The 71,603-nt window shown below is 43.7% G+C and overlaps 4 protein-coding genes across 7 annotated transcripts in view; 2 read left to right on the top strand and 2 right to left on the bottom strand.

The window, feature by feature from the left end:
* The window catches only part of LOC308645124 (GTPase IMAP family member 6-like), a 4,737-nt gene extending 4,678 nt beyond the window's left edge, over window positions 1-59 (top strand). The window contains exon 3 of the mRNA XM_081287143.1: window positions 1-59. This exon is cut by the window's left edge and continues 1,210 nt beyond it. The gene's annotated coding sequence lies outside the window, so the exon portion shown is untranslated.
* An 8,666-nt stretch (window positions 60-8,725) lies between these two features.
* Window positions 8,726-23,257, bottom strand: GIMAP4 (GTPase, IMAP family member 4). Its single transcript, XM_081287142.1, has 3 exons — window positions 23,246-23,257; window positions 12,287-12,358; window positions 8,726-10,642 (listed from the first exon to the last, which is right to left on the bottom strand). The coding sequence occupies exons 2-3, from the start codon at window positions 12,342-12,344 to the stop codon at window positions 9,714-9,716; spliced, it is 987 nt and encodes a 328-aa protein (XP_081143268.1). The 5' UTR covers window positions 12,345-12,358; window positions 23,246-23,257; the 3' UTR covers window positions 8,726-9,713.
* A 21,104-nt stretch (window positions 23,258-44,361) lies between these two features.
* Window positions 44,362-56,990, bottom strand: LOC308645125 (GTPase IMAP family member 7-like). Of its 3 annotated transcripts, XM_081287144.1 has the most exons (4): window positions 56,914-56,970; window positions 51,626-51,750; window positions 45,406-46,320; window positions 44,362-44,592 (listed from the first exon to the last, which is right to left on the bottom strand). In XM_081287144.1, the coding sequence occupies exons 2-4, from the start codon at window positions 51,664-51,666 to the stop codon at window positions 44,565-44,567; spliced, it is 984 nt and encodes a 327-aa protein (XP_081143270.1). In that variant the 5' UTR covers window positions 51,667-51,750; window positions 56,914-56,970; the 3' UTR covers window positions 44,362-44,564. The 3 variants fall into 3 exon arrangements, with proteins under 3 accessions (XP_081143270.1, XP_081143271.1, XP_081143272.1); XM_081287145.1 differs by lacking the exon at window positions 51,626-51,750 and having other exon boundaries at window positions 56,914-56,990; XM_081287146.1 differs by lacking the exon at window positions 51,626-51,750 and having other exon boundaries at window positions 56,875-56,948.
* A 13,359-nt stretch (window positions 56,991-70,349) lies between these two features.
* LOC308645127 (GTPase IMAP family member 7-like) overlaps window positions 70,350-71,603 on the top strand; it is a 12,590-nt gene continuing 11,336 nt past the window's right edge. Inside the window, exon 1 of one of the 2 annotated variants that reach the window (XM_081287148.1) lies at window positions 70,350-70,413. The gene's annotated coding sequence lies outside the window, so the exon portion shown is untranslated. Of the gene's footprint in view, window positions 70,414-70,516; window positions 70,732-71,603 lie in introns of those variants that run through there. The other variant, XM_081287149.1, reaches the window with a different exon arrangement.

The raw sequence follows: 71,603 nt of genomic DNA on the forward strand, positions 1-71,603 counted from the left end.
CTGCTGTGTAGAGGGAGGAAGGGACAGTGGCTCTGACACATGGGGAGGGATGGGCCTGGGTCCAGGGAGGAGAGTGAGCAGGAGCAGAGAGGAAGAAAGTTTCTCTTGAACTCTAACAAGTGAAGTCAGGGTCAGAGTATTGAGAAGCTGGCCTTGGGCAAGTGTGTGGGCCCTAGCCCTGGCTGCAGGGAGTGGTGGCCCGCGAGGTGCCAGGTGGGCAGAGTGGGCCAGCCCGACTCCCCCAGGGTGGACTTAGACTGCGGGTTACAGGTTTCTTCCCTCTTCTCTCGGGTCCCATGCCCTTCATTGACTCTGCCCTGTGTACTGGAGGGTGAAGGCAGTTTTCAGCCCTGTGCCCAGCTTCTCCCTTGACAGTGGGGAGGGTCTGCAGGTGAACGGGCTCCCCAGCAAGGAATCTGTGGTGGGTTGACTGGAGGGAGGCAGGAGAGAAAGGGAACCTGCAAAGGAAGGTGATGGGTGCCCTAAACACCTTGGGAGCACCTTCTGGTTTATAGGAGAACTCCCAATGCACGGGTGTCTTCCTGGGTGAGCCCCCTTGAGGCTGTCCTGCACACAGGCTGTCGGGAGTGACAGGAGGCATGCTGAGAAGGGAGGGGGATGTTAGCCTGCCTCTGGCTTCTGATAGGAAGCCGTTCAACCACCTGAGCAAGCAGAGGTGTCTCAGAGGCACCTTGAATTCTTTGAGGCTCAAGGTATTCCTGGGGGGTTTCACCAACTCATGGGAAGCCCCAGGGAAAGACCTCCCAACACAGTCCCCTTCTCCATTCTTGACGCCATGGGGCAGAGGGCTCTGGTGCCTTCCTCTGGAAGGGCGGCAAGTGGAGGTGCTGATGACCCTGCTGAGGACCGTGGGAGGTCACAGACACAGCCTTATCTGCCTGGTGGCTCCTCTGCTGGTGGAGGTCCTCACAGACCCCAGGACCTGCACCTACCACTCAGGCCTGCCTCCCCAGGCTCTCCCAGAGGGGCAGCCTCCGAAGACAGTGTAAATATGTCCTTGGCTCTTTCAGAGCAGAACAGAGTCATTTTGGTGGACGGTTGAGAGAGTCTTTGTGCCAGAGCATTTATTGACTCGGCCATCCACTTCCTGCTGGACCGACTGCAGCATTTATCACCGATTCAGTTCTCACAGTTCCTAAGACTTATGTCAAAGTTTTTATTTCTGTTCACATCTTCTACTTTTCCTATTTGAATAAAACATCGATTTGATGAAAGTAGCTTTGATTTATTATGGTGAGCCAATTTCCTCCTCAGACTACATTGTTGTTTTTTTTGTGTGTGTGGGGTTAGGGTTACCAGGCTACCAGGGATTGATCTCAGGGGCACCTGACCACTGAGTCACATCCCCAGCACTATTTTTGTATTTTTTTTAGAGACAGGGTCTCACTGAGTTACTTAGTGCCTCACGGTAACCAGTGCGGAGAAGCAGTCCTGACCCTATGTGCCTCACGGGACCCCACGGGGTCGACTGTTAGGGCTGCGTCTGGAGGAAAGGCTGTCTCTCCTTGTGACAGGCACTCAGCTGAACCTCCAGCCAAAGAGGTTCCTGGCTTCGCAGCCTTTGGCCCGGTTCAGAGGTCAGCATGCCCATGGCACTGTCTCGTGCCCAGGTAGAGTTCCCTTTCCCGGGAAGCCCTTGTCATGTGTGCAGAGTCCAATCCCTTAATGGCTTCCCAACTCCAATTTAAAATGAGCTCTGGAAGCATTTTTATCGTAGTATTTTTTGGGGGGATTTCACAAAGAAACAAAGACTCAAAGCCATCTTGTTTCTGAGTCAACAGGCTCTCCACCCATGGCAGCTTCACAGTGAAAGCCAACACCATGTGCATTTGCATTAGGATAGAAAGTACATTCCTTTAATTTAGATGATGAACTGAAAACTCCAAACCTGGGAGCCAGGATAAACTGTCCCTCTTTGAAAGTGGATTCCTAGTTATTTTGTTATAGTAACAGAAGCTGCCTAACATGGTAACTAAATGGCAAGTCACTCAAAATATGACATTCATTAAAAATTTTTTAATTACCTCAAATATATAATTTTTTCTCTTTGTTTACTAAATAGTAAGGCAGACACTGCCCACATTTCAGAAAGAAAGATAAATGTTACTCATTGCTATCACTTCTTTGGCCTCAGAGAAGCCTGGGGAAGGTCTATGTATGTTCTAGAAAATCCACAGTCTGTCTCAGAAGAAAGGGGAGGTGGATGAGAAAGGGTTGACTAGGCCAAGGGTGTGGTCATAGCAACCTTTAAGAGATGTTATTTCTCTAAGGGGAGTGAAAGAGGAAAAGCAGGGATTCTGCTTGCGGGTCGAGTCAGCTCCGCCATAAGGGAAGTCTCCAGGCCTCCTGTGATAATGTCTGTAAACTATATAGAAAACGCAAAAGAACCACTCAAAAAATAACTCTGGAGTCCTTGGGGAGTGACCAAAGGCGTGCAGACACACTTAGGGACTGGGCACCTCAGGTGAGGGGACCACGCAGGTCAGCTTTTCCTGAGGGCACTGCCCAGTCCTGCTGAGCACAGGCAGCACTCAGACCAAAGTTCAGGGCCCTGGAGAGCAAGAAGATGGAGTTTGGGGGTGACCAGAGGAGGCGGGAAATGGTGCAGAAGCCCCCTTCCCCAAAATGTCCAGAGGTGGAGATGGGGAAAGGTGACTGAAGATTCTGTATTTGAAGTAGGTTCAAATCCTTGGCTGGCCCCGGACAAGCACAGGGCAACCTCAGAGGATCCAGAGGAAAACCAGGTGGAGAGAGAAAGAGCTGATCCCAGGCCTCAGCAGCGGCCCCTGGCAACGGGAATTTGAAGTTCCAGTTCCCCAAGTGAGAGGTCTCAGGAAACGTGGAGATCTCCACTGGACACCTAAGGGGTCCTACCACGCAAGGAAGAGGTCCGCACCAGGGAAGAGCACAATGAAAGCAAGCCCTTGCTAAAGACAAGGAAACCAGGTCCTCCCGGTCAAGGGGATCCAGGAGTTTAGGTGCCTGCTAGGACAATCTCAGAAGAAAGCAGTATCCAGAGTCCACAATATGTTACCAACAACATCTTCAACACTACTAAAAGTTCTTCTTTTATAACACAAAGATATAAAGCTGTAAAATTTCCCCTCCACGCATAACTCACAAATTTTTGTATATTCTGTTTTCATTATCATTCCATTTAAAGTATGTTCTATACTCCCTATGATATCTTTTTTTCACTCATGGATTATTTAGAAGTGTGTATGTTTAAGTTCTAAATGTTTATTTTCTGGAAACTACAGCATTCAACACAGTGGCCATGATCCACCTGGTTACTGAGCACCTACAGAGCTGGTGCACCTGAGAAGCTGCAGTACTATGCAGAAGTTATGTAGTTATAATTAATTTAAAATTTAAAACGCAACTTCACTGGGTTGGTGGAAACATATCTCACTCTAGCTGTTGTGTCACTAAAGAGAGAGCTATTCAGTGCTGCAGGTATGTTACCCCATGCATGGAGTCTGGTCTCACCTGCAAACAATGGAAGCAATTCACTGAACAACTCAGTGTCAATGGATTACTTCATTCTGAATGATCTTTAAAGCACTAAATAATGTCTTTGAATGTTTGTAAATATCTAAATATTTTATCTAGATAGCACAAGTTACATTATACCTAGCTACATGGAAACTGAAAATTAAATTTAAATACTAATTATAATTTTATTTATAATATAATACAATTAATATTAGTTTAAAAATAAGTGTGAAAACATTTTAAATTTAAAAATGAAAACATATTACAAATACAGAAAGTAGCTAGTATTTATGATGGAATAGAGAAAGACATACAGGCTGGAAGATCTGTTTCAAATTTCACCATGAATAACAATTGCAATATTCTGGTGTACAGAAAAAAACCCTATCTATAGTAATTTTTTTTGTTTGGTTTTGGGTTTTTTTTTGGGGGGGGGATACTGGGGATTGAACTTAGGGGCACTTGACTACTGAGCCACATCCACAGTCCTATTTTGTATTTTATTTAGAGACAGGGTCTCACTGAGTTGCGTAGGCCTTGCTAAATTGCTGAGGCTGGCTTTGAACTCATGATCCTCCTGTCTCAGCCACCCCCCCACACTAGTTGCTGGGATTAGAGGAATGTGCCACTGAGCCCAGCCCTATCTATAGTTTTAATAAATGGAAAGGTAGTCAAGCATACCATAGCAAGAGATTTGTGTGTGTGCGCATGGTACTGGAGATTGAACCCAAGCTGTGGTCTTTGGTCAGTAGAAAGGTTGAGGATATAGCGCTAATCTTTCAGGGAAAAGGAGAAACAGAGCTCTTACTCTCTCCTCTTACTCTCTTACTCTCCCTCTCCCTCTTACTCCCCCCCCCCCCTCTTTCTCTCTCTTTCTCTCTCTCTCTCCCCTTCTCTTCTGCGTCTGGCCACTACGGCCCTGCTACTACAATCTCGGACAGGTAAATGGTTGTTTTGGCTTGTTGAGTTTACGGAGCTTTTCCACCGTCCTTTACATTGGTGCCGAAACCTGGACGGGGATCCCGGTCGCTCACGCGGAATCCCGTTCCCAGACTCCGAGCCCAACCATTCCTGTCCTGGTCCACTCCTCTGATCGCCTGCCTGACATCCACCACCGCCCTGCAGATTGGTGAGTTCCCCATCCCATGAGCGCCTGAACCTAACTCACCAGAACAAGGGAATTGGCCTCTGAGTGTCCAGCAATCCCTCAGGGTGTTTTAGGGGAGAAATGCACCCTACCCAGACCCATCAGGTTTGCGGTGGACCCTGGGCGCTTTGCTAGGACACCCCTGGGAATCGACCGCCTGGGACGTAGGGAGTAATTCTCTCTTTCTAACTCCTCCATCTCCTTCACTCTTATCTCCCGTGGACTGGTTACCGTAATTGCTTGGAAGGGATATATTATCCATCTTGAAGGCCTCCATAACCTTACTCTTATTGTCCTCCCCTACTTATATCTTCATCATGGCTTTACTCCCCAATGAAGAGACATTACCCTTTTGTGTCTGGTGTGGAGACCCCAGCGGCCACCAGAACACACACTTTCCCCTCCCCTGTAAAATGGTAGATCCACTTGTATGGGACACTGAAACCCCGTCCTCTGCAAATTGCTCTCCCGTGGAAGTGCATCTTAAAGACCCTAACCACTTCCCAAACCAGGCTCAATATCCGCTGCCAACTGCCAGTCATAAGGGCCTAAAGCCAATCATTGAGAGCTTACTAAGAAAGGGGTTCCTCCGTCCCACACACCCTCCATTCAATACCCCAATTTTAGCAGTAAAAAAGCCTAATGGAACATACTGTTTAGTGCAGGATTTAAGGTTAATAAATTCTTCAACCAGGCCCATACATCCCCTGGTTCCAAACCCTTATGCTATCCTTTCCTCCATTCCTGCAAACTCCACCTGTTTTCCAGTTATTGATCTTAAAGATGTCTTCTTTTTGATTCCACTATCTATCTCTTCCCAAGACATGTTTGCCTTCACGTGGACTGATCCAGAAACTAGACATTCCCGACAGTTAACCTGGAGTGTCCTGCCCCAGGGGTTTTGAGACAGCCCACATATATTTGGAAAAGTCCTCCATGGAGATCTTGAGGATTTTTTCCCCTCTATGCCCCACCTCAACCCTCCTACAATATGTTGATGACCTCCTCCTCTGTAGTCCTTCATTAGAAACCTCAAAGTCTGACACAGCCACCCTTCTGAATTTTCTTGCTCACCCAGGATATAGGGTTTCTCCGCAAAAGGTGCAGCTCTCTCTCTCTGAAGTTGTTTACTTAGGGTTCCACATTTCCCCAGGGAAGAAAGCTATCACAACCAATAGAAAAGGCATTATTGAAAGCCTTCCAGTACCAAAAACTAAGGCGGAGATTCTCTGGTTCCTGGGTCTGGCAGGCTATTTTAGGGCATGGGTACCAAATGACTCATTACTTGCCAGACCATTATAGGATCTAGCATAGGGGAACAAGCATGAGCCCTTGTTACTTTCAGCTGCACCACAGTGCAGAACCTTCCAGAAGGCCCTCTTACAAGCACTGGCTCTACACCTGCCAGATGTTAATAGGCCTTTTACTCTCTATGTTCATGAACTCAAAGGGCACCTCTATAACCAACTCCAACACATCACCCAGCTACTACAAGCCTCCCTCCCAGCTTCCTAAAAACCTTGGAGTTGTCCACTGCAGATCACACCAGAATGACTCCTCCCCCGTCACACAGGGGAATTCAAAAGCAGATCAGGCAGCCAGGTCAGCCGCCCTTTCAGAACCCACTGGATCTCTCATGGCCACGTGCTCTCCATCATTACCCAATAACAGAGACCCAATAAACATGCCCTCTTTACTTACCTCCACTCCATTTTCCACACCAGTCCGCAGACTCTCAAAGCCTTTCTCCACTCTTTGTTTGCTCTGACTCCCCAGGATAAAGACGTGATGCAGCAAATCACAGCCTCATGCCAGATATGCAAAAGAGTGAATTCCTATACATCTTTCAAACCCGGAACCTTCCCTTCTCATCAGGCTAGGGGCCATATTCCCGGGGCAGATTGGCAAATCGACTTTACCAAATGCCCAGAGTAAAAATCTTCAAATACATACTAGTTTTAATAGACACATTCTCGGCTTGGGTAGAGGCCTTCCCCACTTCAAATAAGTGGGCTACCACAGTTGCGTTAGCCTAACTGAAGTAATCCCTCCGTTTGGGATGTCTGCTTCAATCCAATCTGACAACGGGCCTGAGTTTGTCTCTCAAGTAACCCAGAATGTGGCAAAGACATTGTCCACCCCATGGCACTTTCATTGTCCCTACCGCCCCCAAGCCTCAGGTAAGGTTGAGCGAGCCAACCGCACAATGAAAGACATCATAACAAAACTATCTTTAGAGACTCATTTAGATTGGGTTAAACTCCTCCCTCTTGCCCTACTACGCCTGAGGGCTTTACCAAAAAAGCCATCCCTTGCCTCCCCCTTTGAGATAATGTATGGTCGTCCCCTTCTCCTCCCCCCTCCCCCCCCCCCGGAATCTCACCAGAGCCTTGGCCCCTCCATGACCAATATGCTCTTCACCTCCTCTTCCTTATTTGCTCTGAGCTATGGAAGCGACAAGATTTGTTGATTCCGGATCCAGAGAACTCAGCTGCCTCCTTTCTGCTCAAACCAGGAGAATGGGTCTACTTTTCTTCCCCAGGGGAAAGATCCCCCCTAACCCCAAAGTGGGAAGGGCCATTACAGGTAGTCCTGTGTACACCCAATGCTGCAAAACTCCAACAGGAAGGAAAGAAACTCACCCCCTGGATTCATATTTCTAGGTTAAAACCAGCGGCAAGCCCTCCAGAGGACAATCCCACCACAGCTCCCAACCTTGCAGGACCCCCCACAATTGCCCAGATTTACCTGTGAGATATCCCCAGATAACCCTGGAAAGCTCCGTTTTTCAGTCATGCACCACCCTTCATCCCATTCTGCAGAAGAACATACATAAGAATGGGCCTCCTGATAGGATCTAGGAACACAGGGCAACACAGTACACCCACACCCTTTTTAGAAATCAGCAACTGGCGCAACAATCCTTTGGGACCTCTTCATAAACCCCATCAGCTGCTGGATTCTCCCGATTCTGGGACCTCTAGTTGGAGTCTCTTTATTCTGTGCCTTCCTTCCTTGCATTTTAAAATTCCTTCAAGAACAAATTAACAAAATCTCTAACTAAACTTTCAATCAGCTCCTCCTCAGGGATTACCAGCTACTTGCCATCGAGCCGGTGACATGCACATCCAGTCATCCCAAGAAACCTCCACCACGTGCTGAAAGATGAAGATACCAAATGACAGCTCCACCGAAGGGCCATCTCTACCCCACCATGCCAATGAAATAAGCCCTTGGTTTTCAGCTTTATGTTCTCATCTGCCTTCTCCTGGGCACAGGCTTTTCTACCAGCCCTACAGACTGGACGACATTAATGCTGTTTCTTCTCATAGCTGCAGGGCACATTCATGGACTTCTCCCGGAGGAAATCCATGCCTTCAGTGCATGGATATGGGGCCTCCTGGCTCTTCTTCCCCAACCAACTGATCTCCCTCCCTCCCTCTAATCGATGCCCCTACTCAGCAGGAAGTAGCCAGATCGAGTACGATGCCCCCAAACCAAAACAAAAAAGGGAGGAATGTTGGTAAAGATGGCGCCTGGAGCGCTTCTCTTTCGGGAGTTCAGGTCCATGATGCACTGAATGGTGCACGAACCATCACCTCCAATCCCTGTGAATGGCGAGAACTGAAGAAGTAACAGCCCACTTGCCCTGCTCCTCCTCATCCTGCGTTAAACCCATAAATATCAACACCCTGTTCGTGTTCGCTCTCTTACTCTCTCCTCTCTTACTCTCTTTTACTCTCCTTCTCCATCTTACTCTCCCTCTCTCTTACTTACTCTCCCTCAACCTCTTCTCTCCCCAACTTCTCTCCCCCCCCCCATTCAACTGGCTGCTATGGTCCTGCTAATAAAATCTCAGACAGGTAAAAAAAAAAAAAAAAAAGAAAAAGAAAAGGAGAAACAGAGGTGCCATGAGGGTAGGCCAAGTCTAGCTCCAAAATCATCTTGAACTATTACCAAAAAACTGAAAATCATCTCTGTTTTATTAGAAGTAGCAGTGGTATCTTCCAAGACAAAACAGAGTCCAATTCTGTATAAACAGGTGAGAACTGAGAAGTTTTATTAGAAGTACAGATAACCTGCCAAGCGTTAAGTACTCAAGGTGTGATGTGAAGGCCTGGGGTGGCAACAGTTAGTTGTTTCTCAAAAAAAGGACAAATCTGGTTACTCATCAAGTTGGTTAAGAAGGGATGGACAGAGATTCTACAGATACACCTGAGCATATCCAACATTGTGCACTTATTTGTTGAAATGCTGTCTTTCTCTCTTTCTGGCTTTTGGGGATCACTACTTAGTTGAGTTCTGAGAGAACTGTTTTCTAAACAAGTCCTTGTACCTCAAAGAGCAGATGATAAGGAAAAATTTGAGTCCTTTTATGAATCATAATTAAATAATTTGATGTTCACTGAGAAAGAATCATCTCCAGCTGTAAGATTGCCTAATGCAAACAAAGAATTAAGCTTTCTAACAAACTATGCAGGTAGGATATTGTTAGCACCCTAAAGGCAAAGATAAGTGTGTAGGAGCTATGGACAGAGAATATCTACCAATCTAAAACAATTTGAGGGAGAAAGTTTTACTAGAAACTAGTGGATACAGCTTGGGGTCATGTTCTTTTGTCTCCCGCATCCCTCTCTCCGTGTCTCTAAGGAAGAATTCTCTGGCAGCAAGCATCATTACTTTTTGCTTTTGAGCTTCACAACTTGAGGATTTGCCCCTCTCCTGCTAAGTCAAACATCTGCCTATTGCCAAGGGTGAACTTTCCTGCACTCCCTGGTCCTGAGAGCCTGGGAGACAGAAACTAGAGCACTCAGACTGCGGGGAGCAAGTCACATGGGGAGGGTTATCAGGTGATATGCAGAAAATACAAATGCATTTTTCTTTTTTTAACATTTTTTAAAATTTTTTAGTTGTAGTTGGACACAATACCTTTATTTAACTTATTTATTTTTATGTGGTGCTGAGGATTGAACCCAGTGCCTCGAATGTGCTAGTTGAGCACTCTATCGCTAAGTCACAACCCCAGCCCCAAATACATTTTTCTTTAAGTCTAGTCATCCATAAACAGACGGACGAACAAGGAAGCAACTTCCAAGATGTTCCAGATTAATTCAATTATCCAACTCTGGTTCTCGACCTCCACTCTGGCATTCTGCTGCCTCAAGGCATAGACAGACTCCGTTTTCTCTAGTGTCCTCTCCATTTGGCCCTTTCTCCTTTCCCGCTCCAACTCACTTTCCAGGTGTCTGATTTGCCTTTCGTACTCCTCTCTTATCTGTGCTTTCTCTCTCTCCAACTCTGCTCTGTACCGTTCTTGGACTGCTAGGACTTGATGCTGAATTTCCTCCTCAGCCCTCCGGTACATCTTATTGGTGAAGTATCTTCCCCCATTCTCCCTCACCACCTGCTGGACCAGGGTCATCAGCTCCACCCTCTGTGCCTCCTGCTCGGCTCCTGTCGCCTTGTTGTTGAATGCACAGTAGCGATGATGGAACGTGGCCACCAGCTCTTGAATGCCTTCCGGAGCTTGCTTTAAGTAATCCTGGAAATCGGTGCTGTCCAAGTCATCTTTCCTAGTGAACAAGAGAATCATGAAACTTCTAGCTCTGTCTCCAAACATTTGCAGGATCTTCCTTGTGGCCTTTTGCTCTTCCACAGTGTAACGGCCTAATGGGACCACCAGGACCAGAACATGAGGCCCTGGGGAGGTCAGGAGGACACAGCGAGCAATCTCCTTCTGTGTGTCAGCATCCTGTACCTCGGTGTCAAAAATGCCAGGAGTGTCAACAACGACGAGTTCACTTCCGTTCCACACACTGCACTTTTTCTCACAGGACTTAGTAACGGATTTTGATGAAATGCCAGATTTAAATGCTTTCTCTCCAAGGATGCTGTTCCCTGTGGCACTTTTTCCTACTCCAGTTTTACCAATTAATACAATTCTCAACTGGGAAATTCGGTGATCTTGGTGTCCGGGCCCTGGGACATCAAGGAAATAGACACAGAGTTAGAATCTACCTCCGACAGCTTCCCATGCTCTCTCTGTTGAGGCCAGCCTGTCCTCACAGGGTCTATAGATAGCCTTCTGCGCCGTTTCCATCCTGGACAACTGGCACATCCCTTGATCTCCCATTTTCACTCTCTTCTCAGGATTCCCTGAGCTCCTTACTGTGACCACATGTGGCTTCCCAGCCCACAGAGGAAGACATAAATGGTTTCAGAAGAGAACTATGAACTGCTGCTGAGAGCTATCCCAGCAAAGTAATTTAGGAAAGAACACAAAACTTGGCTTTGGAGCTTCTGCAGTGGGAGATTGATTTCCCAATTTATATTCCAACTGGAGCTTCCCAGTACGGAGCCAGTAGCAGGGTTGCACAACTCATCACTATTTTATGGCAAAGTTTCCTATGTTTGAGATCCAGAATCGGGAGAAGAAAGAAATATATTTCCAAAAGTTCTATGTCTGAGAACACAGGATAAAGGAAGGCAAAAGTTATCTAAGGAAAAATGTGGGTGGACATTCACATTGTTATTTCGTTAGCATCAGGGAGGAAGTCACCCTCCTTGGAATCTCCTGGGAGCACTGGCCTGCTGGTCATGGGCAAGGGGAGCAGGAAAATCACGGCAGGTGGAATGGAAGGGCACCAGCGCCCAGCTCCCACACCCCCCCAGTCTGCCAGTGTTGACAGTGTATGAATGGCAATCCATGGGCTGATTGCCCCACGCCATTCCCATCCCTGTGTGCACGCCTCTTTGGGATATGGATTTGCAGCTCCTCCCACTAAAAAGCAACTGATGAATCAAGATGGTCCAAGTGACATGCTTTGGACAATGCCACAATGGAATGCATAATTCAAGCAGAGACTCCAAAAGTGCTCCTGTACTATGGTTCACCTTCTCTGTGGTCCTCCTGCAACTGCTATGTGAAGACGCCTGGACCCGCCTACTTGAAGACACCTTGGCCTGCCCAAGAGCTTGTTAACCACACACAGGTCCATGAAGCTATCAAGGCCGAGACCCAGAAGCTGGCTCAGACCCGAGAACTGTCCGCCTCACCTTCAGAACCAACTAAATAGTTGGTGTTTTAGCTACTAAATTGTGGGCTAGGTTGATAAATCAGTTCAACTGACATAATCAATTTCTATGGGTAAAAGAGTAAGGGGTGGTTTGTGATGTGCTGAGTCAGCCTGTTGACTTTGTTGGTCGTAGGGGACCCCAGCAACAGGCAAATCAGGGACCTGGGGGAAGGATTGATTACTCCCACATTTCTCCTTCTCAATCCCCCTCCAGGCTGAGGAAAGGAGCAGAAGAGCAACAGAGAGGCCTCGCCCGCTGTTGTGCAGTGTCTGTGCTGTGGGAAGCAGGGAGTAAGAAGTGGCACTGAGCCCTGGATCTATGGGGGTCCCTTCCCGTTTCTCCCCGAAGTAGCTGTTATGGCCATCTCGGGAGGAAACGGAGAGGGTGGAGGGAAGGAAAAGATCTGGGTCAATGGAGAGAAATGAGGAGCAAGGCTGGGGACATTTCTCTCTTGTTGAAGTGGGGACTGGCCGTCAGAACCAGAGGGGTCCCCACCGCCCAGCCCTCTTCCCAGCGGCCAGGCCCGGGGCCCTGCGCACGTCTCACCATAGCTGGTCCCTGGTTTGCTGTGGTAGAAATCCACATCATGGTACTGGGCTGCCATTATGGTTTGGATTCCTGTAGATAAAAGAAGAAAATCGCACAGTGTGGGGAAGGCAGAGGGACTGCAGCGTCTGATCTGGCTGTCAGTGTTTTCTCCTGCTGTAAACCTGCTCCTCTGACGGCTCCTGACTCATTTCCAAAACCTCACCTCAACCCTCTGCTCTCAGATTCACTTCTAGGTCGTTCCATCACCCCCACCCCCAACACACACACAAACCTCAGCGCTTCCTGGGTGCGGGCTCCAGCCCGGCCCCTCTCTCCCTGGCGGGCTGCCCTGTGGGCCTCTCACCAGCCTCTGCAGGCTACAGACCCCCTGCTGCGTGTTCCAAACCTCTGCCCTGCACTTTGGCCTCATTTGGCTGTTCCATGGGCTTCTCAGACAGTAGCTGGCCAAAAGGGAGCCCGGGTCCTCCACCTCCCCCGGGATTCCTCTTCAGCCAGGGGTTCCCGCCAGACCCAGGGTCATGTCCTACTCTTCTTTCCTCACCTGCATCCGCCCGCCCCGAATCCTGTTGATTCTGGACCCCAGATCTCAGAACTATTCGTGTCTCTCCGTCTCCCTGCTCCTCCTCTGCCACTGGTTTGCACGTATCACTTTCCTGACTGATCACCTTGTCTTCCTTCCCTTTCCAATTCCACCAGTTTTAAAACTAAAATTTTACTTTTTTCTTTTCTTGCTTAAATCCCCGAGTTGCTGCCTACTGCCTTCAGAAAGCAGTTTAGATCCTCGGAATGACCCGGAAAGCCCTGCGTGATAACTTCCTTCTCTCCTAGCTTTAGCCACAGCGGCTCCTTCAACGTTCCCAGAACCCTCTGGATTCCTTCCAACATTTAGCCCTTTGCAGACTTTTTTTCTCCCAATTCAGACCAGTGCCCAGCTCATGCCCGCGGAGCCCTCAGGCCTCAGAAGTCTTCCACACCTCACCCAGCGCCATGGCTGACCACAGGCCAGCGCTGGTGAGCTCACTGGCTGTGGGCTCTAACTGTACTCCAGGGCCTTCTCATGTCAGAAGAGGAAGCTATTTGTAGGATGTTCTACTGCCCCCCCCCATAAGCTGTGTGATGGGAAGACCATATGTCACCCCCCTTTTCTCTGGGGACAAGCATAATACTGGACAAAGGGTGGTTCTCAATAAATGTTTGCTAAATAAATTGATCAATAATCCCTCAGCTTCTGGCCCCTCTCTGTTTGATCATTATATCCAACCCATGTCTACACTGTAAAAATGTCAGTTCCTTCCTTGATGGTCAGCTCTTGGTGGCATAGAAGCATGGTGGTCTTTTTTAAATGTTATCCTTCATTGCTACCTCTGAACATTTTGAAAAACTGTCACAGGTGCAGACTTGAGCCAGGACAGTTTCAAAATGGTCTTGTTAAGGACAAGGTCACCAGGCAGGGAGCCATAAATTATAGATTTGAAACAGAAAGTCAAGCACTTCTTTTTAAAAAAGGAAAAAGGGGGTAAGTGTGGGGAGCCATTCTGACACGTGATTGGGTGACTCCCGTTAAGGGCCTGAGGCACTCTGGCTGTGTCGGAGTTATCCCGACCCTTTCCTGATGAGAGAGCCCATCCGTGTGGGGGTGTGCGTAACCACTGACCCTGGAGACCCAATCACTGACCCTGACCTTGGAGTGCAGCCCCCCCTCAACCTTCATTGGATGGAATTCTCCCCTGAATCTCTTGTTTCCCCCAAATAAAAGGCTGATCCCCGGCGTGTTCGCTCTCTCTCTCTCCTGCTAGCCCAGAGTAATCCTCGCTGCCCTGCTGAGCGGCTGGAGGTAGGGAAACAGGGAGACCGAGCCGTCTTGGACCTAGCATTAAAATAAGGTACTGTCTGTGTGTTTTATTTTGATCTCTTCTAACTAACTGAATGCCAGAACCTCATTAATGAAACCACTGCGCAGGCCGCGTGGTAGAATTGGCGCCCAACGTGGGGCATTCTGAATTAGTTAGATTGAGTGGGAGCGCGCGCTAAAAAGATTAAGGAAAAGAAATAAAGAGAAAGGAAGATAAGGAAATAGAAATAAAGAAATAAAGAGAAAATAAAGGAAAGTAAGGAATAAAGAATAAACAAAAGAAAGAGGTGACATTTGGGTCACAAAAGTAATAAAGAGGATAAAGAAAATAACAAATAAGATAAGAGAAAGAAAAAAGTGACATTTGAGTCACAAAAGTACCAGGAAATATTGAAGGAAAGAGACGTTAATTTACTTAAAATGGGAAATTCTACTTCTTCGGATAAGGAAATGTATCTAACTATTTTAGACAGTATAATTAATCAGAAAGGAAAACAGATAAAGAAAACTCAGTTATTGCAATTCTTAAAGATTGTAGGTGAATATTGTCCTTGGTTTTGTGACCAAGAGTCTCCAAATTTACTTACTTGGGAGAAATTAGGAAGAAAGTTACAGAGAGTTTGTCTTTCTACTGAAATACCTGGAGGCATAGAGAATATACAGAAAACTTGGACGGCCCTAGAAATTTGTCTCTTTGAATACATGGACCAGAGTCCGTGGCCACCAGAAGAGCTTCTGAGAGGTATTCAAAGAGCCATTAGGTCTATTCAAATGGAAAATCAGCCTGAGGCTAAGTTAATTTCCTTTCCTTTGAGCCGTTTTAAAACAAAAGCGCTAGGAGCTAAAACAAAGGTTAGAAATGTGCAAGCTAGCCCGCAGACAGATTATACAGAACAGCATGATAAAGAAGAAGCATCTCTAATCTTGGAGAGCCCTCCAGAAGTGGTAACCAATCTTCCTGGAGAGGAAAATACAAAGGAAACTCCTAGCGGGGCTCAGGTTTCTTCTCAGCCACGTGAGTTAGAAACCCAAATTCCAAATGGCGATAGTACAGAGTCTGATAGCAGCTCGCAGTCTGAGGAAGAAGAATTAGACATAGAAACTCAGGACTTAGAGAGAAATTTTAATAGATTGCATTTAGCACCACCTGCCCAAGCTTTTAAAATTCAGCCGATACCTGCTAGAAGAACCAAATTTAACAGGTGTGCTGAATTAAAGATGACTTTTCTTACCCCAGTTCAGCAAGGTATTAAGAAGGCTCAAGAAATGGGGGAGGATACTACTGGTTTTCACCTCTTTCCAGTTTTTGAGCAAACTGATGAGCAAAATCAGAGAGTTAGAATTCATGCTGTAATTCCATTTAAAACTATCAAGGAATTAAAAAATGCATGTGAAACGTACGGCCCAAATTCGCCTTTTGTTCAGAGTCTGATAGAAAATATCTGCTCACAACCCCTTCCTCCTAGTGACTGGGTTTTTTTAGCCAGATCTTGTCTGAGCGGGGGAGATTACTTACTCTGGAAAACTTACTGGACTGATTTTTGTAATGAACAGGCAGAAAGAAACAGAAGACAGGGCATAGAAACGCCAGTAACGATGTTTTTAGGGACTGAAGATTTTGCTGATTTAGAAAGACAGTTAAATTATGATTTTGTAGTGTACAATCAAATAACTGATTGTGCAAAACGTGCCTGGAGGCAAATTGTCCCCAAGGACCAGTCCAATTTAGTTCTTACCAAAATCAGACAAGGTGCCAATGAGACTTATTCAGATTTCGTAGCCCGACTATATCAGGCTGCGAACAGGTCCATCGGAGACCCAGGAGCTAGCGAATTTATTGTTAGACAATTGGCTTTTGAGAATGCAAACAAAATTTGCCAAGATGTTCTCCGCCCCCATCGTAAGAAAGGAACAATTTCTGAGTATATTCGCTTGTGTTCTGACTTAGATTCCACTCAGTTGCAAACGGTAGCCTTAGCAACAGTATTAAAGGAAACTTTGGGGCCACAAAATTCAGTTCAGAAGTCCCGCAGCAAGTGTTACGTTTGCGGAAAACCCGGTCATTTCGCCTACGAATGTCGCCAACGCAAATTTAGGTTTAGGGCTCCATCTACTGGCGATAATAGATATTGCAGGACTCGGCGCCACGTGGTTGATTCGGGTGGCGCGGATGAGCCCGCCTTCTCGCCACAAGTATTTCCTCCTAGCGAGGGGACAAAAAACTTCCGTTCGGCCCCTCCCCGGGCCCAGAAACAATATGGGGAGACGTCGCACAGTGTGACGTCACTAGCGGCGCCGACCAGGACAGTCCGCGATTTTTACCGGAGCAGAGACATGGATCACAGACAGTTTTCTTAGGACCTTCAGAGACAGTTGAATTAGATCCTGAAACGGGACCAACACAAATCCCTACTGGGATTTTCGGGCCGCTTCCTGAAAATACTGTAGGTTTAATTTTGGGGCGTAATAATTTAAAGGGAGCTATTGAAGTAATACCTGGTGTGATAGATTCAAAATTTAAAGGGCAATTATATGTCACTGTAAGATCCAATTATGCCCTAAGACTCACCCCAAAGGATATTTTTGCTCAATTAATATTATTGCCTTGTGTCTCAGAAAGGCACCTGCCGGCAGATTCAGTTTCTAAACCGCCGGACAGAGTATATTGGTCCCAGTTAGTGCGACAAGAACGCCCTTTATTAAAACTTAGAATTAATAATAAAAATTTCCTAGGAATAATTGACACAGGGGCTGATAGTTCAATATTGTCCAGCCGATTTTGGCCCAGGCAGTGGCCTCTGCATACAGCCTCAGCTAATCTAGAAGGAATAGGAAAAATTTCACAGCCTGCTCAAAGTGCCAACTATCTCCGTTGGGAAGATTCTGATGGGAACAGTGGAATATTTAAGCCTTATGTGTTAGAGTCTTTACCAGCTAATCTATGGGGAAGAGATATACTAGCCAAAATGGGACTGCTACTAGTCACCCCAAATTCTATAAGGTCAGTTGAAGAAATTAATCAGAGGTATTTTCCTGGAGATGATAGGGATACCTTTCAGGAAGAATATCTGTTTACAAGCCAGTCTACACGACAAGGATTAGTAAATACTTCAGGACAAAATTTTTATTAGGGGCACTGAGTACTTCCCCGATCCTTAAAACAGCTGAAAAAATTACGTGGCTCACAGAAGAGCCTATTTGGATTTCTCAGTGGCCCATCTCAGGGGAAAAGCTTAAAATAATTCATAGATTAGTTGAGGAACAACTTCAAGCTGGTCATATTGAACCAACACTTAGCCCTTGGAATACACCTATTTTTGTTATTAAGAAAAAGTCAGGAAATTGGAGATTACTGCAGGATTTAAGAGCAATAAACCAGATAATTCAGCCTATGGGATCATTACAGCCAGGACTTCCCTCCCCCACAGCCATTCCTTTAGATTATAACTTGATGGTAATAGATTTAAAAGACTGTTTTTTCTCTATAAGGTTACATCCTGAAGATTGTGAAAAATTTGCTTTCACTGTCCCAGCAGTTAATTTTAAGGAATCTGTTAAAAGATACTGCTGGAAAGTCCTTCCTCAGGGAATGCGTAATAGCCCTACACTGTGTCAAAAATATGTTGATCAGGCAATAGATCCCATTAGAAATAGCTTCCCTGATGCATACATTATTCATTTTATGGATGATATATTATTGGCCCATGCTAATTCAGAAGTACTTTCAGAAATTTTTACTCAGTTAGAGACCTCACTTACAACTATGGGTTTAAGTATAGCTCCTCAAAAAATTCAAAAGGTATCTCCTTTTCAATATCTAGGTCAGATAATTCAAGGGAGTACAATCCGTCCTCAAAACCTTCAGATAAGAGTTAAGGAGTTACATACCCTTAATGATTTTCAAAAACTATTAGGAAATATTAACTGGCTAAGACCATCCTTAAAGTTAACTACTTCTGAGTTAAGTCCTTTATTTCAGATATTACAAGGAAATCCTTCTCCAACCTCTCCACGTCAACTAACTTTGGAGGCCAAAGCAGCCTTAAGGAAAGTGGAAATTGCAATTAAAAATGCACAGCTTACTAGAATAGATCCTAAAGAAATAATATATTTATTAATATTTCCAACTGAACATACCCCAACAGGAGCCATATGGCAAAAATTAGGAGTTATTGAATGGATTTACTTATCTCATTCCCCTCAAAAGACATTAATTCCCTTTCATGATTCTACAGCTCAATTAGTGATTAAGGGTAGAACTAGGATTTTACAATTAATTGGATCTGAGCCTGATATCATAATTATTCCATTTTCTGTTCAACAGACTAATTGGCTTTTTCAAACTTCTAGTTCATGGCAGATAGCTTTTGCAGATTTCCCTGGCCAGATAGATAGCCATTATCCTCGTGATAAGATTGTACAATTTGCATCATTAACATTACTTATTTTTCCAAAGATTGTACTTTCCCATCCAATAGAGGGAGCTTTATCGGTGTTCACAGATGGTTCCAGCTCTGGTAAGGCAGGTTTCTTCAGCCGTGTTCATACAGAGGTAATACAAACTTCTTATACTTCAGCTCAAAGGGCAGAACTTCAAGCCCTGATTTTGGCCTTAGATTATTTTTCAAATGAGCCTATTAATATCTATTCTGACAGCTTATATGCAGTCAGAGTTACCAAAAATATTGAAACCTCAGTTATTGGGTTTACTTCATCACAGGAGTTATTTGAATTATTTCATAATTTACAAAAGACAGTGCTAATGAGGAAGTACCCATATTTTATTGGACATATCCGAGCACATTCTAGCCTCCCTGGACCCTTGGTTGCAGGTAATGATAATATTGATAAATTAGTAGCTTTTTGTCAACAGATGTCTTCATATGACTGTGCCCTAGCTTCCCATTCCTTACATCATCAAAATGCTTCTAGCTTACGTAAAAAATTTAGTATTACCAGAGAACAAGCTCGTCAGATTGTAAGCCAATGCCCTAAGTGTGTTATTTACACTCCATCTCTGCCATCAGGGGTAAATCCCCGTGGTTTAAAACCAAATCAAATATGGCAAATGGATGTAACTCATATTCCTCAATTTGGTAAGCAATGTTATGTGCATGTCATAGTGGACACTTATTCTAGATTTATTTTTGCCACAGCACGTACTAAGGAAAATACTCAACATGTAATTTCTCATTGCTTAGCAGCTTTTTCTGTTTTAGGGTGTCCTATGCAGATTAAAACAGATAATGCTCCAGCTTATGTAAGCTCTGCTTTTCAACAATTTTGCCAAGAGTTTCAAATTAATCATAAAACAGGAATTCCTTATAACCCCCAAGGTCAAGCCATTGTAGAACGAGCTCATTTATCTATTAAACTTCAATTACAAAAATTAAAAAGGGGGAATAAGATAATGACTCCCCAAAATAGCCTTAATCATGCCTTATTTGTTTTAAATTTTTTAAACTGTGACACAGAAGGTCACACAGCTGCTGAGAGACAAATGTCTCCCTCGGTGACAGGCCCTTTAGGCAGAGTTCTGTGGAAAGATTTACAGACTGGTCAGTGGAAGGGCCCAGATCCGGTAATATCGTGGGGCCGAGGGCATGCTTGTATTTTTCCAGAAGGTGCTTTTCGTCCTATCTGGGTGCCTGAACGTGCTATCAGACATGGAGGAGATAGAACCCAGACTCAAGCGACAGAGGATAGACACGGAGGAGCCACAACCCAGAAGGAGGAGATATCGGAAAAAGATGAAGAAAGACCAGATTGAACCAGCCGAGAAGCTGATTTCGTGGAAAGATGTGAAGAAATTGACAACCCAGGCTTCCCAAATACTTCGACGCCTAGGAAAGAACAGGACACCAGTCTTGATGGTAGCGACAATAATTGCCCTACTGGGCTGTCAGGTAAAAGGGAATCAAGTAGACACTTATTGGACATATTTCCCAGATCCACCCCTGGTACACCCAGCTGTGTGGACTGGAGAATCTATTCCAGTATTTACTAATGACTCATTCATGATGGGAGGATTTACAGATGCTCATATTACTCCCAATCATGTGACTAGATTTAATTATTCTGGCTACAGTGCCCAATTACCTTTATGTTGGTCACATGATAAACATGCTGGCTGTCTAAAAGTATCATTTGAAGAAAAGACAGCGATTGGTAAACCTAGACTGACAAATAATTCTATTTATGGAGACTTAAAACCTAATACTAGATCAGTAATTAAGATGGGACTTTCCCATAACAAGCCAGTCATTTCTGCAAAACCTCCACCGGTACCCCACTGTCCAAATAGTTCTACAATTGAAATTGGCACCTTTCCAAAATGGATGGATTGTGTAAATACCTTTCCTGTACAACATAAGGTGTCTAAAGCTAGTGGGTATATTTTAGACTGGTCTCCAAAAATTAATAAGAGACAATTACGAAGAAATTCTGCTATGACACCTGCAGGATTTGTAAGTAATATTTTGACTTATAGTGAAGGAGGCATTCAAAGAGATATTTGGCGTTTAATTGCTGCCTCAAAATATTTACATTTTACAGACAAACCTTTACCAAAATTTGTCGGCAAGAACTGTAAAGAGGGATCTTGCTATGGCTTAAGAGCCTGTGTCCAATCTCCTTATGTTTTAATTATTGGAAATGTAAAAGTTAGATGGATAGGTGATAGATATTTTGTTACTTGTAATAAGTGCAACCTAACCAATTGTATTTCTAGGTATAATGGAGGAAAAGGAGTGCTGATACTTCATCAGCCCTCTTTTGTTTTATTACCTGCTAATATTTCAGAGCCATGGTATGCTGATGCTGGTTTACAAGTCCTGCAGCAAATTCATGCCCAGCTAACAAGACCTAAACGTGCTATTGGAGTCATAATTGTTGGTGTCTTAGCACTGGTCTCATTTATTGCCTCAACCGTCTCTGCATCTCTGACATTGTCTCAGAATATTCAGCATGCAAAATTTCTTAATAATTTAGCTCAAAATACTTCCAAGGCTCTGCGTAATCAAGTAAATGTTGATGAAAGGATTGAGACTAAGTTAAACGCCTTAGAGGCGACTGTTATTAACATTGGTAATGAACTTTCAGCCTTAAAATTTAAGGAAAGGCTTAAATGCCATGCTAATTATAAGTATGTATGTGTTACAGCTGCCAAGTACAATGCTTCTCTCTGGGATTGGGAGAAGGTTAAAAACCATTTATTAGGTATTTGGCAAAATAGTAATAATAGCTTGGATATTCTGAAACTTCATCACCATATCCAAGACATTCAAAATAATAGAGCTGATTTTTCAGATCCTTCTTCTTTGGCTAATCAAATATTGAAGGAGTTAAATGGATTCAACCCTGGAAATATTCTTAAACACTCCGCTTGGTACATTATTGGATTATTCTCTTTGCTGTTAATTCTCTTTTGTATTGTAACTATAGGATGGCGAGTCCTCCAATCAAGAATCCGGGGACTCCAGAGAGTGAACCGCCGCCTCATTGTTAAGAATAAAAAGGGGGAATATGTGGGGAGCCATTCTGACACGTGATTGGGTGACTCCCGTTAAGGGCCTGAGGCACTCTGGCTGTGTCGGAGTTATCCCGACCCTTTCCTGATGAGAGAGCCCATCCGTGTGGGGGTGTGCGTAACCACTGACCCTGGAGACCCAATCACTGACCCTGACCTTGGAGTGCAGCCCCCCCTCAACCTTCATTGGATGGAATTCTCCCCTGAATCTCTTGTTTCCCCCAAATAAAAGGCTGATCCCCGGCGTGTTCGCTCTCTCTCTCTCCTGCTAGCCCAGAGTAATCCTCGCTGCCCTGCTGAGCGGCTGGAGGTAGGGAAACAGGGAGACCGAGCCGTCTTGGACCTAGCATTAAAATAAGGTACTGTCTGTGTGTTTTATTTTGATCTCTTCTAACTAACTGAATGCCAGAACCTCATTAATGAAACCACTGCGCAGGCCGCGTGGTAGAGGTAAGTATACCTTTATTCTTTAGGAATAGAGAGGAAAAAGTTTCCTGTAAACCTGGAAGAGAAATCATAGAACTTTTAAAAATAAGCTGAAACCACAGAGTTGATTTTGGTGATTGGTATTAGGAGTGGATATAGGAGGCCAGCATTAGGAAAACAGAGGGTTTCTGGCTGTTTGTGTTTTGTTTTGGGTACCGGGTTGAACTCAGGGCCTAGAGGCACTTAACCACTAAGCCACATCCTCAGCCTTTTAAAAAATTTTTTTGTATTTTATTTCAAGACAGCATCTCACTGAGTTGCCCAGGCTGGCTTTGAACTCCTGATCTTCCTGTCTCAAGCCTCCCAATTGGCTTCTCCACATTTGGGATTATAGGTGTGTGCCACCACATCTGGCCTGGGTGTTTCTTAAGGTCCTGCTTTCCACACATGGGCTCTCTAATGCTGCTCTACTGACCCTAATCTAAATGCAAAACTAGGGGAAAGTGCTTTTGTGAGTGCTGATCTTGTGTAGCTAAGTTCTCCTACTCTGCCTAAAGAATAAACACCCATCAGTCCCAGCTTCTCCTGAACTGCAAGTCACACAGGAAAGCATACCCCTTCTCCCCGCTCCTAGGGAGAGCTAATTTCTGGCTGAGCCCAGGAAGGGACTGTCTCTGAGGCAGCAGGTCCCTAGCAGGCAGCTCTGAGCAGACAGTTAGTGGGGTCACAAGGCCTCTGATTACACAGCCTCTGATCCTGACCTAGGGGTCAGTTCTGGGGAGCTGCACACCAAGCTCTGCCCTTTACAGGTATCAGTGTTCTTCCCACCAGCCCCTCAGGGCTAATTGGGTCCACTCACCCGACTCTAACCCTGGAACAGCCAAGTTTATTCATAAATTCTACAACCAGGGCAGGAATAATTTATTTGTAAGACAAGTATCCTCTAAACAGTAACCCCTGAAAAAGACATCAATTTGTAAGGCTCAGCCTTCAAAACAGATTACAACCTCAAATCAGCAAAGACAGGAAACAAGAAATATATTCTGAAAACAAGTTTGCCAAGAGGTTTAGGACAAAGAGCCAATAGAGAGGTCCCCTCCCCACCAAATTTAACATTTTCCTCCCCCCAAACAGAACCGCATTCCCTTACCTGGAAAATCTGGGTCTTGTACCCTTTTCTGATTTTGCAGGCAATGCTAAGCCAGGATATTGAGGAGGAGGAGGAGGAGCAGAAAGGAAGTGAGGGGAGGAGCTATCTAAATTTGCTTGTGCAAGGGACCTGCACACCTTATTCCTCAATTGCACCAACAGAATTTTCTGTAATGATGGGATTGTCCTGTGTTGTCCAGTCCAGAAACCATGAGCCACATCTAGGTACTGAGTACTTAAAATGTGAAAAGTTGTGATTGCAGGGCTGAACTTGAAATTTTGTTCCGCTTTCATTCATTAATTTCAATAGTCACATATGCCTAGTGGCTATATGCTGAACCTCACAAAGACTCTGCATGGGTCATGTTGTACAATTCTGGAAAAATCTAGATCAAAACCAGAGAGTTGCTAGTTATTCTGAAGGACCCCTGGGTTCCTGGATCTGCTGCTCAGAGCAGCAGGCCTCTGAGCCAGCATTTGCTCCTAGTACCTCAGTCCTAAGCACTGATGTGAGAGAAGGAACAAAATCCTGTTTTCAGCCAGGCATGGTGGGGCACGATGTAATCCTAGCTACTCAGGAGGCCGAGGCAGGAGGGTTGCAAGTTCAAGGCCAGCTTCTGAAACTTAGCAAAGCCCTAAGCAACTTAGTAAGACCCTGTCTCAAAATATAAAAGAGCTGGGGATGTGGCTAAGTGGTTAAGCACCCCTTGGTTCAATCTGAGTACCAAAAAATTGTATATATATCTATATCTTTTTCCATCCTTTTATTTTTCTTTTATGTTGTCTTTATATTTAGAGTGGGTTTCTTGTAGGCAGCACATAGTTGAGTCTTCTTTTAACTTGGGCAATTAGATCTTTTTTTTTTTTTTTTCATACCAGGGATTGAACCCAGGGGTGCTGAGTCACTGAGCACATCCCCAGCCCTTTTTATATTTTATTTAGAGACAGGGTCTTGCTAAGTTGCTCAGGGCCTCTCTAAGTTGCTGAGGCTGGCTTTGAACTTATGATGCTCTTGCCTCAGCCTCCCGAGCCACTGGGATAACAGGCGTGTGCCACCACACCTGGCATAATTATCACATACTTTATGTGATTCGTGATAAATCTGTCATTTTACTATTTATTTTCTATTTGTCCAATGTAGACTTTGTTCCCTTTTTCCTATTTTTCTTCCTTATTTTGGATCGAATTTGTATGATCTCATTTTTATTTCTTTTTGCTGGCTTGTTAGCTACAAGTCTTTGTTTTGTTCTCTTCTCGGCGGGGGCTTTGGGGTTTAACTCCCCAAGTCCACCTTTGAGCACTCTCAAACCTCTTCATGTACAAAAAGTAGCAGCAAAGGAGAGCCAATTTCTTCAGTGACTTTGATTGTCTAGTTTCTCTGGAGAAGTGCTGAACTGGGGACCTCTGTGGGTAATTTTGGCAGTCTTATTCATCAGCTGGCGCAGAATAATCGAGAAACCACACGTGTTGGGACACAGGCACTGCTTGCCATAGCCATCCACAGTCCCTCAGCTGTGGGTCTCCCAGACCCTCCTCTCCCCTCTTGTCACCAGGCCTCAGGGTGTGGCCCTTCAGGGATTCAGACAATGAAAACAGAATCTTCTATTTCCCTGGAATCTGGCAGGTATTTTAAAAACGCCCTGTTGAGGAACACCGCCCCCCCCCCCCACAAAGGAGTTGCAGTTTGTTTTTCAACAATTTCTTTACAATTTGATGTCTTTCTTTGGAACCCATACTTTCCTTCTTCACACATATATGAATATCTGCACCACTTTATGAGAAATCATATGCCAAACAGACCAGAGACGGTTTTCACAGCTCTTCCCCAGAAGGTCAGTAGTTTCAACTGATATCAGTCCCTTTCTCAGAACCTTCTCACGGTGCAAGGCTGAGGCTGCTGTGCAGGAAAACACCACCCTGTGCCCCACCACAGCCACTTCATGTCTCATCTCCTTCACACACAGTTGTGGCCACCTCACAGGACAGAAAGTTGGGGTGCAGGGGCCACACCACGTATGCAGCATGGTGCTCAGAACAGACTGGAGAGAAATACTGCGAGAGGGAAATTTAATCCCAGGGAGGTCTCGGAATTCTGAACTGGGCTCAGCATCCGTCTGGGGAGACCCTTTGGGCTGATCTTAGCCACAGGGAAACAGCTGTGTCTCCCACAGGAGAGGAGACCGTCTGGGTAGACCCTTTGGGCTGATCTTAGCCACAGGGAAACAGCTGTGTCTCCCACAGGAGAGGAGACCTAGTCATGGACACCTGCTGCTCTGTCTTGCACTGAGTGGAAGGACTATACAATAAGGGGTGCCAGCTGAATTTTATTTAGAATGCTGAGAATGGAGCTTTTTAAAGCCTCAATTGCTTTTAGAAAATGTAGCAGGTTTATTATCAAACTCATCAACATAATTTTTGATTATTGCTTATTTTGAAACAACTGCAACTTGAAATGTGCATGAGGATGTGTGAATGGCCACCATGGTTCTGTGTGAATGCGAACACAGAAAGCATTGTGCACGTTTTCTCTGGCTCTGTCTTACTTCCGTTAAACAAGAGATCAGGGATTGCAGAGTCAAGGCAATGGATGGGCATATGCTGACCAATCTGTAAAATGGGTTAACGTCTATCTTAGACCACAGGCAGCCTCTTTCTGCAAACCCTCTTCAGGTGACAATGGAGTGAAGGTTACAAAGCCCTGGTGTTAACGAGGACTTAGGTGTATGAGCATCACTGGTGTGAGATTTAACCAGATTTCTAGAAGGCAGAGAGAGGTGAGGATGCCTGGGGCAGAACCTCCACATCAACAGGAGCCCAGAGAAGCTGGAGCTGAGGTGGCCACAGAAGCTGAGTGTCCCAGAGGGGTCCAGGGTCTGCTGGCTGGCAGTGGGGATTAGTGGAAGATCTGCACATGAAACAGTCGGCCCCATGGTTCTCCCCCTCCCCCTAATTCAGGACCCCACATTCCAGGGTACCTGTTCCCAAGTCAATCGTCAGAAGGTTCTTTTCTAAAGACTAAACCCTCCCCGGGAAATCCTCACCTTCTGGGACTCAGGGCTTCCTTCCCATGGCTGCCTGCACCTGTGCTATGGCCTCAGTAAAGTCTGCAGTGCACCCCTGCCCGCTACGGAGCTTCCCGTTAGCTTCTCCAGTGATCTATTCTAAATATGAAGAGATGACCAACCAGAGCTGACACGTGAAGACATATTCCAGCATGAAAGAGAGAGAAGAGGTGAATTAAAGGGAAAAAATAACCCTGAAGAGAACTTCTAATTCAGGACCCCAAACCAGGAAAAAACAAACATTCAACCTTAACTATGGATCCTCCCCTGAAGTTAGCTAAAAATATTGCCCTGGTGAGCAGAAAAGAAAATGGGCCCTTACAGGCCTGGAGCTCAGGCAAGGTGGATCCAGCAGGCAGAGGGAGGAAGCAGCTAGCTGTCACTCCCAGATGTTTCAGCAAACCTGGGGAAGTTCAGCTTCGCTTTTCTAAGCCATAATGGCATGAAAATAAGAGACAAAGGAAAGAGCTCTCAAGGCGAGCATCTAAAAGGGGTGTCCCTACCATAAAACCCAAAGGCTACTCCTCGGTGAAGGGTGAGCAGAAAACCAGTGACTTCCAGTGAATGAAGGATGACTGAGTTTTTACAATGTTCAGAATGCAATTTAAAGACACAAAGTATGCTGCTGGGTGCAGTGCTTCATGCCAGTAATCTTAGTAAGAGGATGAGACAGGAGGATCCCAAGTTCAAGGCCAGTTTAGCAATTTAGTGAGCTGCTCAACAACTTAGTGAGAGCTGTCTCAAAATTAAAAGAATAAACAGATCCTGGGGGTGCAGCTCAGTGGTAAAGTGCCCCGAGATAAATCCCCAGTGCCTGAATAAATAAATAGGAAAAGAAAATGACAAGTAGAAAACAGAGAACAATAGGAAGGTGAAATCTTTAAAGTGATAACGGTTCTCATTTTTTCTCCCTTAACTGGTAAGATTCACCAATGTACAAATTCTAGAAATCTAACAAACACCAAAGAAGAAAGTTAAGGGAACTGCAGAACATCACAGCAGGGAAAACATCTTAAAAGCTGCAAGAAGGAACAAAGTCAGACCTTGGGGGGAGGTGTGGCTTCAACTACTCTGGTTTCTTCACAGTAACAAAGGAAGAGACAATAACAGTGAACCTGAAAGTAATGGAAGGGGAGGCCACAAGGGGTGGACTGTCCAACGCAGGAGCAGGAGGGAAATAAACACCTTTCAGACAACAAAGATTGAAAGCTACTAACACAACCTCATTAAAGGAACTTCACACTCCAGGCAAGAGGAAAGTAGTCAGAGAGTCACCCGGAGAGAGTGAAGAGAGACAGAGACCAATCTAGACAACATGAACTGTTCCAGGATTAAGAAATAAATAAATAAATAGAATTCAAATACACAACAGCAATATATAGTTTGGGGATGCAGTGGGAAAGGGATCAAAATTCCTAAAGTAATTTACTGGATGAAAAGAGGATAAAAATATAGATTTCTTTTAGATTTTCATTTAAAATGTGCATTCTAATCACAAGGAGACCACTAAATAATTAGGAAGAATGTGTATAACTTCTCAACTAGTAGACAAAAAGTAGCATGTGAAAAAAAACCACACAAACAATTCAAATTAAGGCTAAGGAAAAAAAGAAGGAAGCATTAAATCGTTTGGCTATGTAGAATGCAAAAAAATAAAGTTTCATATGTGCATCAAATAGAAACTATACTGCAAATGCACCAATCCTCCAGTCTAAAAAAATAAATAAAGATTTTCAGAGTATGTAAAAAATCTTGAAACTTAAAAATTGAGAAAATTGAAAGCAAAGTACTGAAAACTAGAGCAACCAAATGCTAGCAAACCAAAAAATTCAAGCGAATTAGACCTTTCATTTAATATTGATCGATAGCCTTTTGTGAACCAGGGACTGTTCTAGGCAACTGAACACACCAGCAAATAATAGCACATGAGAATCTTGCCCTACTGGATCTTTAGTGTTTAGTGAGGAGACAGAAAATAAACAAAAGAAAATGCCTGTAAATTATTAAATGTATTAGATGTTGACTTACATAAGCAAGAAGATAATAAAGTATGGTAAATAAGACCAAGAGGCAGAGAAGGCAAGTTAGACTTTTAGATAGTGTGGACAGGGGCTAACCCTAATGACCTATTTATGAAGATAAAACATGATTTTATATTTACAGGTACCACATAAAGAGGCGCCACCTACATAAATAAAGGGAACAACTGAATGACTACAGCAAACTGATCTTCATAAGTGTACATTAGTGATGACAGATTTTAGCACATATCTCTCAGTCATTGCTAAACAAGCAGATAAATTAATCAAAAACTACCTAGAAGAATCAAGCAATGCAGTTCATCAACTTGACCTAATGAACATACAATAATCCCCTTCATCTCAGAAGATGCCCCCCAAGACCTCAGATGGGTGCCTGAAATTCCAGAGTACCAATCCTGTATACCCTAGGTTCTTCCTACACACACACACACACACACACACACACACACACACACCTATGATAAAATTTAATTTACAGATTGGGCAGAGTAAGAGATTAACAACAATAACTAATCATATAACAGAGTAATTACATCCTTATGCTATAAAAATTACACAGATGTGGTCTCTCTCTAAAATCTGATCCTACCTTTCTCACTCCTCCTCCTCCTCCTCTTCTTCCCTGAGGTGACTACAGGAAACTTAAACCAAGAACAGTGAAACTATGGATGTAGAATATTTCCTAAAACTTCCATCAGTGGTTTTCAAGGGCACAGGGAACACCTGTGAACGGTGGTCTTATGTTTGTCCACGAGGTAATGCTCTAAAAATGTCAGGATTAGGAATGAAATATCACCCGTCATATTTCCTGACCACAATGTAATTAAACGACAAACAAATGTTTAGAAATTAGAGAACATAGTTCTAATAATTCATGAATGATATAAGATATGATAGTAGAATTGATAAATATATAGAAGTAAAGGAGAATGAAAATACAGCATATCAAAATATCTGAGATGCAGCCACAGAAGTAAGTACAGATTAAGTCTTAGCTTTAGGTGTATATATTAGAAAACGAATAAAAATAAATCTTTAAAATATATACTTTAAGAAAAGAAGAAAGGAATAATAAAAATCAGAGTAAGTCACAAAGTGGGATAAAATGTTTCAAATCATAAATCTAATGAACATCTCATCCTACACCTCACCCCCAGTTCTTTGTCCACCATCAGAAATATATAAAGACCCTTCCAGGGGGATCCAAGATGGCGGGCCACAGGGAGGCTGCATTCTGTGTCACTCCAGGACCTGGGATTCAAGTAGTGGGAATATTGTTTCTCTGAGAGTGATTAGAGGACCCCCGACAGCTGCTTCCACGCAGGACTCCCAGGCACTTGCTCACGCAGGACCTCCGGGTGCACGAGCAGGACCACCAGCATAACACCCACACAGGACTCCTGGCCCCCGCTCCTGTGCAGGAATCCTGGCTGCTGCTCCCATGCAGGACACCCATCTGCTGCCCATGTGCAGGAACTCCAGCCACCACTCCCTTGTGGACCCCCACCCACCAACATGGCCCCCCCCATTGCCTCCATCTTGAGACACTGCGACCACTGCCATAGTCCCCTACACATGGCAGCCTGCACCTGGGGACACCGCACAGGGGCTGAAGACCGCCCCAGCCATAACATGTCATGCCACAGAGCTGCATCTCTGAACACACCGCTCAAGGCCACCACCCAGCCCCATCCTACCCAAACTCCATCCCAGAAAGTACCCACCTCTATCTTGGGACGCCATCTTTAGTTGGGACCACTCCCAGCTTGGAACACCTGCTGGGGCTTAGAAGCAATTTCAAGGTAAATTTAGTCCCCAACTCCACCCCCTCCTGGCAGCCACTAACCCAGCACAGAGCTTGTGGCTACACAGCCAGTCTATAGCTTGCAAAACCTGGTCTTGAGCTGCCCAATACAAAACTGCTCTCCACAACAGTGCGCTGCCCCCAGAGCGCAGCCAAAAAACCTCCAGAGTGAAAGGTTCCTGTTTGGGAAATAGAAAAGGGCGGGGGGCGGGCAGTGGGTGAGATACAGTTTAGAGACTAACTTAGAGACCAAGAATTGTGAGGTTTACAGGAGATACAAGGAGGTAAGACCAGGGCCTCACATCACACAAGCAGGACTGGCAAGTGCTATACCCCACATACACGAGCTCTACCCCCAAGACCAACCCTCCCACCCTAATAACTTTCACCTTCCTGAGGGTGGAGATGTCAGCAAACAACAGACAACTCCACCTGTTGGATGGGAAGGCAAGCAGGGAAGACACTGATCTCCAACAAAAACAGTCCTGTACCTTCCTTGGAGATATCTCTCTCTCTCTCTCTCTCTCTCTCTCTCTCTCTCTCTCTCTCTCTCTCTCTCTCTTCTCCGCACATCCCCAACATTTTTAAAACCAAGTACTTTTTATGAATTAGGCTGCTGAGGGCTAGGACGTGAATAGTACATTACAGTTGTGTTGCATATTCTTTTATCTTCTATTTTTAAATTTTATATTTTTCTTAACATTTCTATTTGTTTGTTTTTTGTATTCTATTGTCTTCCCACTTATTGTCTCTCCAAAATCACTTTCTCTCTCTTCTCCTGCTACTAATCAATCTCTTTGGATTCCTCTTTCATGCTAAAATCTAATGACACTTTATCCTCACCTCTACCCCCTCAACATCTCATCCTACACCTCACCCCCAGTTCTTTGTCCACCATCAGAAATTGTAGACCTTTTTGCAAACCTACTGTTTATATTGTAGATAATAAGTGAACTCAACATTTCTGCATATTGTGACAAAACCGTAAATGTCTTAATAGGAGCTATTTGGTATAAGGCTGTATACTGTTTGTATTGGGATCTGTTCACATTGTTCTCCCCCTTAAAGGAAAGATATTGAAACTGTGCAGGGACACTATAAGCCTATAGGGTAAAAAATGTAATGCCTCAGATCTGCAGTGGTAAGAAAGACACATAACAGCATGAAAAAACAAGGGAAGAAAGTGCCCCAAACAAACCAAGATACTACATTATTAGAACCCATGGCCAGAAAAACAGAAGAAATTACAGAGAAGGAGCTCAGGATGTACATAATTAAAATGTTCTGTGAATTACAGGATGATATAAGAGCAAGTGCAGGCAGCAAAAGATCATTTCAATAAAGAGCTACATAAGCAAATACAGGAAGAAAAAGATTACTTCAGTAAGGAGACAGAGGTAGGTTCTGAAAAGAAAATCAAACAGAAATACTTGAAATGAAAGAAACAATCAATCAAAAATAAAAACTTGATAAAAAGCATCACCAACAGATTAGATCATTTTGAAGACAAGACCTCAGACAATGAAGAAGAAATACATATAATTTTGAAAAGAATGTTGACCACACAGTGAAGATGGTAAGAAACCATGAACAGAACATTCAAGAATTATGGGATAGCATAAACACACCAAATTTAAGAATTATTGGGATAGAGGAAGGCATAGAATTCCACACCAGAGGAATGAACAATCTATTCAATGAAATACTATCAGAAAACTTTCCAAACATTAAGAATGAATTGGAAAATCAAATACAGGAGGTCTTCAGGACACCAAATGTACAAAATCACACCAAGACATATTATAGTGAAAATGCCTAACATACTGAATAAGGAGAGAATTTTAAAAGTCACAAGAGACAGAAATCAGATTACATATAGGGGGAAATCAATTAGGATATATGAAGATTTTTCAACCCAGACCCTGAAAGCTAGAAGACCCTGGAACAATATATACCAAGCTCTGAAAGAAAAATTATGCCAACCAAGAATCTTATAACCAGCAAAATTAAGTTTTAGATGTGATGATAAGTAAAAATCTTCCATGATAAACAAAAGTTAAAAGAATTTACAGTGAGAAAGCCTGCACTACGAACATCCTCGGCAACATATTCCATGAAGAGGAAATGAAGAAACAGCAATGAAAATCAGCAAAGGGGGGTATTACATTGAAGGAAAAACCCACTCAAAGGAGAAACCAAGTCAAGTTAAACAACAAAAATAAACAAAAATGATAAGGAAAACAAATCATGTCTCAATAGTAACCTTGAATGTTAATGGCCAAAACTCACCAATCAAAAGACATAGACTGGCAGATTGGGTTTAAAAAAACCATCAATACGCTTCCTTCAAGAGCTTCATCTCATAGGAAAAGACATCCACACACTGAGGTGACAGGTTAAGAAAAAACATACCACTCACATGGACTGCAAAAGCAAGCAGGGGTTTCCATCCTCAAATCAAATGAAATAGACTTCAAGCCAAAGTTAATCAAAAGGGATAAAAAAGGACATTTCATACATCAACAATTATAAATATACATGCTCCAAACAATAGAGCATCTAAATTCATTAAACAAACTCAAGTTTAAGAGTCAAATAGACTACAACACAATAATTCTGGGTGACTTTAACACACCTTTTATACCACTAGATAAATCTTCCAAACAAGGAGTTCATTTCTTAAAAGAAGAAAAAGTCAACAAATAAATGACTTAACATTACATCTCAAAGCCCTAGAAAAAGAAGAACAAATCAACACCAAAAGCAGTAGAAGACAGGAAAACGTTGAAATCAGAGCTGAAATTAATGAAATTGAAATAAAAGAAACAACTGAAAAAGCTGACAAAACAAAAAGCTGATTCTTTGAAAAAGTGAATAAAAATTATAAACCTTTAGCCATGCTAATGAAGAGAAGGAGAGAGAAACCTCAAATCACTAACACCTATGACGACAAAGGAAATATCACGATGGACACAACAGAAATACAGAATATAATTAGAAATTATTTTGAAAATTTATACTCCAATAAAATAGAAAATATCAAAGTCATTGACAAATTTCTAGAGTCATATGATTTGCCAAACTGAATCAGGTGATTTACACAATTTAAACAGATCAATTTCAAGCAATGAAATAGAAGACGCCATCAGAAGCCTACCAACCAAGAAGAGCCCAGGACAGACGTATCCACAGCTGAGTTCTACAAGACCTTCAAAGAAGAACTAATACCAATTCTCCTCAAGTTATTCCATGACATAGAAAAAGAAGGAACACTTCCAAACTCACTCTATGATCCTGATTCCAAAATCAGACAAAGACACAACAAAGAAAGAAAATTTCAGACCAATATCTCTAATGAACGTAGATGCAAAAATTCTCAGTAAAATTCTGGCAAATTGAATTAAAAAGCATAAAAAAGATAGTGCTCCATGATCGAGTCAGATTCATCTCAGGGATGTAAGGTTGGTTCAGCATATGGAAATCAGTAAATGTAATTCATCACATAGGTAGACTTAAAGATAAGAATCATCGGCCTGGGGTTTCAGCTCAGTGATAGAGTGCTCGCCTAGCACATGCGGGGTGCTGGGTTTGATTCTCAGCACCACACCAACTACAACTAAAACAAAATATAAAAATGACAAGAATCATATGATCATCTCAATACAGAAGAAGCATTTGACAAAATACAGCACCCCTTCATGTTCAAAACTCTAGAAAAACTAGGGATATAAGGAATATATCTCAACATTGTAAAAGCTATGTACGCTAAGCCCCAGGCCAATATAATTCTAAACGGAGAAAAATTGAAAGCATTCCCTCTAAAAACTGGAACAAGACAGGAATGCCCTCTTTTACCACTTCTATTTAAAATAGTTCTTGAAACTCTAGCCAGAGCAATTAGACGAAAGAAATTAAAGTGATATGAATAGGAAAAAAAGAATTTAAACTAACAATATTTGCCAATGACATGATTCCATACCTGGAAGACCCAAAAAATTCTACTGGAACACTTCTAGAACTAATAAATGAATTCAGCAAAGTAGCAGGATATAAAATCAACACTCATAAATCAAAGGCATTTCTGTATATCAGTGACAAATTCTCTGAAAGGGAAATAAGGAAAACTACCCCATTTACAATAGCCTCAAAAAAAAAAAAATCTTGGGAATCAACTTAACAAAAAGGTGAAAGACCTCAACAATGAAACCTACAGAATACTAAAGAAAGAAATTACAGAAGACCTTAGAAGATGGAAAGATCTCTCTTGTTCTTGGATAGGCAGAATTAATATTGTCAAAATGACCCTACTACCGAAATCACTATACAGATTTAATGCAATTCCAATCAAAATCCCAATGACTTTACTCATAGAAATAGAAAAAGCAGTTATGAGACACTCAGAATAGTTAAAGCAATCCTTAGCAAGAAGAGTGAAGCAGGTGACATTACTATACAAGACCTTAAGCTATATTACAGAGCCATAGTAAAAAAAAAAAAAAAAGAAAAAAAAAACAGCATAGTATTGGCACCAAAATAGACTGGTAGACCAATGGTACAGAATAGATGACACAGAGACTAACCCACATAATTACAGTTAGCTCATTAGACAAAGGCACCAGAAACATATATCAGAGAAAAGATAGCTTCTTCAACAAATGGTGCTAGAAAAACTAGAAAAACTAGAAATCCATATGCAGCAAAATGAAGTTAAACCCCTGTCTCTCACCATGCACAAAACTGAACTTAAAGTGGGTCAAGGACCTAGGAATTAAACCAGAGACCCTGCACCTAATCCATCCAACTTCTTTATCAAGACTCCTATAGCCCAAAAAATAGAATCTAGAATCAATAAATGGGATGGAATCAAACTAAAAAGCTTCTACACAGCAAAAGAAACAATCAATGAGGTGAATAGAGAGCCTACAGAATGGGGGAAATTTCTACCACACGCACATCAGATAGAGCACTAATCTTTAGGATATATAAAGAACTCAAAAACCTTAACATCAAAAAAACAAATAATCCAATCAATAAATAAACCAAGGAACTGAACAGACCTTTCTCAGAAGATGATATACAATCAATCAATAAATATATAAAAATTTTCAACATCTCTAGCAATTAGAGAAATGCAAATCAATACTCTTCTAACATATCATCTCACTTCAGTCAGAGTGGCAGCTATTAAGAATACAAACAAATGTTGGCAAGGAATGGAGAAATCGGCACACTCATACATTGCTGGTGGGACTGCAATTTGGTACAACCAATATGAAAAGTGATATGGAGATCCCTTGGAAAACTTGGAAAGGAACCACAATATGACCCAGCTATCCCACTCCTCAGTTTATACCCAAAGGACTTAAAAACAGCATACTATAGTGATGCAGCCCTATCAATGTTTATAGCAGCACAATTCACAGTAGCTAAATTGTGGAACCAACCTAGATGCCCTTCAGTAGATGAATGGATAAAGAAACTGTGGCATATATACACAATGAAATATTGCTCAGCATTAGAAGAGAACAAAATCATGGTGTTTGCAGATAAATGGATGGCACTGGAGAATATTATGTTAAGTGAAGTAAGCAAATCTTAAAAACCAAATCCCAAATGTTTTCTCTGATATGTAGATGCTGACCATAATGAGAATGGGGGTAGCATGGGAAGAATGGAGGAACTCTAGATAGGGCAAGCGGAGGGAGGAAAAGGGAGGGGGTATGGGGGTAGGAAAGACGGTGGAATGAGATGGACACCATTACCCTAAGTACATGTATGAAGACATGAATGGTGTGAAAATACTTTGTGTACAACCAGAGAAATGGAAAGTTGTGTTCTATATGTGTATTATGAATTGAAATACATTCTGCTGTCATGTATAACAAATTAGAATAAATAAATAAATTTAAAAAATAAATCATCATTACACATTAAAGAAGAACCCTTACAACTTAATAAGAAAGGCAAATAATTTCATTATAAAATAAGTAAACTGAATAAGTGTTTCTGACATTCAGTAAACTACAGGACGGTGCAATGGATAAGTTTTAACAGATGTATGTCAGCGTGAAATGGGCAGCATGGTCAAGATGACAAACATGCCTGTCCGTCCCCACAGCTTCCTCATGCCCTCTGTGACCCATCTCTACTCACCCCAGCAGCCACCGACAGCCATGCACTGACGTCCCTAGTGACCGTTCCTTGCTGTGGACATGGGAATGGCTTAGGCCCGCTGCAAACCTGAGACCTCAGATCTGTCACGGAGGAGGAGACAATTTTCATCACCATCGTCAACACATTCCACAACAGGGCATTTTGTTGGTTCCAAATTCAGAGAATGGAAGCCAATTTAGAAGGAATTTTGGCTTGTCAAGACACTACTTTAGCAGGAACAAAGAAAATCACATTTGGGGCTAAGCAAGGTGTCTCTCAAGACCTGGGACTGGGTGAAAAGCTCAGTCTCCCTGTGCTGGTGGGCAGGACCAGCCCTAGAGGAATTATCTGGGATGTGAGGTTTAGCATTTCAAGCCCCCACCGCGCCCTTCTCACCAGCCACTGCATCTTCCTCACAGGACACCCCATCCTGCCTCATCCACTCTGCGTCCCTCCCCAGGCCACTACTGTGTGTTTGCCAGAGCGGCTCTTGGTTGGGTTGGAAGCGTGAAATTTGCCAACCTGACACAGGCAGAAACAGGTGGAGGATGATACAGCGAGAGACAGAATTGAAGGCCTGTGCACAGCAAGGTGCTCAGCAGGGTCCCTTGGCCTGTATCCACCAGATGCCAGAAGCAGCACCCCAGCTGTGCCAACAAAATGTGCCTCTAGAGTTTGTTCAATGTCCTCTGGTGGCCAAAATTGCCCCCACTGGAGAACCACTGCCTTCGATATTTCTTATGAAATGTGGTTTCCATGCACAATGGGGCTTCACTCAGCCGTAGAGAGAGTGAGATCACGGCATTTCAGGAGTGGAGAACATCATGCCAGAGAAGTAAGCCACGCTCAGAAGGTCAAGGATGGAATGTTTTCTCCCACATGCGGAAGCTAGAGCAAAGTAAGAGGATCAAGGGGAAATAGAAGGGAGAGCAGGGGAGCAGTGGAAGGGGATTGGGGAGGAGGGAAGACGGCAGGAAGAGAGAGCAATGGTGGGATGAAGTTGACCAATATACACCTATGGTGGGATTCACTGGTGTGTGTGTGTGTGTGTGTGTGTGTGTGTGTGTGTGTTTATATCAGATATATATGTATGATATAAAAATCTGCAAGTAAATAGAGAAGACCAGTAGGGTACAGCAAAGGGGGAGGAGGATGGAGGGAGGGAAAAGGAAAGTACGTGAACTGAAGTGAAGCAAATTATATTCCATAGATCCCATTTTTATTTCATAGAATTATGTCACAATGAACCCCATATTGTGAATAATGATCATGTACTACTAAAATAATTTTTTAAAACAACACAGACCTATGTGTTGATGAGACCATTTTTCTAAAAATCATTTGCACCCATAATCAGCGAATCTTTTCCCATAAGAACTCCTGGTTGTTATTCATGGACTATATACACAGCATTTTGGCAAATGACCACTTCCTCTAGAAGTCAGTCCTGCCATCTTGGGAGGCTCAATATTCCCAGTTTTTCTGGTACTCCTCTGGTGGAGTTGTCTTCAGGGTTATCAGCACAATGGAAGACAAGTCTCTAGAACAGTAGTTGCAGTTGATTTTTAACCATAAGTGCACTTTCAAGTTTGGTGATATGCTACCGACCAGACAGAAGTTCCGTCTAAAAAGGAAGTGCATTCTCCAGAGGTTACACTGTGGTCTCTAGGAACGGGGACGGTTCCACGGCCCTTCACTGCAGATCCCTTCACTGCCCGTCCCTCTTCTCCGCCTATGAGGACATGGAGCACTCCTCAGCGTGGGGTATTAGCTCATCAGGGCACATCCCTGACTGGCCTTAAGAAAAGAGGATTCAAGTTTCATAAGGGACACTTTTCCCACATCAGATATTGCAGACCACCACGTAAGCAGAGCACTGCTCTGAGAACCTGCCCCTCACAGGGACTCCTGCTCACCCCACTCACTTGAAACTTCTCAGTTACAGGAACGATGACCTTTAAGACTGGCACGTTCTCAGGTCCTCCCTGGAACAATCTCCAAAGGGAAAAACCTGAATGGAATTGATATAGAACAATGCAATTAAGTAAGAGGGCTCTGCAGTCAAGGGGAGACGGAATTTACTATTTTCCTCTCGTCCCTTCAAACTTGCTCCCTAGAGCTAGCTGTTCCCTGCCTCGTGAAGGAAATCTTGGACAGATTCTTCTCAGAAAAAAATATCCAGTCACCGCTAGTCACCTTTGTATAATCAAAACATCCAGGGGTCCAACTCTGACCTTCACTTCAGGGCAAACCTTCCCCAGTTGTGCCTGCTCAGGTTCAAGGGCTACAGTGTGTCCAGGTCTCCTTGACCCTCTCCCAACGCTGGATTCTCCTCCTGATCCAGCCACTAGAGTCAATGTGAGGGGTGCAGTCTCGCCCTGTGGGGGACAGAGGCACATTTAGTGGCTTTTCTTGGGGGGCATTGTTGATGACTCTTCAGCAAGTCTCCCTGAAATCCGCAAGCTTAATTGCAACTGGTACCCCATGCTCTTCTCCAGTTGGTGACTTCAACCCTGATTCCCAGCACCTGACTTTCAGACCTCTGTTGCACATGGCACTGCTGGAACCCCATCACTCCATGGGTGGCCTCTTGGGACAAGTCCCCTTTCAGCCGGCTCTCTCCTGGGTGGCCTGCATTGCTGGGCAGGAAACACGTTATTTTTTGCTCCTCAGTCAGTGAATGTCCTGGTTGCTTCCAAAAGCCTCTGCCTCCACTCTGTACTTCTGTCTCTGGGCAGCATCCTCTCAGGTTCTATGAAGCACCAAGGCCAAACTCCAGAAGACCCAGACGGTGTCCTCCCAGGAGTCTCTTAACATATTCCACCCATAGCCTTGGAAATATCAAACTCCAAGAGCCACCTGGCTGGTACTGAGAGGGACCACACCCTGTTGAGTGTGAGACACAAAATGGCCCTACTTAACCACACAGTTACATATGGAGAACTGCTGAAGAGTCATTAACAATGCCCCTCCAAGAAAAGCCACTAAATGTGCCTCTGTCCCCCACAGGGCCAGACTGTACCCCTCACATTGACTCTATTGGCTGGATCAGGAGGAGAATCCAGCGTTGGGAGAGGGTTAAGGAGACCTGGACACACTGCAGCCCTTGAACCTGAGTAGGCACAACTGGGGAAGGTTTGCCCTGAAGTGAAGGTCAGAGTTGGACCCCTGGATGTTTTGATTATACAAAGGTGACTAGTGGTGACTGGATATTTTTTTTCTGAGAAGAATCTGTCCAAGATTTCCTTCATGAGGCAGGGAACAGCTAGCTCTTCCTTTTACCGAGGAAGGAATTAGAGATGAACCTCCCAAACTAACCAAACCTAAGGACTATTGTGCCTGCTCCTAATGACGCACATGGTCCCTGGAGCTGATCAGCTGGTTAAGGAGGAGGTCAGGCACACACACCAAGGTTTTAATATCTAACAAGTTGTGAGTTGAGAAGGGAGAACAGAGGGAGGGAAAAATAACTTAACTATGCTTTATCGCTGCCAGGCCACAAGTTAAGGCCCGGGAGTACATTTGTCCTTTGTCCCTGTGGTGGTCTCTGATGGTCTCAGTGGGAATGGTAACCAGAAAAACAAAGGGATTAGAAATTTCCACCTCACCCACCAAACTCTGGGAAGGAGGTTGGAGCTGTAGAGTACAGAAACCCTTGATTGATATTTAATAAACTTCAGGGTAGGAGTAGAAATCCAGATGCAGGGTGTGAGGGGGACATGGGTAATGTGTGGAAGCCTGCCCGACACACCTTCTCCATCTGGCTATTCCTGTTGATATATCTTTTGTGATAAACCAGTAAACAAAGAGTTTCTCTGAATTCTGAGCCATTCTAGAAAATATGGAACCCCAGGAGGGGACTGTAGAGTCCCACAGTCTATAGCCAGTCAGCAAAAAATACAGGAGGCCTGTACTTGAAACTGGCACCTGAAATGGGAGCAGTCTTGCAGGACTGAGCCCTTCAACCTCCAGTGGTAACTGGAGGCAGGTGGAGTGTGGCCCCAGGAAGTGGTTCACTGGGGCTTGGCTTTGGGGAACAGACTTCATATCTGGAGAGTGAAGTCTCTGCTTCCTGATGACAATGCAAGCTGTGTCCCTCTTCCACACTCTTCCACCATGATGTCCTGCCCCACTTCAAGCCCTGAGAAACGGAGCCAGCCTTCTGTGGACTAAGAACTCTGAAATGCCCATAAGCCTTTAAATTAGCTTTTCCTCCTCTATAATTGTTCTGGTCGGGTCATTTAGTCACAGCAGCGAAAAATCTGACCAAAACACCACACGTCTGGTGTCGGGGGTGTTCAGCCTGTGTGTGGAGAGAACTTCCTGGCAACGTGGTGGCCAAGTTCCCAGGCCCAGCACCCGGGACAGCCAGGTGGCAGTCCATGATATCCCTCCATCCTAAGCTTGAAGACACATGGTGTCCCTGCCACCATCCTGGGTTTTTCAGGACACTCACAGAAGCCCACCCAGTTTCAAAGGAGGAGACACAGACACCATAACTCAGTGAAAATAGGGACAGGGTCAAATGTTAAGAAGACTGTCAAAGGTGAGACTTTCAAGATGACTAAACAGAGAGGTCGCTTTCCTGGCTGCTCCATGAAACCAAGAGAGCACACAGGCAGCTTCTAACAAGGTGAGTGAACAAAAAAAATGGGCTGGGGGCTTTAGTGAAATCTCAAAGTGGACACTCAGAGCAGATCAGGACTCAGGCGGTTGGATATAATAAAATAAGGAAGAAATAAGGGAATTAAAGGAAACTGCATTTTTTAGGTCTGAGGCATGTCTGTGTCTAGAGTTCAGAGATCAAAGACACTGCCGGACTAAACTGAAAGGCCACTGCACAATCTCCTTGTGCAGGGAAGAAGCTCCATCTCTTCAGGCAGTTTAAGAAAGACAAAGGGAGGAACCGTTTTGCGGCTGTGGCCCAGGGCTGGCAGTGGAGGGAGCTGATTCCTGGCCAACCAGAGTTGGCCCAAAATACAGGCCTGGCAAACCCACACCGCATGACCTAGAGTGTGCCTAAAAGACCAGGAGAAAATCAAACACCGAGAGACGTTGGCACAGGGAAAAGCTGGCTGTGGAAACCCACCTGGCTCCCCCTCCCCCTCTAGTCTGGCTGCTTGGAAGACTGGCTGGGAGAGATGTGTCTGGCTGAGTCTGACCCCAGGGGTCTGTGAAAGGAGCTTGAAGGTGCTGAACCCTTTTATTGAGGAGAAGCCATCCAAATGAGGCAAGGGGTCAGGTTTCGGGGGGCTGAGTCTAGCTTCATGATGTCCACTGTCAGCAGGTTGACTGACATCTAGGAAGGCCACACCCAAAGGCAGAGCAAGAGAAGGGGACACACAAAGGGCGTTTCCACGGAACATTCTATCCCAAACAGGGCAAGGGGGTAATATCACAAAGGAACAGGTGAGTGTAGCTCGACCCATGGGGTATGCCTGCTCAGAAGACCGGCCTTGCTATCTGAGCAGGGGTGGGGGTACCGAGTCATGAGTCACGTCAGACTACAGTGATCTTTCAGATCCCCATGGTGCATCAGGATTGGAAGGCGTGGTGACTCAATGTGGCTCCCAGCAGCTGGGAGTTCAAGAGGGGAGGGGTTGGAGACTGAATCCCAGACCAGGGAATGTAAGGTTCGCAGAGTTCCCTAGTGGACAAAGTATTGGCTCCTCACCATGAGTGGAACCCAGGGGAGACCTCTGGGGTACAGTCTTTCAGCAGTGACTGGCAATTTCTGGGCCTGGAGGGGTGCTGATCTAAAATCCCCAGGTGAACTGGCATTCAGCAAAGAGCCTGGAGCCCACTGAAGCCTAAACCCTGCCCCAGGAATTCCATCTTGGGAATTGCCTCTCTCCCTCCAGCAATCCAGAGAGTGGAGCATGAATCTCCAGATGACCCTACCTAAACTGCTGAGAAGCTGTTTTAACTTTTAACTCCAATGGAAAACATTCTTTAACTTTTTATCCAGATATTCATTCTCTCTCGTTCTCCCTCCCTCTTTCCCTCTCTCACTCTTTTTCTTTTCTGTGTTTAATCATGACCTTAATGTTTCAAGGACATTTATACATACTCATTTAGCCCATGGCCAGCACAGGCTTCATAAATGAAGGTTCTGCCATGTGAGAAATCCTCAGGGAGTTTGAATTAAAGAGACAGGCTCTAATTACCTTTAAACCAGCCCCAGGTTTAGACAGGCTCTAATGATCTTTAAACCTAGCTCCAGCCTCCAGCTACCTATTATGGTATGGAGGTTTACTGAAGAGGAGAGAGAGAGAGAAGGAGGGAGGGAGGGAGGGAGGGAGGGAGAGAGAGAGAGAGAGAGAGAGAGAGAGAGAGAGAGAGAGAGAGAGAAGGAGGCAGAGAGGGAGGGAGAGGGAGGGAGGGAGGGAGGGAGAGAGAGAGAGAGTCAGAGAGAGAGAGAGAGAGAGAGAGAGAGAGAGAGAGAGAGAGAGAGAGAGAGAGCGCCAGGGAATGGACTTTTATTGAAGAACAAAAAATAATTCTGGGGAAAAAACCCTCCAATGGGGATTAAGGGGGCAGTGTCCCAAGGACAGGTGCGATGATTGGGTCTTGGGCAGTGGCCAGACACGCCTACACATGGACCTGAGAAGGGTGGGGAAAGCTCTGGACACAAAGATGTGCTCTGGGCTGCCCCATGTGCAGCCCCATTAGGCTACAGCATGGTGTGTGCTGCCCCAGCGGGGGACAAAAATCTATTAGGGGTGAGGCTTTCCAAAGCTGGGCAGCCGGCAAATCTTCAGAGGCAAGGGCTGCTGATATTAAGGGTCCAAAAGACAGGACCCTGGGGGGAAGGTGGCTCAGTAGTGAGCACTTGTCTGGCCTGCGTGAGGCCCTGGGTTCCATCCCCGGTACTGCAAAAAAACCGAAAACAATCAAACAACCCTCCATGTCAGTGGGCTTGAGGGGCAAGGTATCAAATCAGAGGAAATAATTCTTGGGATTTAAGATTTTGTACTTGCTTGAGAATGATTACACTTTTCCTTTTTTCCACAATGGGAATGTCTATCCCATGCCTGCCCACCGTTATATTTTGGATGTGCGTAACATATATGATTTCACAAGTTCACAACTGGAAAGCAGTTTACCTCAGAATTAATTGTAACTTCTCACACCCAGATCTGATTTACATAAGAATTACCTAATACTTTGCATTTAGTTTTTAAAATTGATGCTGAAACAAGCTAAAACTTTGGGGTGAGGCTATTGGAATGGAATCCATGTTGTTTTATGAAAGGAGGACATGTATTTGGGAAGCCAGGACCTGCACTATGGTTGAATGTTTACATCCCCTCGAAATTCATATGTTGAAATTCTCCCTCCCAAGGAGGTATTATTAGGAGGTTGATTCTCAGGGAGGTGATCAGGTCCTGGAGGCAGAGCGCTAATGAATGAGATTGGTTCCCTTAAAAAAGAGTTACGAGGGGGCTGGGGATGTGGCTTAAGCGGTAGTGCGCTCGCCTGGCATGCGCAGGGCGCTGGGTTCGAACCTCAGCACCACATAAAATAAATTAAAGATGTTGTGTCCGCCGAGAACTAAAAAAAAAATAAAATAAAAATATTAAAAAAAAAGAGTTACGAGGGACTCTGTGTTCCTTCTTCCGAGTGAGGCTAGTGAGGTGGTGGCTGTCTAGGAGGAAGCGGGACCCACCAGGTCTGAATGTTCCAGTGCCTGGATCTCACACTTCCCACCCTTCACGTTTGTGAGAAATAACTCTGTTGTTTATAAGCTGCATCATTCACGGTATGTTGTCAAAGCAGCCCAAATGGACTGAGACAACAGTCAGAAGAAACCTACTAGGCATCGAAGACACATCTGCACTCCCAAGTTCATTGCAGCATTATTTACTGTAAACAAGACATTCAGACCACCCAAGTGCATGCACTCAGATGAATGGAAAGGGAGATGCCCCATGCATATGTGTCTGTGCACGCTGTACCATACAATATTATCTAGGATTTTAAAAGGATATTTTTTAACTCAGTGTTCCTAAAGGAAGAGAACCAACAGGAGGTATGATCATAAAAAGCGGATTTATTAGATTGGCTTGTACAACTAGAAGCTGGATAGTTCACAATGGCCATCTGCAGGCTGGAGAGCTAGAGGAACCAGTAGCTGCGCAATCTAAAGCCTCACAACAAAGGTGTCAACAATGCTACCCCAGTCCAAGACCGAAGGCTTCTGGAGAATCAGTGGCAGAGTCCACTTTGGAAGAGTGAAGGAGCAAGAGTCTAATATCCTCAGATGATCGCAGCAGCAATCGAGAACCTAGAAGAACATAAGAAGAACAGAGCTTGCATCTGCTGCTGCTTCCATATTCTTCCAACCTTTATTCCATCCAAGTCTCCAGCCTATTGGATGATACTGCCCATCTGAAGGAGGGTCTCCTCTTTAGTTTGCTATGCCACATGCCAATCATTCTTAGACACACCCTCATTGACACACACAGAAGCCTCTTAATCTTCCACATCTCTTAATCCAATCAAGTTGACAATTCAAATCAACTGTTGCAGATATCCTGTCATTTGCAACAATATGGATAAACTAGAGGACATTATGCCAAGTGAATTGAGTTAAACACAAACACTGCATGGTCTCACATATACATGGAATCTGAAAAGTCAAAATCATAGAGGCCAAGAGTACAATGTTAGTTTCCAGGGACTAGAGATTTGTGGAAATGGGGAGATGTTCATCAAAGAGCACACATGTTCAATTATGCAGGAGGAACCAGTTCAGGAGATCTAAAGTACAACCCAGTTACTATAGTTATGATGCCATCCTGTTTTTTTTTTTAATTTGCTAAGAAAATAGACTTTAGATTGTTTTCACTGCACTAAAAAGAAGACCTACATGAGGTGACAGGTGTATTAACTGCCTTGAATCAATAATTTCACAAGGTATACGTATGTCAAAACATCACACTGTACACAGTAAATATATGCAATTTTTATTTGTCAACTATATCTCCATAAATCAGGAGATGGGAAATATTGTCGTAGTCATCTTTGGAAACATACAGTAATTCACTACAGTAACAAATGGTACTAAATTAAAAGGAAAGAATGAAAATTACATTACTTCCAAAACGTATGCCATACTCTTGAAATTGTCTTCCAAATCATATCTAACACATCTTTGAATATATTCTTCTCAGCTTCTGCCCTTATATTTCTAATTTTTTGTTCATATCTCATCATTATTAATTTTATTTGTTTCTCCTTTTCTTTCTCTAGCTTAGTAGCATATTCCTGTTCTATTAGTCGGATTTCATTATCTCGTTCTTCAGCATAAATTTTCTTCAGAATCTCTCGACGCTTTTGCAGCTTTTCCTCTATGTTCTCATATATGCGGTGAGAAAAGTAAGCCCTTCCATTGTTCTCCACCATCTTATCTATCAGCTCCACCAGGATCCCCACTTGAACTTCCTTTTCGACCTTGTCTGCTTTGTTGCTAATGGCAAAATAGCGGTTCCCGCACTCCTTGATGATGCTTTTTAGGTTCACATCCGCACTTGCCAGGAAGCTGTCAAGGCTACAGCCCTCCAGCTCTTCCTTGCGAGTGAACAAGACTATCATGTTCTTTGTGACTTCTGGCCCAAAGACTGTCTTGATCAATGCAACAGTGTTCTGCTCTTCCATTGTGTAGCGGCCCAGCTGCATGACCATGATGATGGCGTGAGGTCCTGGGCAGGAGTAAAGGACACACCGACTGATCTCTTTACACGTGGTGTTCAGACTCTCCTTGGTGTCAAAGAGCCCTGGAGTATCGACAACAAGAAGCTGTCCTCCCTTCCATGCTCGGGTTGCTCTTTGACAGGTCTTGGTCACAGCTTGGGCAGAAATCCGAGATTCAAACTTCTCTTCCCCAAGGATGGTGTTTGCCGAGGCACTTTTCCCACTTCCAGTTCTCCCGACCAGAACAATTCTCAGAGTGTCATTTTGGTGGTCAGCCATCTTCCTGGAGAGAGGCCCTGGAGCTTGGGCACACACAGAGCTGAAAGAGTGAAAGGAGAGAAAAACGTCAGTTTAGCTCTATGGGGACGATTCCCCTCCCCCTTCTCTTCTTCCCCCACTGAAATTTGGAAATATTCTATCATCCTTATTTATCCCAGTAGATAAAAAGATGAAATGGTCCATTTACTGTGGAAGAAATAAAAGAAAAATAAAGAGTCCCCCACAAGACAGTACCTGGTCCGAATGATTTCATGGGGAGGCCTGTGAAACGGATAAATCTGATCACCTCAATGCTACTTAAACTGCTCCTGATTATATAAAAAGAAGGGTGCCCCCCCCACCAGCCCACATGCGAACATAGGGACTAGTGCTCATGTGCCCCTGCCCGATGCTGTCCTGCATAAGGCATGTGCACCTGCATCCCTACCCTGCCACTTGCCTCAGTGCCAAAGCCAAGACTGAGGGCAAGCTCCTGGGCTCCAATTTCTACTGCCACTGCCACCAGTTACAGACAAAGAAGCTGTGGGGAAGCTATGCTGTGCTGTCCAACTAGAACCAAAGCCAAAGTAGTTATCACACTGACAGCTGAAATATATCTCCAGGTCAATGCTTGTTACTACGAAAGCCATCCTTTAAAAATAATAGAAACAACTGATACACCAGATATGCAAATATGATCCTACAGACAGAAGAAATGGAGAAAAGCAAAGTAACATGATTCCTTCCCAGGAATACAATGACTCTTCAGCCAGAGACCCCAAAGAATGATATTGATGAAATGCCTGATAAAGAATTTGAAAGAGCTGGGGTCGCTTGCGCACCTCAGTAATCCCAGCTGCTCGGGAGACTGAGACCAGAGAATTGCGAGTTCAAAGCCAGCCTCAGCAATGGCGGGGTGCTAAGCAACTCAGTGAGATCCAGTCTAAATAAAATACAAAATAGGCTGGGGATGTGGCTCAGTGATCCAGCACTCCTGAGTTCAATCCCTGATACCAAAAAAAAAAAAAAAAAGAATATGAAAAGAATGGTTGTAATGAAATTCAATGAGATACAGGAGAATACCTACAGTCAGTTCAGTAAAATTAAGGAATTTAGCAAAGAGATGGGAATCTTGAAAAAGAACCAAGCAGAAATATTGGAAATGAAGAGCTCAGCAAGTTGCAAAATACAACTGAAAGCCTCAGCAACACACTACATCAATCAGGAGAATTTATGTAATCCCAACTACTCAGGAGTCTGAGGCAGGAGGATCACAAGTTCAAGACCAGCTCTGGCAATTTAATGAGACATGTCTCAAAAGAAATCATAAATAAAAAATATCTAAACTTTAAATCAGGTATTTTGAAATAGCCCAACCAGACAAAAAAGAAAGAAAAATCATAAATAATGAATACATCCTCCAAGCCTTGGGACACCATTAAGCAAATAGTCACATGTTGAGAGTTCCTCAATGGGAAGAAAAGGAGAAAGGCATAAAAAATCTATTCAATGAAATAATAGTTGTAACTTTCCCTCATCTTGTGAAAGATATGGACATCCATGTACCAAAGACCCATAGGACTCCAAACAGACATGACCAGAAAAGATTCTCAATATGGCACATAGTCATAGTCAACCTGTCAAAAGTACAAGACAAAGAAAGAATTCTAAAAGCTGCAAGAGGAAACAGCAAGTTCACCTTACAGGCCCAGAGGGAAATAAAATGACATATTCCAACTTCTGAAAGAAAATCACTGTCAACCAAAAGCACTATACCCAGAAAATCTAGGTTTGGGAAATGAAGGAGCAACAAAGACTTTTCAAGACAAGCAAAACTGAAGGAATTCATCACCACGAGACCAGTTTTGTAAAAGAAGCTGAAGGGAATCCTGTGTCTAGAAGCAAAAGAAAAGGAACTAACAGCATTAGTTAGTTCCTATAGAAGTATTAAAACCACTGAAAGAGCAAATGTCAGAAGGGGAAGAGAAAAGAACCAGAAGTTATCAATAAAATAGACCACCAAGCCACCAAGTTGAGTAAGGGGCAAGAACAGAACAAAGTGTATTCAAAACCATTAAGCCCTTACCTGTCAGTAATGACCTTGAGTGTAAACAGAGTAAACTCCTCAAGTAAAAGACACTAGCTTCATAAAGGGGTACAAAATCACCATCCAGATATATGCTGCCTGTAAGAAACTCTTTTCACCTGTAAAGACACACAGACTAAACGGGATAGATAGAAAAATATATTCCCATGCAAACAAGAACCAAAAACGAACAGTAGAAGCTAATTTTATATCAGGCAAAATAAAGAAGACAACGATAAAGAGGCAACAGAGGTGATTCACCATGATCAAGTGGAATTTATCCCAGGATTCAAGAATTACTCAACATACAGAAATCAATAAATGTAATACAGCACATCAATAAATAAAAAACAATATGGAAGGAACTAAAACAACAAAGGAACAATCTGATTTTAAGTGGGCAAATGATCTGACTAGACTTATATAAAAAAAGAAATACAAATGACGAACAAATAGATGAAAAAATGCTCAATATCCTTATTCACCAGGGAAATGCAAACAAAAACCACAATGCAAAATCATTTCCCTCCAGTTAGAGTGACTACTATCAATTAGACAAAAAGAACAAGTGTTGGTAAGGATGTGGAGAAAAAGGAACTCTCACACGCTGTTGGTGGAAATGTAAATTAATACAGCCATTATGGAGAAGAGTAGGAGGGTCCCCATAAAACTAGAATAGTCCACCATATGATGCAGATGTTGTACTTCTGGTTATGTATCTGAATAACATAAAATCAATATACAAAAGAAATACCAGCACTATCATGTTTCTTGCACCACAGGTCACAATAGGCAGGATTAAAATCCTAACCTAGCCAGGTGTGGTGGGGCACACCTGTAATCCCAGCAGCTCGGGAGACTGAGGCAAGAGGATCACAAGTTCAAAGTCAGCCTCAGCAATTTATTGAGACCCTAAGCAACTTAGCAAGACCATGTCTAAAAATAAAACAATAAAAAAGGGCTGGGAATGTGGCTCAGTGTTTAAGCAATGCTGGGTTCAACCACTAGTATGAGGAGAGAAAGGAAGGAAGGAAGGAAGGAAGGAAGGAAGGAAGGAAGGAAGGAAGGAAGGAAGGAAGGAAGAGGGGTGGGGGAGGGAGAGGGAGGAAGGGAGGGAGAAAGAAAGAAAAAAGGGAGAAAGACAATAAGGAAAACACCGAGGTCCCTATGAATGGATAAATGAATGAAGAGAAGGTGGTATAGATGTACAATGAAATATTACTCAGTCATAAAAGGGGGAAACCTGACATTTGCATGAAAACGGATAGACCTGGAGGACATTGTTAAGTGAAATAAGTCAGACCCAGAAATATAAGTGCTGCGTGTCCTCTCTCATAGGTGAGAAATTAAAAGTCAGCCTGAATGTGGACTAGTGATCCCTAGAGGCTGGGAAGGTTGCGGGCACAGAGCATAAAGAGAGGATACAGAGTGGGGCCACCAAGGTGGACAGGAGGAATGAGTTCTAGTGTTCTGCAGCACAGTGGGGTGACTGTCGCTCCCAAAACCTATTATATATTTTAAGAGGAAATAGAAGAGAGGAGTTCCAAGACTCCAAGAAATGACAAGGAAGCCAGGCACAGTGGTGCTCAAGCCTGTGATCCAAGCTCCCAGGCAGGCTGAGGCAGGATTGCGGGTTCAAGCCCAGTCTGGACGACTTAGGGAGCCCCTGAATTTAAAAACAAAACACTAAAAACTGGTAGGAGGTGGCTGGGGATGAAGCTCAGTGGTAGAAAGCTTACCTAACATGAGGAAGGCCCTGGGCTCTATCTCCACTACCATGAAAAATAAACAATAAAATAAAACAAAAAGGAGTTGGTGATGTAGCTCAGTGGTAGAGCAAAAAGAAATGATAAGGATTTGATAAGTACACATTGTATACATGTGTTGCAATATCATGCTGAACCCCAAAATGTATACCATTATTTCATGTTAATCGAAAATACACAGAAAGAAAAAATTTAATTCCTTCCATGAGGCAAGTATACTATTGATTCTAAGAGCTGGTAAAGATTTTACCAATAAAGAAGGCTACAGTTGTATCTCATTTAAAACTGATGTAAAAATCCTAAATGAGTTATTAGATGCCAAAAAATAATATACCATGATTGTGATTCAATGCAAAAATACTAGAATGGTTACTTATAAGACAATTGACTGTTATAATACATCCCATAAATAGATTCAGAAGAAAATTACCGAGATGCAGAAAAGATATTTGACCAAATTTCACATTGATTCATGTTTAAAGCATTTTACCTAATAGTAAATTTGCAATTAATAGACACTTCTTTTAATATGATTTAACATACATACAAATTTCAAAAATTTTATTATCATTTTTTTCTTCTGGAGGTTAAAAAATTCATTATAAAGTTCATTTGGATGAAGAAAAGTGAGTTATCCTGAACATCAGAAAAGAAAAGTATGTCTATCTGACAGAAAATGATTCCAGTCTCTGTAATTCCAGCAGGAGGACGCTCGGGCAAGAAGAGTCACAGAGAAAATTCAGAGAAAATTGTCCATCTGGTTTTCTTTTATATTGATTTAACCATACTAAGCTACATTTATATTCCATAAGGCAGCATCTCTTTTCAAGATAAACAATTTTATAAGCAACACTGGGGTAACTATATAATCTTGCAGAAAATGATTAAATTGCATTCATTTTCTCACACCATGGGACTTCTAAATAGGTTAGAAATTTAAATGTAAAAACGTTAACTTGTTTTTCCCAAAGTGCCTTTTGAGAGATTCAAGATGGCAGAGTAGAGAAAGCCGCGTTCCTAGTTGCTCAGTGACTGGGTATTCAAGCAGCAGAGTGCAGCTTCTCAGTGAGGTGGGTGAAGGAGGGATTTCACTAAAATTTAATCCTGGACAGTCAGAATGTCTTAGAGACTCAGAAACTCAGGTGCATTGAACAAAGAAGAAGGTTCACTGGAGCCAGGCTGGTTGTGGCAGTGGCAGGGCAGCTGTGGTGGCACTGGGTCACCAGGGAGGGGAGGGAGAACAGAGAGAGAAACAGAGGGATCAGAGTCCGCATGGGAACCCCAGATCAGAAAAGCAGCATGCACTTAGCTGAACCAGAGGCTGCACCTCAAGCTGGTGTCTGAACACTGCAGAGTTGCTCAGCTGCTGTGGAGAGCTGAGGCTGGGCCGTCCTGAGGAGGCCATGTTGCAGTTGCTGCTGTGGTAACCCTGGAGATCAGAGCAAACAGCCCCACAGTGCCCCAAGTGCCCCAGCAGGGCCCCAGCAGTGCCCCCTGTGGGGCCCAGGAAGTACCTAGCAGAATGAGAGTGAAGCAGGGAGACAGAAGAGTTCATCCAACAACAGCAGAATACACTTTCTTCTCACCTCTTCATCTCTCTGGGAACCTTCTCCAAGATATTTTAGACCACAAGGCAACACTTAACAAATACAAAATAACTGTTATAATTCCTTGTATCTTATCAGATCAACAAAATTAGAAATTAACACCAAAAACCCTATGGGAAACTATATGAATACATGAAGATTGAACAATACACTTTGGGGTTTTGTTTGTTTGCTTGTTTTGCTTTTCATACTGGAGATTGATTGAACCCGGGGGCATGGCACCACTGAGCAACATCCCCACCCCTTTTTAGTTTTTATTTTGAGACAGTATCTCATTAAGTTTCTCAGAGCCTCACTAATTTGCTGAGGCTGGTCTCAAATTTACAGTCCCCCTGTCTCAACCTCCCAAATCACTGGGATTACTGGTGTGCACCAAAACATCTAGTTAGAATAATGCACTTTTGAATGATGAATGGATAATAGAACAAACTGGGAAAATCCAAAAATTCTTAGACTCAAATGAGAATAGTGACACAACATACTAGAACCTCTTGGTCATTCTAAAGGCAGTTTTTTTTAAATGTTTATTTTTTAGATATAGGTGGACACAATATTTTTATTTTTATTTTTATTTTTATTTTATGTGGTGCTGAGAATCGAACCCAGTGCCTCGTACATGCTAAGCAAGAGCTCTACCTCTGAAGTTCTAAAAGGAATATTATAGCTATGAACACCTACATAAGAAAAATCAGAAACATCCCAAATAAACAGCCTAATGATACATCTCAAGGTCCTCAAAAAAGAGAATGAAACAACTTCACAACCAGTAAAAAAAAAAAAAAAAGGAAATAATTAAAATCATAGCCAAAATCTATGAAATTGAGTAAAAAATTACAAAGGATCAATGAAACAAAGAATTGGTTCTTTGAAAAGATAAACAAGATTGATAAAAACCTTAGCTAAAAGAGCAGAAGGAAAAAGAGAGGTGACCGAAACTATTAAAATGAAAGAAGAAAAAAGGAAACCACCACAGACATCACAGAAATCCAGTGGATCATTAGGGACTAAATTGAAAAACTCCAAGAAATTAGAAAATCTAGAAGAAATGGATACATTTTAGTGCACATTCAATTTGCCAAGATTTAATGAAGAGGACATAAAAATGGAATAACTAGTAATGAGAAGCAGTAATAAAAAGTCTTCCAACAAAGAAAAGCCCCGGGCCAGATAGATTCTCAGCTGAAGTCTACCAGACCATTAAAGAACTAATGTCAACACTCCTCAGATTATTGTGTGGAATAGAAAGGAATGGAACACACCTGAATTCATTGTATGAAGCCACATTGACTCTCAGACCCAAACCAGACAAGAACACATCAAGGTAAGAATACTACAGACCAAAACTTAGACTCTGATGACCTTGAATGCAAAAATACTTAATAAAATATTAGCAAAAAATATTCAACAACATTTAAGAAGATTTTGCATTCTGACCAACTTGGTTGTATCCCAGAGACACAAGAATGTTTTAACATATGCAAGTCAGTCAATGCAATTCATCAACTAAATAGAATTCAGAACAAAAAACTCAGTCACCTCAAATGCAGAGAAAACCTTTGACCAAATCCATCAATCATTCATGATAAAAACACTGAAGAAACTGGGATAGAGGTGACCTACCTCAACATCATAAGACAAAACCCAAAGTGGGAGAAATCTGAAAGTATTTCCTTTAAAATCCAGGGCAAGATAAGCATGTCTCCTCTTACCACCCCTATTTAATATAGTGCTAGAAATCAAGTCAGAACAATTAGGCAAAAGAAGGAAAGAAAAGGAATAAAAATGGGAAAGGAAGAAGTCAAATTATCACTGTTTGCAAATAATATGATCCTTTAATGGGAAGATCCAAAAAATTCCCCAGAAGATGACTGGAGCTAATAAACAAATGAGCAATGTAGCCGGTTACAAAAGCAACAATACAAATATCAATAAGCTCTCCTATTTGCCAACTATGAATCTGCTGAGAAAGAAAGAAGGAAAACAATCCCATTCACAGTAGCCTTAGGGAAAAAATAAAACTAGGAATCAATCTAACCAAGGAGGTGAGAGAACTCTACAATGAAAACTATAGAATACTGAAGAAATTTAAGAAGACCCAAGAAGATGGAAAGACCTCCCACATCCATTAATAGGCAAAATTAATGTTTTTAAATGTCTTCATTAAATGTTTTTAATGTTTTTATTACCAAAAGCAGTTTACACATTCAATGCAGTCCTCACCAAAGTATCAACGACATTCTTTACAGAACTAGAAAAAAGAGTCCTGAACCTCATTTGAAAAAATAAAAGACCGAGAATAGCCAAAGTAATTCTTTTTGTTTGTTTGGTGCTGGGGATTGAACCCAGGGCCTTGGGCACTGGAGGCAAGCACTCTACCAACTGAGCTATCGCCCTAGCCCAAGCCAAGCTAATTCTAAGCCAAAAAAGCAATCTGGAGACATCACAATACCTGCCTTCAAATCATACTACAGCATTACAATAACAAAAACTACATGGCACTGGCATAAAAACAGACGCCTGGATCAATGGCCCAGAACTGATAATAACACAGAGACGAACGTAACACAGATAGGGTCATCTGATCTTTGACAAAGGTGCCAAAAGCATACACTGGAGAAAAGACAGCCCTTTTAACAAACGGTGCTGGGAAAACCCGTGATCCCTGTGCAGAAGAATGAAACTAGAGCCTTATCTCTCCCCCTGCAAAAAGATCAACTCAAAATGCATCAAATGCCCAGGAATTAGACCAGAACCCGTGCAACTCCAAGAAGAAAACACAGATCAATACTCCAAAATGTAGACACAGGCAATGATTCTCATAGGACCCCTGAAGCTCAGGAGAGAATGCTAAGAGTTAGTAAATGGGAAGGAATCAAATTAAAACCTTCTGCACAGCAAACAAACAAACAAACAAAAAATGGTTAAGAATGTGAAGAGAGACGCTACAGAATGGGAGAAAATCTTTGCTAGCTACTCTTCTGACAGAGGATTAATAGCTAGAATATATACAGAGCTCAAAAATTTTACCCCCCAAAGTCAAGTAACTCAATTAATAAATGGGCAAATGAACTAAACAGACACTTCTCAAAAGAAGAAACACAAATGGTCAACAAATACATAAGAAAGTGTTCAACATCAACAGCAATTACGGAAATGCAAATCAAAACCCCCCTGAGATTTCCTTTCACTCCAGTCAGAATGGCAGTCATCAGAATACAAACAATAATAATTGCTCAAAGGGATGTGAAGGAAAAGGAAGACTCTAACACGGCTGGAGGGCTGGAGACCGTAAATTTTCACAAACACTATGGAATTAGGATGGAGGCTTCTCAAAACACTAGGTATGGAACCACCACATGGCCCAGCTAGACCACTTCTGGGTATTTACCCTGAAGCATTAAACTCATCTCACCACAGTGATATCATGCATATCCATGTTTATGGCAGCACGATTCACAATAGCTGAATTACGGAACCAGCCTAGGTGTCCATCAATGCATGAATGGGTAAGGAAACTGTGGTCCATATGCACGATGGAATTTTATTCAGCCATAAAGAAAAATGAAATTAAGTTATTTACAGGAAAATGGATGGAACTAGAGAGCATTATGTTAAGTGAAGTAAGCCAAACTCAGAAGGTCAATGGTTGTATGTTTTCTCTCATATGTAAAAGCTAGAGAGGAAAAAAAGGAAAGACGGAGTTGGAGGAGAGGGGTGCAGGGGACCTCATGAAAAAACAAAAGACCCAACAACTTAATGAGATGGTTTCTCAAATTAAAAAAAATAAATGTTAAAGGCTAGCGCAGAGTGGCTCAGAGGTAGAAAATGAAAAGGAAATCAGTTGAAGAAAGGGACCAAGGAGTAGGTGGGAGGGAGTGGGGGAGTGCTGGGAAAGGATATTGGCGGAATTACATTGTTACATTGTGTACATATTCTCATATATAAGAGCATATTATCATATGTAAGAAATATAATGCACCAATTGAAAAAATGTGGAGAAGAAAGTTAACTCAGATTCTTTGCAACCTGGGGATGATGAAAATGTTTGTAATGTAAGACTTAAAATTGTATAAGGAAACACTGATAAATTGATTACATAAAAATAAAAAAATAATAATGTAAGGCCAAAAAAGCAGACAAATTAAAATACAAATGTAAAACTACAAAACAATCTTCCTAAATTATATCAAAGAGATTTAATTTTGCTAATACACAAAGAATATCTAAACGCAGAGAAAGAAAACATCAACAACTTGATTTTAAAAAATGGACAAGGAACTGCCAGTGAGGTGGCATACAACTGTAATCCCAGCTACTGGAGAGGCTGAGGCAGGAGTATCACAAGTTGGAGGCCAGCCTCAGCAACTTAATGAGATCCTTTCTCAAAATTAAACAAAATAAAAAATTTAAAGGCTAGGGCAGAGTGGCTCAGAGGTAGGGTACTTGCCTGGATTGTATGAGGCTGTGGGTTCACTCCGTAGTATAAAAGAAAGAAAAAAGCAAACAAGAAAGGAAGGAAGGAGAGAGGAAATAAAAATAAAAATTGAGCAAGAGATATAAGTAAATTTTAAAAGATTCCAAATGCATAGAAAATGCATAAATAGAGCAAAGCTAGTCTCCTCAGTCCTGCTCTTTCTTCAGAACAGCTAATGCTCCGTCCACAGCAGCCCTCCGCCACCCACAGGTCACACTGCTAGGACACAGCTTCCGTCTGTTGAGTGCTGGGAAAGAGTCTGAATCCCAGCTTCCCTCTGACCTGAGTGACCTGCGGAACCCACGGAGGGTCACCAAACTTGCTGGGATCCTGGTTCTTTTTCAGTAAAAAGAAGGATTTCAACAGACAGTGTCTAAATGGACTTCCAGCCCCCAAATTCTACCTTGAGCGCACGGAACCTCCTGGGGAGAAAACCAGGCAGGCTGTGTGGAGCGAACCCCACTGCCCCGAGCCTGCCCTGCCCAGCAGAAGTTCGCCCTGTGAACGTCTGGATGAAGGACACCACGCCAATGAATCTCCTTGCCTCCCCCGACCCCCTGCCAGCCACCACCACCCGGAAGCACACTCCTAGGGTGCTGCTGGCGCTCAGTAGGGGGGAACCCTACCTGCCCCTCTGCAGACCAGAGCCCACCCCGTGCAGACGCCCCTGACTGCCCCTCACAGCTCCTTGGCTCCGGGTCCTCTTCACAGCCAGCCTCACCGCTAGAGTGTGTTGACAAGTTCTCAACTTTTCTCCAAGAAAGTTGCTTGAGTGGATGCCTCTGCTTCACCTGTGACAGAAATGTTTGCTCCCCCAAACCTCGGGGTCAGGAAACCCAATTGGGTGGAGCCGGTGAAAACACTCTTGCCTTTTTTTTTCCTTAAAGAGAGAGTGATAGAGGAAGAGAGAGAGAGAGAATTTTTAATATTTATTTTTTAGTTCTCGGCGGACACAACATCTTTGTTGGTATGTGGTGCTGAGGATCGAACCCGGGCCGCACGCATGCCAGGCGAGCGCGCTACCGCTTGAGCCACATCCCCAGCCCACACTCTTGTCTTTAAGGAAACAGAAATAACTCTCTAAAATTGAGTGGGAGCTTCCGTTTTGCCAAGTTGAAATATTTTGTCTGTGTGCCTGCTATAACACCAAGATTTTCAAAGTTATAGTTTTTGTTTGAGGTCACATTGATTTTGCCCAACTGTAGACAAATGTCAGTGTCCTCAGCAGGTAGGCTAGGCTAGGCCAGGACACTCAGAGGCTGTGCGCGTTTTCAACTTATGGTGTTTTCAACATGAGATGAGTTTGTCAGACATAACCGTACTGTAAGTTGAGGAGCATCTGTGTGTGTGTGTGTGTGTGTGTGTGTGTGTGTGTGTGTGTGTAAACCCACATATCCATATACACACACACATATACACACACACACACACACACACACACACACACACACATATATATATATATATATATATATATATATATATATTAAAAACTCAGAGCTTTTTCTGATGCTTGTTAGGTGCAGGACAGGCTGAGTAAGCTGTCTGCAGGGCATGCCAAACAAAGTTAGCCGCAGGATGACCTGGCCACTCAAACCCTCTGTCTGGTTCTTTATGGACTATTTGCTTCAAGCCCAAAGGCCCAAGCCCCGGCTCAAGGCTGAACACTTAACCCTCCTTGTGCCAACAGGCAACTTGCAGACCAGAGACCTCATTAGATTTGGGCTATAAAAACTCCCTCCTGCCGGGCCCTTCTCTCTCTTGCTTTCTCTGTCTCTTGCGCGCGCTTTCCCCCATCTCCTCTCTCTCTTTCTCTTTTTTCTCCTCTGTTGCACTGCTGCAATAAAGCTCTCTTGGTCACTCTGAGTGTTGTGGTCACTTTTTTTGAATGCTATGAGGTAAGACAAATTCAAGTTTAACTTATTAAGACATTGCAAAAATAATACCAGGAGATGAAAAGAATAGCATCCTGACTCTTACACAAATGCATTCAACTGTCAGGAAAAACGACTTAGGATATATTAAAAAATAGAAAATGTAAAAAAAACAAGTAAAGTAGTTATTGCGGTCAGCCTCAGGGTCACAGCTTCCTCTTCTGAAGTTCACATATTGTACACTTACCTCACGGGTGCCCAAATATGTAAATAGAACCAAATAGCCTTCTAAAGAGGCAAAGGTGGAAAGCTTGTAAAATCTTTACTTCATGTCACCACACACTGCAGACAGCTTTGCCCTCCATCTCTGGAAAGCACTGCATCTTATGAAAACAAATATGAAATTTCTCAGTTACTGTTGGCTCCTGGTCCAGCAGCTCTTCCCCTGTGTGTCTAAAGACACTTCCCCCATAAGTCTGAAAAAAGGCACAAGCCACCAGCTTCTCCCAGGAAACGCCTCCCTTCAGTCAAGCGTTGGTGTGGGGACAACACTGCCCCTGCCCCTGGCTGTCTTCGCAGGACTGGCAGATCACGGGTGATGAGAGCAGTGGGGGATCAGCAGGGACACCCAACCTGCCACAGCCTCCTTCCGGTTTCCTGCTCTGCTTTGGGGCATGGCTCAGGCTTCCTGGATGGTCGCTCTCCTTTCTCACCCAAATAGGGTCCGCATGAATAGGAAGATCTGGTGCCTGCACCCCTGGGACTATGACAAGGACTCTAGAGAGTTTGTAGCTCCACACCCATCGGTTTTTGATGAAGTAGTCTTTGGCTTCCCAGTTGCTCAGGAAAACTGTCTTCTGCAGCTGGGGTGGGGCAGACTGTAAGGAAAGAAAACGGTGCTGGGTGCCAAAGCACTCTTGAAGCTGGATCCCCCAAAGAAGCACTGACTCAACTCTCAACAGAGTTAAATGCCATGCCCAAAAGACACCTTTACTGTCCTCCCCTCTGGTTCTTGTTGCTGTAGGAAGACAGCCACAGACATTCAGTCTCATTACGAAACAGGTCTCTGCTTTCTTTTAATGCTTGCCTGAAGACTCCGCTATAAGCCTCCAGACAGCACTGTGCCGTCAATAGAGAAGGACTCTCTTGGAGCTTCATGCAGAGAATTGCACTAGGTCCTGTACTAGTCTTGGTCCTCTAGAGGAACAGGATTTTGTATACATGACTGAAAGGGTGATTTATTAGGTTGGCGTACAGGATCAGAAGACAGTTCCACATGGCCAACTGCAGGCTGAGCTGCCAAGAAACCTGTGACAGCTCAGTCCGAGAAGCTGGAGCCTCAGAGAAAGAGGGACAATGAGGCAGCCCCAGTCTGACTGAAGGCCTGCAGACCCCCTGGGGAATTGCTGATCCAAGTGGGCTTTGGAGTGAAGGGCCTGGAACCTGATGTGATCGCAGCGGCCATCCAAGCACCCTTTCAAGAAGAATCAAGCTTGTGTCTGTGTCAGCTTTCTCCTTCCTCCACATTTTGTCCCATCCAACCCCCTAGCCTACTGGACGGTGCCACCCACATTCAGAAAGGGTCTCCTCCCTCAGTTGGCTGTCCCATATGTCAATCATTTCTGAAAACACCCTGCATCTACAGTTCCAGAAGTGTCTCCGTCTTGGGCGTCCATTGATCCAATGAAGTCCACAATCCAGATGAAGCCTCACAGTTATCCTCAGCTATCGTCCCTTCACAGACATCCTGGACTATGGGTTCTCCAGGGGGTCTGCAGGCCGTCATTGGTCCCTCTTTCTCTGAGGCCCCAGCTTCTTGGACTGAGCTGCTGCTGACTCCTTGGCATCTCCAGCCTGCAGTTGGCCACGTGGAAGTGTCTAGGGACAGGTTTCCAAGATCGCAACACTTAGCCAACTTTCACGCTGTGCCAGTGAACTCAGCCTGGATTTCCAGGATTCTTTCCATCTGAAAGCAGATGTTCTTGAAATCAGGTTACTGACCCAAGATCTGGTAGAATAAGAATTAATTACAAAGTATTGAATGAAACATTTAAGAAATATTCTTGTGGTTAGTTGTTTGGAATACTATTGATGTTATTTCTAGCAATCTATATCTCACAATTAAGTAGACTATGTACTTAGAAACATACTTTGTATACAACCAGAGATATGAAAAATTGTGCTGTATGTGTGTAATAAGTTGTAATGCATTCTGCTATCATTTATTTTTGAAAAAAATCAATAAAAAAGAAACTACTTATTATCGTGTGTTTTCCACTAGCTCTCAAAATTCAAAAACAAATACTTGTGCTGAGTCTTCTTATTTTTCAAGGTTATATAATCATATGTTCAGTATCAGATGGGCACAATGGTGCACACCTGTAATCCCAGTTACTCAAGAGGCTGAGGCAGAAACATCACAAATTCAAGGCCAGCTTCAGGGACTTAGTGAGACCCTGTCTCAAGATAAAAAGACCTGTGGATGTAGCTCAGTGGTAAAACATCTCTGGGTTCAACCCCCAGTACCAAAAAAAATCTATACTGTTTTAAGTGAAGATATAACCACACAAAGCAATTTTGCATCAACACTGTATCTAGAGTGTGATATTTGATGGACACTATGCCTATAATCTGAGTGGTTCAGGAGGCTGAGGCAGGATAATTGCACATTCAAAATCTGTCTCAGCAACTTAGCAAAGCCCTAAGCAACTCAGTGAGACACTCTCTCAAAATAAAATATAAAATATAAAAGTTATGGGGATATAGCTCAGGGGCTAAGTGCCTTTGGGTTCAATCCCTGGTACCATAAAAAAAAAATCACTCCTAAGGAACAGTGGTGATGTTACTGGTGGAGCTAATGTCTCCAAACCCCCATCACAAGAATATCAATGAGGCACCTGGCTTCCAGGGTCCCAGTCTATCAGTCATAAAGTCCACTCCATGGCAGACCTCAAGAAAAGGGAAATTCATGCAGATTTATCGAAACTGCATGCCAAATTTACTGGGGGGAAATAGTTTCTTTCCTATATTGTGATAGAAGAACAAATAATAGAGTTTTTAAAAGCCTAATTCTAGATTTTGGAAATTTTGGAAAATCTCCAAATAGAAGTTAATTCTTTGTGCTTGGTAGTTACTTAATATTCTTTGTCGGGCCATAGCACCCACACGTCTGGCCAGATGCACCTTGAAATCTCAATGATGAGAGAGGCAACTCTGGCTTTCTCAGGAGGTCATTGTAGACCCTGCCAGAGGCTGTGCCTTAGGGACCTTGCCTTTCCCAGGTTTTCTACTCTGTAGTTGCCACCATCCCTCTTGTTTGACTTTGACTTCCTCCTATAAATAAAGCATTCTCGGCTTTCTTACAACTGAAGGATGCTACAGATCAAAACTTAGCAAGGGATAAAGGAACCATTGCAGCCTACATCTCAGCATAACACGGCATGAAAACTTTTATTTCCTATAAACCTTCATATCTTCAAGAAATGAACCACAAATGGTTTATTGTAAATTCATTTGTGCATAGAAAAACATGTATCTTAGCTCGGCCACAATCATTTCCTGCCTCAACTCCTCCCCATTCTGTCTCCTCTGTCACTCACGTTTGTGGTCAGACCGCAGGAAGAAAGGCCAGGTAATAGGGCCCATGTCCCCTTCCTTGTACTGCTAACGCATTCAGCAGAACTGGAGGAGGAGGGTTGGGCCAAGAAGAAATACCACCATGCAGATCACACCAAACCTCACTCTGGACCCTCCACAGGTCCTCCTGAGGACAGTGCATGGTAAAGCAGAAGACCTTTCCTGAGTCCAGCCCACACAGTGGCCTCATTCAGAGCAAGCACAACAGTTGAACTTCTGACTCTGACTCAAGTGCTTATAGGTATGGATGCTTTTCTAGGTCCTACCAATTCTGTTCTCAAAGTCAAGTAGCTAGTAACCAGCTGAGCAGACTCATCATTTTTGACTACTGTTTATTGTGAAAAAAAAAATGACTTGAGGCCAGATGCAGTGACACTGGCCTGCAATACCAGAAATTTGGGAGGCAGAGGCAGGAGGATCACAAGTTCAAAGCCAGCCTTGGCAAGTTAGCAAGGCCCTAAGCAATTTAGCAAGACCCTGTCTCAAAAATAAAAAGGGCTGGGGCTGGGGAGCACACCCCTGCCACCTGAACATGAGCCCTGGACTCACTCTCATTTCCTTGATCTTACAACCACCTTTTCCCATGAGAGAGCCACATGACTAGCAGAGGCCACCGGCTTCAGAGTGACCCAGGTCTACTGTGCTATTGGTCATGGAGCTGCTGATGTCCTCTACCAATTTGTCCATAATCATCACAAAGGTTTTGAAGATGGCATTAGTGGGTTCGGACCAAGTGATCATTCTCACAACAATTTTCTGAGATGTTGACAGGTGCACCACTCTCCCCGTGCATCTTCTTAACTGATTCTCCTTTCTTTCCAACAATACTGCCAACTTCCTTTCCACACATAAGTAGTCGAATGGTGACAGTGACATTTATTCACCTTCAGTCACACCTGTGTCCATGTCAAGCAGGGTTATGGGGAGCAGGACTTTGAGTGGCCAAGTCTTTGGTCACTGTTGTGGGTGGAAATCAAAATCTGCAGGGGTGAGGCAACTGAGGGGGAGGGGGAGCAGGGGGGAGGGGAAGGATGGGAGTTGGGAAAGGAACAATGGGGCAGGCAAAGGAACAATGGGGCAGGCGGAAGGCGAGAGGGGCCTTTGGGCAGGTGGAAGAAGAGGGGCTGGAGGAGGAGGAGGAGGAAGGGGAAAGAGCCCCGGGGCTCACTGCAACTGCTTCAGCTGCTGGCTCTGCTGGTCTGGGCTGCAGCTCTTTTATTTTGGCTCCTGTTCCAGAGCTTTCGGACCATTGTCAGCCCATGGCCCTGTGGCTTTGGGCTGATGGCACAGTACACGGTGGCAGGAACACATGGCAGAGAAGGCCTATTCACCTCTGGTGGCCAGGAAGCAGAGAGAGAAACATCTCCTCATGCTCCCCACGACCTAACTTCTTCCTTCCAGTAGGCCCACCACCTCCCAGCAGCACTGGGGACCGGATCTTCAACATGTAAGTCTCTGGGGGACACTTTTCCAAACTATAGTATTTTTCCTCTGACCCTGAAAAATCTCATGCCCATTACATAAAGCAAAATGCATTTAATCCATCTCCAAGAATTCCCAAAGTCTTCATAGTTCTAGCATCGCTCACACCTCCAATTTTAAGGTCTCCTCTGAGACTCAAAGCAAACTCAGTTACAAGTCCCTCTAAAACCAAAAGAACAAATTAAATCTTTCCAAGATATATTTGCACAGGAAAAACAGTCCCCTCCCAAAAGAGAGCAAAAGGAAAATAATGCGTAATAGATCAAAACAAGACCAAAACCCAGCAGGGCATGTATTAACTCCTATGGCTTCATGTCTGGCACCCGGGGAACACAGTGCTGTGACAGCTACTTCCACAGGCTTGGGCAGCCCCACCCCCACTAGCCTGACTGCCTGAAGCTCATATGGCCACTCTCCTGGGCTGGCTCTGCTGGCTGCCTGCAGCTTCCCTCAGCAGATCTTCCACATTCCTAACATCTCTAACCTCCCGAGGCCTCCACTGAAGCTTCAGTTTTACACATCACCCTGTCTGTGGGATTCTAACCCTAACATATAGTACTGCCCTCTAGGCTTTCCTTTAATCTTGGAGGCAGTCTCTAGGACCCCATAACTCTTGATTCTGTATGCCTGCAAAACCAGCATCACATAGACAATGCTAAGCTTTGTCACCTGTGTGAACTGTCCCTGGATCTGCTCTCACTGTGGCTGTAGTGGCTTTTCTCAGCCCTGATGGCTGAGCATGGAGAAATAAACCTGGGGAGACAATGACCTAGGCAGCCCTGTGCGAGCAGGGTTCCCTGGCACTCTCTTCTCACATCAAGTCTTTGAAACAATGTACACGTTTACACCTTTGGACCTGTGATGGGGCGTCTTGCTGATTCCTGATATGCCCTCAAGACATAGTTCCGATTGTCCTGGTGCAAAGTCATTGGCTTTTTATTCTTTCTCCTGCCTCTGGTTTATTTGTACAGATATTACAGGATGACATCAGCCCCTGCAGATAGGGGGCTGGGGGTCACATCAGTCCTTCTGCCCTCTCATTCACAGACAGAGGCCTTTACTATGGAGACTTTATGGGGATCTGGGCACCTTTGGGAACCTAGGTACCTTTGGGAGCCTGAGCTGGAGCCTAGGCCTTGATCCTTGAGTGGCAGAGCTTGCAGCCCTTAGTAGTGTGGGCACAAGCATGCTTCCTGAGCTTGGGGGGGGGGGAGTGCATGCCAGCTTCTTGAATTATTTATATATTATGGATATTAATACTTTATCAGATGAACCGTTTGCAAATATTTTTTCCCATTCTGTGGGCTTTCTCTTCATTCTGTCATTTGCTGTGCAGAAGCTTTTTGGTTGGATGTTATCTCATTTGTCAAGTTTTGCTTTTGTTTGCTTTGCTTAGGAGTCATATCCAAAAAATCATAGTCTGTGCCAATGTCTTCAAGTGTTTCCCATAAGCTTTCTTCTAAAAGTTATGGAATTTCAGGTCTTTGATCCATTAGGTCTAACCACTGACTACTTAGGTCTTTGATCCATTTTGATTTGATTTTTTGTACAGGGTGAGAGATAGGAGTCAAGTTCCAATCTTCTCCATGTTGTCCTACCAAGAAAGCTGTACTTTCCTCAACGTATGCTTTTTGTGTCTTTGTTGGAAACCAGTTGACTATAGGTTCTTGGGTTTATGTCTGGGGTTTCTATACTGTTCAACTAAACTGTGTGCCTGTTTTATCCAAATACCATGCTGTTTGGATTACTATGATTTTATAGTATGTCTTAAAATTAGGTTTTGTGGTACCTTCAGCTTCTTCTTTCTGTTCAAGATTATTTTGGTTATTCAGGGCCTTTTTTGCATCCATATGAATTTTAGGAATTTTTTTTAGTACTCTGAAGCATGTAATTGATGCTTTGATGGGAACTTATTGAATCAATAAATGGATTTGGGTGGCGTGGACACATTCACAATATTAATTCTTCCAATCCATGAACACGTTAGGCATTTCCATTTTTTGAGGGACCTTCATTTCCTTTCACATTCTTTCACTTCTTTAGTTAAACTTATTTCTAGGTATTTTGGGTAGCTACTTGGGACACAATTCCTTTCATTTTAATGGATGATATAGTCAATCCCTAGACCTTGAATAGAGGTTATTCTAGCCCAGGATCTGTAGTGTTACGACCTCAGAGCTTATACCTTTTACAAAATACTGACCATTCAAGAGGAATGGGCTGCAGATTACAGCAGAAAGCCTCCCAGAGGACACCCAGTATTTAAGGATTTGAATGGGTAACTCTTCTGCCCAGATACTTTGGTCTTTTTCAGTTCCTTTGACCTCTTCTATGTGTGCCGTTTCCTCTGCCTGACTACTATCCTGGTGGAAAATGTCTACTCATGAGAGAGGACTGATATTTCAGGATGAGTGGGCAGCAGGCACATGTTTTGTCAAAGAGGAATTTCAGCATCATCAGGTCATACAGGGTAAGATAGTTCTCTGCTCTCCCCGAGGACAGATCTTGCCTCAGTAGCAGCCCTGGATCTTGAGGTTTCCCTTTACATTCTAAATTCCAAACAGTTATTTTTCACACTTGGCAAAACACCCCAAACCAAGTTCTTCTAAAGACATAGTTGAACTCAGAGAGAATAAAAATAAAAATGAAAGAAACTTTTCTTGTAGAGTGATTGGAGGGGAAAAAGGTCTCGACAAGGTTCTGAGCAGAAGAAAGAGAGTGGGTGAGAACCCAGTGAAATCACCTAAAAGGGTCAAGCCAGGGCTCCTCTCTAGGTCAGTTTGACCACAATTGCTCTGTTTGCATGCACTAAAAGGATGAGGTGGATGGAGAGGCAGAGGAAGCAGAGGGCCCCAATAAAGCAAGCAGAATTCACCTCATGTAAGGCACATGAGGGAGAAGGCTTTTTATTCCATAATTCACATAAGACACATAACCCATCTCTGACTGCTGAGAGCCATAGCCAAGTAGGAATGATGCATGGCATTTTTGGTTGAAAGGTGACACCAGTAAGCCATTGAGACGATATGATTATGTTAAGATCTGCATTCAAATGGATATTACACCCCTGCTGTTTGCCTTGGCCTACTACTTTGGAGCTCTAGAGGGACTCCCTGAGAGTTCCCATTGGTTGGGGAAGTGAGGTAGGAGGGATTTCCAGAGGAGGGAATTTGTCTGTTGGTGTAGTGTGGCCCAGGAGAAGGCTGCCTGTGTGGTTCCGCATATTTCCCAGGAGAGTGCATGGCATTGGCGGGAGTTTCAGAAATAAAGTTTGTTCCTGCTTGAGTGGCTCCTGATTTTGTGCCCAGCCAGACTGCAGCATCTGACCATGACATAGCTCAGTCCAACCCTGCAGCAATTTTCCATTTTCAATAAGAAAAATTTCAGGATCCAAACATAAAAATAAGTCCCTGTACAAATCATCTACCTATATCTGCAATATCAGATTATAGGCATCGTATCCATCAAATATCACACTCTAGATACAGTGTTGATGCAAAATTGCTTTGTGTGGTTATATCTTCACTTAAAACAGTATAGATTTTTTTTGGTACTGGGGGTTGAACCCAGAGATGTTTTACCACTGAGCTACATCCACAGGTCTTTTTATCTTGAGACAGGGTCTCACTAAGTCCCTGAAGCTGGCCTTGAATTTGTGATGTTTCTGCCTCAGCCTCTTGAGTAACTGGGATTACAGGTGTGCACCATTGTGCCCATCTGATACTGAACATATGATTATATAACCTTGAAAAATAAGAAGACTCAGCACAAGTATTTGTTTTTGAATTTTGAGAGCTAGTGGAAAACACACGATAATAAGTAGTTTCTTTTTTATTGATTTTTTTCAAAAATAAATGATAGCAGAATGCATTACAACTTATTACACACATACAGCACAATTTTTCATATCTCTGGTTGTATACAAAGTATGTTTCTAAGTACATAGTCTACTTAATTGTGAGATATAGATTGCTAGAAATAACATCAATAGTATTCCAAACAACTAACCACAAGAATATTTCTTAAATGTTTCATTCAATACTTTGTAATTAATTCTTATTCTACCAGATCTTGGGTCAGTAACCTGATTTCAAGAACATCTGCTTTCAGATGGAAAGAATCCTGGAAATCCAGGCTGAGTTCACTGGCACAGCGTGAAAGTTGGCTAAGTGTTGCGATCTTGGAAACCTGTCCCTAGACACTTCCACGTGGCCAACTGCAGGCTGGAGATGCCAAGGAGTCAGCAGCAGCTCAGTCCAAGAAGCTGGGGCCTCAGAGAAAGAGGGACCAATGACGGCCTGCAGACCCCCTGGAGAACCCATAGTCCAGGATGTCTGTGAAGGGACGATAGCTGAGGATAACTGTGAGGCTTCATCTGGATTGTGGACTTCATTGGATCAATGGACGCCCAAGACGGAGACACTTCTGGAACTGTAGATGCAGGGTGTTTTCAGAAATGATTGACATATGGGACAGCCAACTGAGGGAGGAGACCCTTTCTGAATGTGGGTGGCACCGTCCAGTAGGCTAGGGGGTTGGATGGGACAAAATGTGGAGGAAGGAGAAAGCTGACACAGACACAAGCTTGATTCTTCTTGAAAGGGTGCTTGGATGGCCGCTGCGATCACATCAGGTTCCAGGCCCTTCACTCCAAAGCCCACTTGGATCAGCAATTCCCCAGGGGGTCTGCAGGCCTTCAGTCAGACTGGGGCTGCCTCATTGTCCCTCTTTCTCTGAGGCTCCAGCTTCTCGGACTGAGCTGTCACAGGTTTCTTGGCAGCTCAGCCTGCAGTTGGCCATGTGGAACTGTCTTCTGATCCTGTACGCCAACCTAATAAATCACCCTTTCAGTCATGTATACAAAATCCTGTTCCTCTAGAGGACCAAGACTAGTACAGGACCTAGTGCAATTCTCTGCATGAAGCTCCAAGAGAGTCCTTCTCTATTGACGGCACAGTGCTGTCTGGAGGCTTATAGCGGAGTCTTCAGGCAAGCATTAAAAGAAAGCAGAGACCTGTTTCGTAATGAGACTGAATGTCTGTGGCTGTCTTCCTACAGCAACAAGAACCAGAGGGGAGGACAGTAAAGGTGTCTTTTGGGCATGGCATTTAACTCTGTTGAGAGTTGAGTCAGTGCTTCTTTGGGGGATCCAGCTTCAAGAGTGCTTTGGCACCCAGCACCGTTTTCTTTCCTTACAGTCTGCCCCACCCCAGCTGCAGAAGACAGTTTTCCTGAGCAACTGGGAAGCCAAAGACTACTTCATCAAAAACCGATGGGTGTGGAGCTACAAACTCTCTAGAGTCCTTGTCATAGTCCCAGGGGTGCAGGCACCAGATCTTCCTATTCATGCGGACCCTATTTGGGTGAGAAAGGAGAGCGACCATCCAGGAAGCCTGAGCCATGCCCCAAAGCAGAGCAGGAAACCGGAAGGAGGCTGTGGCAGGTTGGGTGTCCCTGCTGATCCCCCACTGCTCTCATCACCCGTGATCTGCCAGTCCTGCGAAGACAGCCAGGGGCAGGGGCAGTGTTGTCCCCACACCAACGCTTGACTGAAGGGAGGCGTTTCCTGGGAGAAGCTGGTGGCTTGTGCCTTTTTTCAGACTTATGGGGGAAGTGTCTTTAGACACACAGGGGAAGAGCTGCTGGACCAGGAGCCAACAGTAACTGAGAAATTTCATATTTGTTTTCATAAGATGCAGTGCTTTCCAGAGATGGAGGGCAAAGCTGTCTGCAGTGTGTGGTGACATGAAGTAAAGATTTTACAAGCTTTCCACCTTTGCCTCTTTAGAAGGCTATTTGGTTCTATTTACATATTTGGGCACCCGTGAGGTAAGTGTACAATATGTGAACTTCAGAAGAGGAAGCTGTGACCCTGAGGCTGACCGCAATAACTACTTTACTTGTTTTTTTTACATTTTCTATTTTTTAATATATCCTAAGTCGTTTTTCCTGACAGTTGAATGCATTTGTGTAAGAGTCAGGATGCTATTCTTTTCATCTCCTGGTATTATTTTTGCAATGTCTTAATAAGTTAAACTTGAATTTGTCTTACCTCATAGCATTCAAAAAAAGTGACCACAACACTCAGAGTGACCAAGAGAGCTTTATTGCAGCAGTGCAACAGAGGAGAAAAAAGAGAAAGAGAGAGAGGAGATGGGGGAAAGCGCGCGCAAGAGACAGAGAAAGCAAGAGAGAGAAGGGCCCGGCAGGAGGGAGTTTTTATAGCCCAAATCTAATGAGGTCTCTGGTCTGCAAGTTGCCTGTTGGCACAAGGAGGGTTAAGTGTTCAGCCTTGAGCCGGGGCTTGGGCCTTTGGGCTTGAAGCAAATAGTCCATAAAGAACCAGACAGAGGGTTTGAGTGGCCAGGTCATCCTGCGGCTAACTTTGTTTGGCATGCCCTGCAGACAGCTTACTCAGCCTGTCCTGCACCTAACAAGCATCAGAAAAAGCTCTGAGTTTTTAATATATATATATATATATATATATATATATATATGTGTGTGTGTGTGTGTGTGTGTGTGTGTGTGTGTGTGTATATGTGTGTGTGTATATGGATATGTGGGTTTACACACACACACACACACACACACACACACACACACACACACAGATGCTCCTCAACTTACAGTACGGTTATGTCTGACAAACTCATCTCATGTTGAAAACACCATAAGTTGAAAACGCGCACAGCCTCTGAGTGTCCTGGCCTAGCCTAGCCTACCTGCTGAGGACACTGACATTTGTCTACAGTTGGGCAAAATCAATGTGACCTCAAACAAAAACTATAACTTTGAAAATCTTGGTGTTATAGCAGGCACACAGACAAAATATTTCAACTTGGCAAAACGGAAGCTCCCACTCAATTTTAGAGAGTTATTTCTGTTTCCTTAAAGACAAGAGTGTGGGCTGGGGATGTGGCTCAAGCGGTAGCGCGCTCGCCTGGCATGCGTGCGGCCCGGGTTCGATCCTCAGCACCACATACCAACAAAGATGTTGTGTCCGCCGAGAACTAAAAAATAAATATTAAAAATTCTCTCTCTCTCTCTTCCTCTATCACTCTCTCTTTAAGGAAAAAAAAAGGCAAGAGTGTTTTCACCGGCTCCACCCAATTGGGTTTCCTGACCCCGAGGTTTGGGGGAGCAAACATTTCTGTCACAGGTGAAGCAGAGGCATCCACTCAAGCAACTTTCTTGGAGAAAAGTTGAGAACTTGTCAACACACTCTAGCGGTGAGGCTGGCTGTGAAGAGGACCCGGAGCCAAGGAGCTGTGAGGGGCAGTCAGGGGCGTCTGCACGGGGTGGGCTCTGGTCTGCAGAGGGGCAGGTAGGGTTCCCCCCTACTGAGCGCCAGCAGCACCCTAGGAGTGTGCTTCCGGGTGGTGGTGGCTGGCAGGGGGTCGGGGGAGGCAAGGAGATTCATTGGCGTGGTGTCCTTCATCCAGACGTTCACAGGGCGAACTTCTGCTGGGCAGGGCAGGCTCGGGGCAGTGGGGTTCGCTCCACACAGCCTGCCTGGTTTTCTCCCCAGGAGGTTCCGTGCGCTCAAGGTAGAATTTGGGGGCTGGAAGTCCATTTAGACACTGTCTGTTGAAATCCTTCTTTTTACTGAAAAAGAACCAGGATCCCAGCAAGTTTGGTGACCCTCCGTGGGTTCCGCAGGTCACTCAGGTCAGAGGGAAGCTGGGATTCAGACTCTTTCCCAGCACTCAACAGACGGAAGCTGTGTCCTAGCAGTGTGACCTGTGGGTGGCGGAGGGCTGCTGTGGACGGAGCATTAGCTGTTCTGAAGAAAGAGCAGGACTGAGGAGACTAGCTTTGCTCTATTTATGCATTTTCTATGCATTTGGAATCTTTTAAAATTTACTTATATCTCTTGCTCAATTTTTATTTTTATTTCCTCTCTCCTTCCTTCCTTTCTTGTTTGCTTTTTTCTTTCTTTTATACTACGGAGTGAACCCACAGCCTCATACAATCCAGGCAAGTACCCTACCTCTGAGCCACTCTGCCCTAGCCTTTAAATTTTTTATTTTGTTTAATTTTGAGAAAGGATCTCATTAAGTTGCTGAGGCTGGCCTCCAACTTGTGATACTCCTGCCTCAGCCTCTCCAGTAGCTGGGATTACAGTTGTATGCCACCTCACTGGCAGTTCCTTGTCCATTTTTTAAAATCAAGTTGTTGATGTTTTCTTTCTCTGCGTTTAGATATTCTTTGTGTATTAGCAAAATTAAATCTCTTTGATATAATTTAGGAAGATTGTTTTGTAGTTTTACATTTGTATTTTAATTTGTCTGCTTTTTTGGCCTTACATTATTATTTTTTTATTTTTATGTAATCAATTTATCAGTGTTTCCTTATACAATTTTAAGTCTTACATTACAAACATTTTCATCATCCCCAGGTTGCAAAGAATCTGAGTTAA

The sequence above is a fragment of the Spermophilus citellus genome, assembly GCF_964194105.1.
Source record: "Spermophilus citellus genome assembly, chromosome: 3".
NCBI classification, from domain to species: domain Eukaryota; kingdom Metazoa; phylum Chordata; class Mammalia; order Rodentia; family Sciuridae; genus Spermophilus; species Spermophilus citellus.

Coding starts and splice junctions, on each gene's coding strand:
- GIMAP4 (XM_081287142.1), bottom strand. CDS start 12,344: ATGGCAGCCCAGTACCATGATGTGGATTTCTACCACAGCAAACCAGGG. Junction 10,643..12,286: donor CAAACCAGGGACCAGCTATG/GTGAGACGTGCG, acceptor TTGATGTCCCAG/GGCCCGGACACCAAGATCAC.
- LOC308645125 (XM_081287144.1), bottom strand. CDS start 51,666: ATGAACTCTTCTGTCTCCCTGCTTCACTCTCATTCTGCTAG. Junction 46,321..51,625: donor CTTCACTCTCATTCTGCTAG/GTACTTCCTGGG, acceptor TCACTCTTTCAG/CTCTGTGTGTGCCCAAGCTC. Junction 44,593..45,405: donor GTATGGCATACGTTTTGGAA/GTAATGTAATTT, acceptor ATGTTCTTCTAG/GTTCTCGATTGCTGCTGCGA.